The sequence below is a fragment of the Paramormyrops kingsleyae genome, chromosome 20 (genome assembly GCF_048594095.1).
Source record: "Paramormyrops kingsleyae isolate MSU_618 chromosome 20, PKINGS_0.4, whole genome shotgun sequence".
NCBI classification, from domain to species: domain Eukaryota; kingdom Metazoa; phylum Chordata; class Actinopteri; order Osteoglossiformes; family Mormyridae; genus Paramormyrops; species Paramormyrops kingsleyae.
The window spans coordinates 12,104,501-12,176,589 of record NC_132816.1 but is presented as its reverse complement, the minus strand read 5'-3'; the positions used below and the strand labels follow the sequence as shown (position 1 = coordinate 12,176,589).

The 72,089-nt window shown below is 38.5% G+C and overlaps 1 protein-coding gene across 1 annotated transcript; it reads left to right on the top strand.

The window, feature by feature from the left end:
• The first annotated feature begins 43,972 nt into the window (after positions 1-43,972).
• znf503 (zinc finger protein 503) lies at positions 43,973-47,779 on the top strand. The gene is made up of 2 exons (XM_023808051.2): positions 43,973-44,798; positions 45,143-47,779. The coding sequence occupies exons 1-2, from the start codon at positions 44,544-44,546 to the stop codon at positions 46,592-46,594; spliced, it is 1,707 nt and encodes a 568-aa protein (XP_023663819.1). The 5' UTR covers positions 43,973-44,543; the 3' UTR covers positions 46,595-47,779.
• Positions 47,780-72,089: the final 24,310 nt, after the last annotated feature.

Sequence of the window (72,089 nt, the reverse complement as noted above, 5' to 3'; positions counted from 1 at the left end):
AGATGTGTAGAGATGAGGGGGGGGGGTGCACCCTCTGTTAGTCACACAATTATTAACGTACATGAATGGTTCTCGTTAAGGCATCTGAACTCCAGCTGGTCAGATATACTGCAGGTCAGCTGTAGTTCAACTGAAGGTCTTGTGATCTGGGGCTTGGCTTAAAACGGGAATGAATGATGACCACAGGGCAAATGCCAGAACCATAAATTGTATCAGGACTGACCCCACAGCTCCTGTAAAGTCTATTTACATTTTCACATAGCGTCCACCTCTAAACGTCTATGTTTAGACATTCAAAGCAGTATAAAATGTGATCTATCACCTGTCTTCTCTGACACACATTGCTGGGAAGGCTTTTTCCCCTTTGGCCTGACTGCTGTCCACTGCTATGAAATATGTTTGTTGAATTAATTTTAATTTGCTTATCAGTGCAAAAACTTTTAATTTTATATGCATGATTCTGCAGCAGCCCTTGAAAACTTACTGTCCATGTGCGTATTCGTATCTGTTCAGGATTTTTGACGTAGTAACATTTTTCACCTACCCAACACTTCCTTTCGTGTTCATTTATCCATTTGTTTCACTTAATTACTCAAGATATCTCGCAAATAATGCAATCCGGGGTGTGCAGCTGCATGCAATCGAAGGCGCATCATCACATATCAGAGGACTGCGACTCTCACCACTCTCCTTGGCAGAAAAAAATATCACTTCGAAATTTAAAATCGAACTCCCTCTTTTAACAATTATAGTCTATTATGTCACGGTGTCATGGCAAACGCTGCGAATAATTTATCACTGTATTATCCGATAAACAGATGTTTCTGGAAATATCCATGGCGGTGGAAAAAAGGGCCGCTTGCGTTTCATACGGAGAAATTCTAACAAACAAATAAACAAATAAATAAATAGCAATCGACGCCCTGTGGATTCACTTTCCAGTGGTCTTTCCGCAGATCTTTTGATGTTGGTGCCTGAAGTGAAACCGTGTTTGGACAGCTATAGGCTGGAGCTGCCAAGCTTTTAACTATGCCAGAGAACACAGACCACCGCCGAGAAGCACGCAGGGGTCCTTACATACAAGGTAGAGGAGATTCTATCACCTAGGCGAATGAAAGGGGGAGCTCAATATTATTACACCCCATCAAGGAATTTCCGGGCCAACAATAAAACCTTGAATGCACATATATAGCTCTGGGCAATAGGACTGAGTAAGGCGCCAAGACTCAGCGCTCACAAACCCCTGATAGTGTCATTCAATTAGGCCAGAACGAGAACAATGCTAAACCATGGGTCCCAGATCCAACAGGAAAACATAAAAGCCCGCAAGTAGTAAACACTTCATACGCACTTATAATCAAATCCATATGATGCATGAACTTTTAATAATGCCGCTTAGTGACAGCCTCTCATTCATAAACAAAGACACACTCACACACTGTGCCAGTTCTCCTGCCGCTTTAGTGCTAAATAAAATCGCTTAAAGGCACACAAGCGAGCAGCAAGAACAGTCCATAAAATAAAACCACCATTGCAAGACCGGCCTGTCTTTACATGAATATGTGCATACATATATCCCCCCCCCCTTAATATTTGTACCTCATTTTTCATCATTCCTCTCATTTTGTGGAGTGGGAGAGAAGTATGGCTTCTAAGAGGGAACATGCCTAACTTATTACCGCAGGAAGGCAATCTGTCAAAGTCGGGCTGTTTTGGCATGGTAAATACCACTGGTGAGATCAGAGAGTCAGATCCTGCTGGCAATTACTGCTAAAGGACCTTGGATGCAGGCAGGCTGTTATCAATTATTTCTCTGGCCTCAGACACTTCGACCTGTCAGATGCTTACTGTCCTCTGTATTGTAACAGTAAGGAACATACCCCTCTGCTGCCGGCTCTTAGATGTCCAAATAATTTATACCATTATCCACGTAATTAAAACAGCACAGTTCATTTCTTTTTCCACTGACTCCCTGCAGCAGGTCTAGATATTGCTTCCTTCTCCTCTCCCATTTCTATTATGACTTCATAATAGCGAGAGGAGCAGAGGGTAACGTTTCAGGCTTACAGACTTGTGGGAATGCGGCAATTCTTCCAAGACTGCCAACGAATAGCGGCCCATATACAAATCTGTGCAGGAGGAAGACCTGCACTGACCTCACAGATGTCATGATAAGCCAGGCCAAGTTGCAAATCTCGATTTTTGTTTATTTTTTATGGAAAAACAAAGTGCATATCTAAACTATGGCAAAGTTTTCAAAATTGATTTTTTTTTCTGGGATAGCAGGATTTGTTCATATTCTATATTAAGTATAATATTGATACTACTCTGGCATGGCAAAATAAATAAACAAACTATCTGTAACTCAGCCGCTGTCTTACAGGAGAATCAAATGTACCGGACCACGGGCATTTTTATTTTTGTTCACCAACAAAATTCAATAGCCCATGTTCAACCAGATCAATTTCCCCTCAACAAAGATCAAAATGATTAAAGAGAACCTTGTTAGTGATCGCCACATAATTTTATTGATGATGTACTAGGGTTATGATATGAACTCTATACTGGTATACTGGAAACGATAATATTGGAAAACATTTACCATATTGTTAATATCACTTTGCGACTGGGGGGGGTACAGAGGGAATTCATTACCATTCCACTGCATGACAGCATTTTGGCTTGATCTGCTGAACCTAACCCCCCAGGCGGACCCCAGAATCGTCCTACGGTTGTTACTTGCCAAGTAAGTACAGATTTCTCCTTTAAAAGGCCTTGCATCTTTACAACCCAAGATTGCAGTCTTATGTTAAGCAAATGTGCACTTAAGCAGCACAGAGGTCACATGACGCTGTCAAAATAAGATAAAGGAAATGCGTGCCACACGTCCGTCACAGACGGGCTGTGCCCCTCCCGTCAGGTGGCACGGCTTCAGAAACAGGATGGGCAAAATATGGCTACTACATGTTCATACACATGGCAGCATCCCACCCAATCACGATCAATGATGATACATTACCCCCCCCCCCCCACTACTTCAGATGCAGAGACAATGGATCTGTTCCCATGTCCAACACAATGAAAGCTACCTCAACAGGGAGACAAGACTTGCTGACATGCTGCACCACAACACAGAGGGAAGGAAAAGGCGCAGGGAGATCAGCGGCCGGCTGGCCAATCCACAGCTTTTCACATCTCGGCTCATCATCTTCCTGGCACTCATCTTAAAGGGGAAACAACATTATTTGAGGTAGAGGCGTCCATTTGTGCGCCTTTGCTTTTGTGACAAACTGTCGTTTGCGATGGATTTTTGAAAGGATGTTGCCCTAACTCTTAAGATAAACATATATCCTGCTAGCTCCTTCATAATTTATCACAAACACACTTAATTTTAGATATATAAATACTAATAAATCTATGTATTCCTGTGGAATTATGCCTCAGCATTTTCATGTTCATGAACGATTTTCCATAACTAGTAATGTAATGTTGGAACCATTTTCTTAAAGAATAAACAGTGAAAATTGATCATACAGCTAGTACGACTTTAAATAAATACATGCATAGTTATGACTCCCACATATGGCATAACGAAATATGGACACTTTTACAGTATGCGTTTCAAAGGTATATAAATGAATCAAACTCACCCTTTTGTTCCCTCTGCAGAGAAAACTTAGAAGCACTTTGATCAGGTGACTTAAGGGTTTTTGTGCTAATGCATTTTATTCCTTCTTTATGGATTTCAGGCATTTGTTTTTAACAGAACATTTAAGTTTCATCTTAAGCCGTGAGATTCTTTCTCTCTCAATTCCTCAATAGGTTTAGTCATGCACACAGAATGTGCTTAGAACTTTCCAAAGACTTTGTTTAAAGCACAGGGAAATGTAGACTGTCAGAACTCTTTGTGAGGGGTTTACTGCTTAAACCCATTGCCCTGTATATTTGTGACCTTTTTCAGTAATTCAAAAGTTTCTTTCGACATCAAGCTCAGGATTATCTTTGATTTCCTCTTAGGTGAAAAGAGTTTAAATGAAAGGAGTTTAAACCCAGCTGTTGGTCTGACAGACAAAAGCAGTGGAAATGTTTAGTCACCATATTTATTAAGACTGGGTTACTTCTTGTCAAAAGTATTTGTTCAGCATGCAAATGAGTAGCTTTTGCACCCCCACACCCCCCCTTCAATATCAAAAATAGGAATTGACAATTCAAGGAAAAAAACATTTGCATGCAAATACAGATAAAACCACCCTCTGGCTTGTACTTGTCATTCTTTTATTACAAACGTGATCCTTGTACAGCACATATGATTTTTAAAACATATGGGTCCATGGAAGATCTTAATGGATCTCCCATAGCAGGCCTTACAAAGCAGAGCTATCAGGGAAATTGGAAAAAAACATACAAATATTTTCTGAAAAAGGCAGAAATGACAATATATCTAAGGCAATGGAGAAGTAGGTCATAAACACCCCTTGTGATTGATACACAGTTGCAATATACATAACGTGGCTGAATAGAAACCTCGGGAAGCATACAGTGTCTACACAGTAATTATTTGTCCTTTTTAATCCTTGATTTGTGTAATATTAAAATTCATATAGCACTAAAATGATTTTAAACAGGTGATCCATCTCATTGTGTAACACACATGCTGAAAATAAATCATCCACAATTGTGAAAATATTACACAAAGTGACAACTTGAAAATTTCACATCTCCTAATGTAATACCTCATTTATTGCTGCCTGCTGTCGGTGCTCCTGCTTTTTGTTAACCATTACAACAAAAATATGTATACTGATATTATTAATGACTAATGTGTATACACTGTAACCTTGATTTCATTGTAAGATGCTTTTAACCATTCGCATATTATTTATAGTAGTGCTATTGTACAATAAAATAAATAAAACAGCTTGAATGCAAGAGCAAGGAATTAACTTGAGAAAACTCCAACCGTGTCCCCAGGAATAACTGGCCAAGCTCACATATGCAGATGATCACAGTACATGACCACCGCAGATCGCCTGTTACCATCAATCACTGAGGAAATAGCTTTCCTGACGCTCCGTCTTTTCATTTTCCAGGGTGCCTTACGTGACTGCCACCATCTTGAAAACAACAAGCAGAAGGCTGGTAGGATCGGTGGCGGGAGGGGGGTGGTGGTGTTGGGGGAATCGCTGCCAAATGTGCTTCTTTTAACAATGGGGGAAACTACACATTCATCCACTGGGGAACTTTCAACTGACTCCTGGCGGATTAGAGTCCTGAATAAGTTCTCTTGATATCGCTCCTTTGAAATCTTAATGTCCGCCTAACTTCTCGCTGCCCCTGCACAGAGCTAAATCAGATTTACAACAACTGTCAAAGTCAGGGATGACAGATAAATTAATCTCTCCTTCATGAGTTTACATCCCAGGCATCTGGCCTGCTGATCCAGCTCTAACAAGCATTGGGTCTCTACAAGCTGTCTTTCAAAGCTGCTGTTTTCACGGCCTGAGAGATGAATGACCCTGTCATAAGAATCTATTTATACAGCAGTTAGAGGGTGTGGTTCTCTATCCAGGACAGCATTATTTCATAGGTCCCCCTTTGCAACGTTTGTTAAAAAGCCTAGTGCTGTCAACTGTGCATTGGCCAGTCTTCTTTATTCGTTTTAGGCTGTTGTTTTAGGTCAAATGAACTGTTTTTGACAGGTATCCACAAAAAACAAAATTAAAACACAAGCCATCAGTGCAACTGTGCTTGATTGTGATCGGTGGAAACTGCACCACACTTCTCTCTTCACCAGCATGAAAGCAACTTTACTTCTATGCTGTCTGATGGGTTTATTGTGCTTGGCAGCCATTTTTTATTTTTTTTTCCAACTGGCCAAAAGTATTTGACCGAAATGGAGCAAAGCAAAATATCCATCTCAGAAAAAGGGTTATTGCGGAATAAAGTAGAGGGATCATAGAATAAACCGCCAATAAAGAAGCAGCCAGAGACATTTCAGGGTGCAAGTAGCAGGAGAAAGAGAGGGCAAGAGAGACACAGAGCCAGCCGGGCCTGTAGCAGCAGAGACCGGCTCTGACTCACTTGGCTCCACCCCGTCCCACGGGCCACTGTATCCGCGCCCCCCCCCCCCCACCCCGACTCGTTTTCCCAAGAACAGCTGCTCTGACGGGGTCCTCCCATTTGTGCTGCTCCAGCAAAGGAAGCCGTCCTTCGTAAACCAGCCAGTGATTATTCATTAGTCACGGACCTAGGAAACGCATCTTTAAGGAGCCTCACAAAGCGGCTGCTTAAAAATATCCCAGCAAAACCACTGAAGCGCATGTGAACCTGTATAGTAAGCAGGCATGGTGTTGTATGACTGAACAAACATGCGGGGAAACTGATGACTTTGCCCATGAGTGGGAACCATTAAGGATGTAACTGGAATACAGGCATGTAATTCATAGGGACTGAAAGCCTAACAGACTTCTTTAGAAAATGTAGAAAAATTTAAAGAAATCCCAGTTTTTACTTGTATAAATGTACACTGTAATAACCGTAGAAACAAAAAACATTTTCCAAACTAGCAACAATAATAACATTTAAATCGATGTAGCATAATATGCTATCCACAAAAAATACTTAAAAAATGCACAGGTTTTTCAAACTCACAGCACTGGAGCCAAGGTAGTTCACTACTTCACCACCAAATCTCCCTACATGCTTATGGCCTTTTTTTTCTTTTAACTTGTTCATGCCTGTTTGTAGTTCTTACCCCATTCAAGCATGTCAATCCTGATGGGAATAAAGTCCACTATTTCTCAATTCATTATTTATCTTCAATTAACTCTGCAGGGAAAACAAATACTACAAACAGGTCATTTCATTCGTACAATCTCTCCAGCATTTTGATTGCTCCATTCACATTTCTATGCATTCTATACTAAATGTTTTCCATAGCTAATGTCTCTAGCTGTCTATACTACCTCAGTTTTTATGACCACATCAAGGAAAAATTAACCTTCTAGGATATTTCATATTTCTTGCCACTTAAATAATGGTAGGCAGTAACATTTTTGTTCAGGTAGGATAGATACTGACATCAGTAAGACTTTCACTGTCTCCTGTTTTGGAAAAGGTGACTCAATCCGGCTCATTGAAAATTATTGTTAGCTAACTATGCCTGAACACGTACATGTAATTTGTGCGTGAGCACAGGCTTGTAGGCACAAAGCATGGAAATTCAGGTTAAGCAGTCCTTACCTTTATATAAAGAACCATCTTAAGGATTCTTGACTATCACTGCTGCAAAGCAATTCAAATCGCAAGCAACAGACCTGCACGTAGTTACATAAGGCAGTGGAAGTGAAAGTCTTCATAACCTTAAGACCTTATGCTAATCTTCACGCAAGATACAAATGTGCGCCGTGCTAAGGGAATGTTTAAGATTCATGCATTATAAATATATTATATGCATGTAAACGCGCATGAAGAAGCTTCACCTGCCACTGTCTAGCTTGTGCAAACGACGTCAATTCTGAAAATGCATACACGTGGTGTTTCAAAACCATGAGGATGATGGATGCACTACTGTGTTAAGCAATGTTGAGGTTCAACTGAAATTCTGTCAAGGACACCGTTTAAAAATTACAGCAGCTCATGCTGAAAGTCTCAATGCCAAGGCGCCTTCAAAGTCCTGTCTCTGGTTACGTCTGCCATGTGATTACGCTGAGCACTTTTACACCTGGCTTGCATTCCAAAATGCTTATTCATGCCTTACTCGCTGTAGCAGCACAGATCTATGATGGGAGATCCCAAACAGAGCGACTGAAAACACACAGATGAACAGACTACAATTATTTTTTTTATTTATTTGGGGGGGGGGGGAGCGTTGAAGTACATTAGTGGTCAGGATGCATAGCAACAACCTTAAATACCACAAAGGCAGCACTTTCTTGTAAAAGGATTTAACTCACAGTGTCAGCAGGCAGGAAACTATCGACTCAATCGGTATGTCAGAATCCATAATGAACTCATTATGCACGCAACAAAGGCTGACTGACTCACCCACAGTTCATGGCTGATTTATATCTAATAACAGCAAATATAGGTAAGCGGCAAACGTTCAATCATGACCAGGAACTTTGTGTTATTTATGTGTGGTATATACATTACAATAAGAAAATGTGTAACGTTTCATCAAGTATCCATAAACCTGCTTTAAGCTGCTTTACAAGTCTAATTTAATTTTATGATGTATTGAGAGACTTTATAGAACTGTACACAATATTTCAGGCTTGATGGAACAGTGCAAGGTTTTTTTTAAAATTATATTTAACACAAAACAGCTGAGTAACATTACGGTAAATGAAGGTTTTGGGAAAGTGCAAAACATTTTTTAAAAAGCTCAGTTTCAGTCATCTCTGACAGTGAAAGGTATTCCAGTCTTGTATTGAGCAATTTGCATTGTACACCAGTCTCGTATTGAGCAATATTTAGAAATGATTGTGTTTTGGAAATTATGAAGGGGAGTTGTTGCATAGGGAAAAATCCATTATACTACCAATCCAGTTTTATTCTTCTTTGTTATATATCTTTAGAATTCTTTTTTTTTTTTTTTGCTTTAATTCCCAACTTTGTAGTTAAACAGCCTAACATTTAACATGTCAAACAATGCCATAGTACTGTTGGCAGAAAAAAAAACATTCTTTTGAACAGAAAAAGAACCAGTTTCAGCAATAAGATATGTTGTTGTGATTACGATTTTGTGTATTTCGTGTAATCTACATATTTTTAGAGGGATACAAAAAAAACTGTAAATCAGTAGTACGATTATCAAAATGAAAACACTGTCAGTCAGGCATAAATGTGAAATTGTTTGGCCCATTTTAAACAAATATTTAAGTAAATTAGTTTTCTGGTAAAATACATTAACTAAATGTATATAAGAAATAAATATAAAGTATAAATTACCTTTATTTAATCGATAAAGTTGATTTGTCTCATATTCTTTTTATATATGTCCTTTTATAATATATATGTTACATCTGTAACTTCCTAGCGTTGCTAAGAAACACTGCCTAAGTTGCGATAAGTACATAACATAGAAATAGAAACATAGAAATTAAGAGTTGCTTAGAGACGTAAAAGTGAGTGACGTCTCCAGAATGTAAAAACGGGAATGAAGATACTGCAGACCACTGTGGAGCATCTGCCTCATATCTTAGCTAGAAAAGAGGGCTGTCTTCTGTGAGATTTGGCAGGCATGAAGCTACCTCCCCTCCGGACAGCCGTTCAACAGCCCCAGCTCAGTCTCCGGGCCTGTGACGGCTAGTCATTAGATTTTGCTGTGGAATTTCCAGCTGTTAAGCATTTTGCACTTTGTCATGAAAATACATAAATAATAGTATACATTCCTCCCTGGTACATATATTTAAGGTCTTCAAATGACCCATGCAGGTGAGGTGTTGGTGTAAAAACACAGGAGAGCAGTGGAATCGTGTTGTGTAACGGGCAACGATAGAGATACGTTCCCAAGACTACAGGACCTTTCGTTTAGTGTTCCGTTTTGCTTTAAAAAGTAATCGCTGCTCATTCAATCACACTGTTGACCGTGAAATATAAGGCACCAGGTCTATAGCTAAAGCATGTATACAACAAAATGGAGAGAATGACGTCCAAACACATCCACGGAATTCTCTTAGAATCTATTTTTCTAACTAATAGCTTGTTTATCGATAACTAGTTCACATTAGCTAGCCCTATTAAAAAGAGTTTGCTATTGCTCATGAAGAATAACCTGCTCTGGCAATAGGGCATTCAATTAAATAAGCAAATAATGTCGGTAATAAGGTTTGAATCCCACCTGTGGTCTTCCGTGTTGCATGGGTTTCTGCCCAAGGCCTGAAAATGTGCAATTATTTGTTAGGCTAATTGGTGTCTCTAAATTGTCGGTAGTGCATGTGTGCATGTGTGTGTGTGCGTGCGTGCGTGCGTGCGTGTGCGTGCGCGCGCCTGCCTTGGATGGACTGGCATGCCATACGTGTGTGCCCCAGCTCTTGTTCCCTGTGCTGCCCAAAAAAAGTCTTTTGGCCCCCCACCACTAATTATAATTAGGCTGAAGGTTCTGAGCATAGCCTCCATTACATGCAAACAAAGATTATACAGCTTCCTACCAAACAAGCAGTTTTTAATAGGCGGAATTTCACACACTAGGCTGGAAAACGTAAATAGGCAAAAAGATTTTACTTTGTGAGCAAACACACTCATTCACTCATTTTATTTTGCTTATTCTCCTTTTCTCTAGGATGCACAGGCTTACACATACACAGGCACATGCACACACGCATGCACTCACGCACACACACACACACCACTGTAGGAATTCAATTTGGAAGCCATCATCTATAGCATAGAGGAGGACAGGAAAGTTATATTGCTATAATGCTCAGATTATCAATCATCTTGACATTTTATTGGCTTTATCACTCTACATACCATTAAAATGATGTCTGGCCCAGGATGTCAGGAGGCAAACATTAAACAGACCAGGATTAAAAAGCAAATGCCAAACAGGTTTCCCTTTTCGTTCGGAAATTAGTTAGAGCGTACCGAGCGCACGGGTCCAGACTTTAACGAAATACACAGCCTCTAAGGCAGAGTCAACAAAGCTGACAAGCTAGATAGATAATGTCATGTTACAGAAACTCAGAAGCGGCTAACATTGATTTATTGCACTGTGTGTATAAAAGAATGATAGCTAATGGGGAGTGGTGTAAAAAAACAATTTCCCTCTTCTTCAAATATGTACTCGCATCAAAAGCAGTGGGTGAATTCATTGAAGCTAGACTGATATGGTAATAACACTGCTCTTCATAAGCAAACATATTAATATTACCACTTGTGCTATTAAAGTAATTTTGGTGGTTCTGGTAGCACACAGGAAAGTAAACATCCATAATTCAATAGTTCCTGACAGTTAAAAGGTTGTAAAGGAGCATTTAAAATTCTAAAGCAGTTTTCAGGCTGGCAAGCAAACCATAAAACTGAGTAATGCTCATTCACAACCCTTCATCCTGGATATGGGAGCTAAACACAGGATTCGACCATTAGCTTTTGCTAAAAATTTTAATATATTTAAGTGATAAACAGTCATTACCATATTTTGTACATAGGTCAATGCAAGTTGAAGGGAGAGGGGGAAAAATGGAGGCTTTGTAGAAATATGAATGAGTGTGCATGGCAAAACAGAGGGAAGAGAAAGAAAAGTAATGGAAACTAAATGGAGACCAGTACAAGGCAGAGTAACGAGGAAAAATATTTTACAAAAAAATTCCCTTTCTTATCTGTAACATTTGTGTTCTTAAAATGCTGGTGACAAAACAGTGCTGATCTTGCGCCAAAAACCCAGGCTGAGATGATTTCTACACAATGTCAAGTTTTCGTAATCAATAAAAGGGTCTGTGTGGAACCAGTATGACCATACATTTCAGCTGCACTTCACCCAGCAGCTTGGGTAAGTGTTGCACTGTCTTCTCTGTAACGGGCGATTAAAGAATAATCAACTGTTGGAGCCTCGACTACAGTAATCAAATGCAGAGCAGCCTCTTGAACTTGGCAGTACTTGGCAAGTGTAGTGGGGAGCTTGAGGCAACCAATCATAATAATGAGGAAAGGACACAGAAGCACACATTCAGTGAAATCCATGCAAAGCATTTCTTTGTTGGAAACCATTACAGCAAACTCCACGGCATGTTAGAGCACGGAGCTATAAATGAAATTGTGAATTACTCTAATAATAATAAGCAGCGCTGTCATATTTAGCATGGAGAAAAGCCCTGAGGCATTCGTCATAGTCTGTCAATGAGCCCCGTTCACTAAACATTTGAGTCCTGCAGCTTTAGAGAATGCTTAAATAATTATGATATCATCCTTCTCCCAACAATTTATGGCACATTAGGACAAGTACATTTTTGCTCCTTTCGAAATACACTGCCCAATTGTGGAAATAAAATCGCAGCTGAGTAAACGAAAGATATAAGGTCAGTTCAAAAGCTTTTACATGGGAAGTGAAATATAAAAGTATCTATGGTGCTTGGTTGTATGAAGCGGGTACTTCACCAAGCTGGACATTTCATCAGTCAACTCTATTCGAGACAATTTCTGCCTTGTTCTGAAGACACGCTCATCACTCGTTTTCAGAAATTGAAATGGAGTGTTGAGTGCACAGTACTAACAACAAATCTTTGTTCTTTACTTACAAGTTAGGCATGGCAAGATCTTAGAGAATGTACATTCACTTTCAAATATGAATTTAAGGAACAGCAGCAAAACTCTACTGCAAGGAAGAACGCAGTCAATACATGAAATGGCAAAACGGCATGCTTACCGACAGAGCAACTAGCCATTTTTAAGCAGGCTGTTTGGTAATAGTTTACAAGCTTTTATGCCGAGTAAAAAGGGAACAAAATTCAATCATATTGATTTATACCAAGAGATGAAAGCAAGCTGAAGCAATAATACGAAAAGTATAGATTTTATTTTAAAGTCAATCATATACTTCATGACATCGTTTGTTAAAACCTGTTTCTTTAAAAATATATTTCAACGGAAAAAACAGAAACATATTCACTGCACCATGAATCTACATAAAGTATTTTCAGTAAGACTTTCTATGAATGCCATGCCTATAAGAATCTATGAATACATTCATAACACATTACAAAGCATTATAAACACAGCTAATATATTTATAAAAGACACAGCATATTAGATAATGCTTTACATTAACTGCACCTTCATGATGCATTCATAGAACATTCAGTAATGGATTTATAATGAATTCATAGGATATTTATTAGTAGCATGTAAGTATGATTTAACATCCCAACATACCTTAACAGCTTTCATACACATCACACTGGTGGCAGAGGCTTCCATGCAAGGCACCAACCTGCACACTGGGAGCAATTTGGGGTTCAGTGTCTTGCTCAAGGACACTTTGATGGGGTCAGGAGGAACCAGGGCTTGAACTGGCAACTCTCAGGTTGCCGAATAAGAGCACTACCTCCTGCGCCACCATCTTCCCCCCTTGCTGTTTATGAATGTTCTATTAATGCATTATGAAGGTGCCTTGAATGTTCTACAACTGCATTACGAAAGTGCAGTTAAGCATTACCACATATTAAAGCTATGTTTATTATGCATTATGAATGCTTTATGAAGCTCTCATTGATAATGCCTATAGATAACTTCGTAATGCAATACAAAGCATCCTTAATTCTTGTACCTACCATTATAATGCATTATGTGGGCATCTACAGTGCATTATAGAAGAGAGCTTCATTGGAGCTTATGAAGTATTATAATCAACACTATAATTCCTTATGACTGTCAATAGAAGATGCTGTAATGCTTTATTAATTCTTATACTGACCATTATAATGCATTAAAAAGGTATCTATGGTGCATTATAGATGACTTCTTTAAGTGGTACTGTATTTTGTTTCATAATTACAAAAAAATGAAATTTAATTCTATGACCTTCTTGTATGCATGTCAGCAGTCTTCCAGAGATATCAACAACACCTTCTATTTTCCTCAGCAATAAAGTCAGTTCAATGTTATTATCATTAATAACGTGGCACAATTACCACATCTCATCGTGAACTTTCCATATTCAGCAGAATCGCCTAAACCAGCTGGTGAATAACATACTCAGGGAGTGAGTCTATGTATGCTTGAGCGCTGTCTGGTTTTGGGAGGAACCCTGCCCCTCTTTTTCGCTTATACTTAAAAACAAAGACTCTGCTGCAGGCCACGCTCCAGGCACAATCACAGGGCAATGAAGGGAGGTGCAGAGGGACCCTGAGAGTGATAACCACACTGTATACAGCAGGCGCTCACAGCATCACCACAGCGACTCAACCACTCGGAGAGACGTGAAAATGCAACACTGCGGCAGAGAGGACGGCAACAGCACTTAACAATTGTGCGCTGTGTGCATTTATGATAAAACGGACTGCGTGGCCAACAGATTGTGACGTGTAGATTACAAAAAATAAAATAAAGGAGCAGAATTGTCCTCCAGTGACAGTGGTGGGTTTTCACAAGATCGGTCCACGAAAATAAACAAAGAGAACGAGTTTAATACTGTAATGCAAGATTCTCCTTGTTGTTTCCTAATTAAATAACCCCCCTGGCATTACTGAGGCAGATTGCACTCACATGTCAAATTATCCCTTATTAAACTTTTACCACGGGGGTCAGTTGCCATTAATGACGAGTTGGAGGCTGTGAAGTAATACACAACTGAGAGGTTTTTTTTAAGGATTGGACCTGTCAGGCAGTAAGCACGCCCCTTCCCCCCCCCTCCCCCGTCAGCCCGGGTAGCATTTTGTCAAAATTCCCCCAACTTAATAAAGTGAGGAGCTACTTCTGTCTTCTCACAAAAGCAGCTGTGAATACATTTAAATTAAACATAATGTGTTTCAACTCACTTATTTTTGTTTTCATCTCAGCAAGTAGACTATTAATTAGCATTAGTCTGAAGCAAATATGGGTTTAATGGATAGATGCGATCGATTTTAGCATTAAGCTAAACATGTATATGTGTGTGTTTTAATGTGCAATTGTTTCTGTTTTGTTCTTTTTTTAAAAAAAAAAAAAAATAATTGCAAAAACTTGCATCAGTTCTCATGAGAAATTTTTGTGATCCTTTCATAGCTCCAAGGTATCCTTTCTTCCATCACCCTAAGAATCCTCCATTGGTTTTATAACTTCAAAACGTACCTCATGAAAAAATCAGGAGATGTCTGACATGTGTCCCCCACCCTGATGGCACGAAACACCAAAGGCCAGAATTGATTTTCTGTAGAGCAGGACCGGATTAACCTCCTTTAGGGATTACCTACTCCAGTAAGGCCTCGGGGTTTGCTATAAAACTAATAATTAATTTAAGCAGTCCAGGCCATGGAAGAATACAGATACACAACAGAACCTGATTAGCAGAACCCGATTATCACCTCGTGATAAAAGGGAGGAGCTCTTTATGATGTTCTCTGTACAAAATCAGAGCTCTATCAACAGGGACTAGGTGGGTTTTTTTGAAAGGCAGTGCATGACATATATAAACATATCTACATTCCATGATCATGAACCCACATATGTATGGCCTACCAAAGACATGATTATTTATATCTAAACAGTACGATATTATGTTGTATATACGGCATATATTATAGACAGACTTTGACATGTACTATCAAAATAAATAGATGAAGTATATTTCTAAAGTGCAGAAAAACGAAAAAGCCGGGTTCTTATCTATTCTTCAACAAGAAGAACTGAATATGAATGTCTACGATGTTGGACATGACTATAATCAGAAATTACACATCAGATTAGGAAACGGTCAGCTCACTGGAATAGTGCAAATATAAACTCACGAGGAATTGTCAATATGAGGTGGAAACATTATGAAATTTAAACTGGTATCATCTCCTTTTACAGTTGGCCCCTTCATGATGATTAAAAGAGGGGCTTGGCAGGTGGTAATATCGATCTTAGGTTTGCACAATTCATGCCCCCAATTTCTAGCCCAGAACTTAACCAAACTGTTAAATAATTATTACACTGAAATGAATATGTTGTTCAGACCAGGTTTGCACAGCTAATAATTTAAGTGAATAGATCCTGTTTGGTTAAAAACACATCAGCTGCCTGAGCGCATTCACTGTGGTCTATGGATCGCAGAGTGTAGTATATACACATCATAGTGTGTTGCATATACCCACCTCAGTGTACGTAAGTGCTGTCTCCTGTCACACCGCACCAAGGAATTCAGTTTCTTGTCAAGTTGTCCTGTGTCCACTGGATCCCTGCGAGGAAGGAATCAGCAGAAAACCTGGTGAGTAAGGAAATAAAGAATAACCTTCTCAGCACAAAGATCAAGAAACCCACCAGCAAAATATGTGTACTAAAGTCTACAAATGAAATGAAGCCTGAGGAGTACTGGACTAACTAGAGTTGTCCTGACCTGTTAAAATGCACTTCGTGTGATTTTTAAAATTGATACAACTATAATGTATATATGAAAACCAAAGAATGTTTTAATCCTTCTTGAAAGTCAGCCCTGTGGATTTTTTTCCCTTTTTGATGTGACATTTCACCATTCTAAAAGGTATCCACGTCTGCCATTCAGCCCCTTCATCATATGGACAATCCAAACCCCCATCAAAACCTAAAACACCACATTCAGTTCAGCTCCTCAGCCAGTGAGCTAATGCTCAGGAGGTTCTTCACTTTCCTTCTCCTGGTGTTTTGAAGCACATCTCCTTTCATAGAAAGGCCCTTGAGACCAAGGCAGCGTAGGAGCTAACCAGAGAAGCAAGACAGCTTCCTTCGTGTTATATATCGATCGTTTAGCAAAGCACAGTGAACCATTTAAAAAACATACCGAAAAGGCATAGAATGCACTATCAAAATACAGAAAAACAAAATAAGCAACATGTATTCAGTTCAACTGTAGAGCACGTCAGTGATGCGTCATCAAAAGTACACAGGCCTTGCAGAAGTCCTTCTCCGTAGGTTTCTGATGTTTAAAAACATTTGTAAAATCTCGACCGCTTAATACCAATGCGAATTTTACTGGGTTCTGAAACAGCAATTCGGCTGGCACATGAAATACAGCTGCCGGTGTTCTGTAGAGTTGAGCTACTTTGTCGAGTTAGGCTACCGTAGTGCTAATCGATAGCCCTAACTCTTACCATAACCCTAACCCCACAAAACCCCCTAAAACCCTTACCTTAACCATAACCGTAACCCCTAAAACCTAACCCTAATCCTAAAACGGTGGAACTGCACATGCGCAGAAAGGCTCGATAGTACGTCTCGATAGGTATCTGAACTCGTCAGAACACCGGGAAATTGAAGGAAAAGCCTATATCATATACAGTGGTACCTCGGTTCTCGAACTTAATCCGTTCCGGACTCCGGATCGAATCCTAAAAAGTTCGAGTTCTGATCGAATTTTTCCCATAACAAATAATGGAAAACCAATTAATTGGTTCCCGGCCCCCCAAAATTACACCTAAATTTGTTTTGTTTTTTTAGCATTTAAACACAAAATGAACAGGATAAAACAAGAAGAGCATTTTTTTCTTAATGGCTTCCAAAACGATAAAGATCTTATCCCAACATTACCCCTGTCCTGCCCCGATCGTCCGCTCCTTTCGTGTGCCACGCCCCCTCGTTAACCCCATGTGGAATCGCCTTGTGATCAGCTGTTTCTGGTTGTTGTCATTAGTCCTCTGTATTAAGTCCGCGTTTCAGTTTGTTTCCCCAGTCCGGTCATTGGGTGCGTTCGACTTGCTTACAGCGCTGGCTTAAAGCAACGCATTCTGATCCTGACGCAATGCATTACGGTAGGATGCATTGCGACCTCTCACCCGGCTGCACAAACTGGATCCGCCTCCGTGACGACACACCTTTGCCCTTATTGGCTGAAAAGTTTAGTTACACGCATGACGTTTGTATCCCAGACAGTTCCGATGTGTAATCTGCTGTTTCTCCCGAATATCACGTAAAGCACTGGTGAGAGCTGGTTTTCAATTAATTTACCTGGTAAAATAAAGTTTAAATAAATGACATAAATGCTCTAATAGTACACGTAAGTTAGTGGTTTATTTATTGTTAGTTACTGTAATGTTGCGCTGCTTTATTTGGTTAATCGTCCAGTCTGTGAAGAAGGCATTCAAGTAAGAATTGCATTGATTGTAGTATGACTTTCCTGGCGCGTACAATTTATATTAGGTCAGCGTTCACAGTTCGACTTCTGATATTCAGATTGAGTTGTAGGTCAAACTGGTTTGTTCGACTTTCAAGAAATTCGAGTTCTAGTGAGTTCGAGAACCGAGGTACCATCACTATTATTAAAATGATAAGCCTAATATCATTTATTAATTTATCTATTTGTTTATTATAAGGATGGGTGTATGCTGCATTCTAAGCAAACAAGGCAGCTGCTAATGCTATTACTGTCACATTTAGTGTAAATAGGGATGGGTTTTCAGTTCCGATCCGATTCCGATACACATCTGCCAATACCAATACACATTTTGATACAAGAGCTCTTTTAATTTTTTTAATATATGTCTATTTAATATATATTTATACTTTATATAGCATTCTTTTCTTTTTTAACTAGTAAATATAAATAAAAAATGTATGCCAAAAAATCTTTAATTCTCTTAGCTGTCCATCGTGTCCGATGACGACGCTTGCTCCCGGGGGAAGGGGGGGGGAGTCAACGCCATTGACGTTAGTGCCACTTCATATGGCTGTGAAGGCCAATGCGGGAGCCACACACTCGCTTGCACATGGGGCAAATGTGTCCTGATGTTGAAGCGATTCCGGCTGCCCGCTGGTGTCGTTGGGCACGTCTCTCGGCCCTTCTTTGAAAAAAGATGTGTTGTTTAGTGGATTTTCCACTAAGCAAATGTACAAATATTGCAAATCGCTGTACTAGTAGTTGTTCTTAAGAGCATAAAATACACCCAGATGGTCACCTTCTTATCCGATGCTCTTACGCTCCTCCTGCTGCAAAGTGTATGCACATGACGTCACAGCAGGCAGAAGTCACTGCGCCCACACCCACTGAATATCAGATTGGTGCATCTCTATATGTAAATGTAAACCTGTATTTCTTTTATATCTAGAATTACGTAGAATTTGTACTTCTCATTTACCCCAGTTATTAGTAATTCAGTAATATAGAGCTTACTGCCAAATTTGTATGTATATGCAATATACTGAAAGGTCTCACCTAGAGTCCCAAGAACTAGACTGGCTCTGAATGAACATGCTAACCGACAGAGATCTCTGTAGATATTTCAGCCTGAACATAATGAAATCAATCCCGCCTTTATATTAAACATGTCTTTTAAATTGCAGCTTTTCCATCCACTGAAAATGATCCCAACTGTCATATGATAACAAAAGAGTCACAAAGTAGTTTTTCCCGATGCACACATAATGAATTTCCTCAGATCATTGCTGCCTTCCCGATTTTATCTTTTCAAAGAACGGCGGACAGATTCAACCATATGTCTTTTTTTAACTACCTCTCCAGGAGAGAACCGTTGGAGACATAGCGTCATGAAACAACCAAACAGCTTGACTAATCTGAAAAGGGAGCCCTTTATTCCTTTAGCAGAAGCTGACCTCAATTCTCCGAAAACTTTTCAGGCAAAGTTAAAGCATGGCCGCAATATTGTTTGAACGCGAAGTTCTTAATATGTTTCATGCCCATGAGTTGCTTACATCATAAATCAGAAAGATGGCTGCTGCATGATAGTGGACATAAACTGGAACGGAGCCATGGATTTCCACTCACTGACCTTCACCCTCAATTTTGCACACCGCCTTCATCATACTGTTTAATCTTCACTGGAAAACTAAACAGCCATTGCAAGCCTTTACTAAGGACACACAACCAAATAAGTCTTTACTAACCATGTTTAAAATAAATAATGCATAAGATTTTTAATTTACATGCTCTTACAGCAAGACACATGTTCTTAAAGTATTAAATAAGTGTTTAATCATGTATGAGTACCAGATTTTAGTGTGAAAGCCTATAAGCTAATGAAATATTAAAACGAGCCACCGCAGCTATCAAAATAACAGACATGCACATCTTGCCCCTATATCTATATGTATCAAAATACAGAGGTACCCTGTAATACAGCTGCAGTCCATATAAATAAGTGTTTACTTTGTTGAAGTGCCAAGCAATCAGGCTGCAGGCTTTTGAACCACTGATTCTGCATTTTTACTCAGAAACTAATTGGCTTTTTTTTTTTCATAAAATGAAGAAATTATATCTCTGGAAACTTTCAGAGCACACGTGGCATCAGGTTGCCGCATGTTCTACCAAATTCAAATCATGGCATAAACATAAAATATTAAAATAGCCAGATATCTGCATTAAAATCCAATGCCAGACTGGCTCATTAAGTCTGCAGACACCTAGAACTAAGCTAAATTTATTGGGTGATAATTAAAATCAAAGCTGCAGTCATTGCCACTGACATGTTTCTTAATTCTACCAAATAAACTTTTGTCTGTTTTAGGGTCGGCGTGACAGCTGGCAGTGCTGAATATAAAGCACAGAGACCATTACTTTGACACGTGTGACTGGGTTTCCCTTCCAAAAGCCAGTGAAACGTCAACTTTATCCCCCACCCCCAAACCGCTGGCTCCTTGTCAATGCTCCTTTCTAATGCATTGCCACAAAAGCTAAAGGACTGTAAATCATTGTTTCTGAAGCATGCCATTAGTCTTTGGATATACAATAGAAAAAAAAAAATCTTAACGCTGTTATAAAGCAAATAATAAAGCTGACACTTTCCTGATACTGTGCTGTTTTAAAAAAGGAGTTATCAACACTGAGACTGTTCCATTGCATTATATCGAAAACGTATTGGGATCAACAAGCAAGCAAAGATGTGGCTAAGTGATGGCATTTCCGTATAACATAGCGGGCATTTGTACGGTGAAGCATCGCAGTTCTCGTATGTCATTCAAAGGACATGAGTTCTTGAGGCCAGACTAGATGCATGCTGAATATCTGGTCGCATTATCATAATTCACAATTACTAAAACCCTACGGGAAAATAAAGAGCAGACTCAATCCGTCTGAGATACAGCCACCAAAGCTTGGGCGAGTGCAATCAATAAATTAAAGTATTAGTGTGTTTTAGCCCCCTCAGCGAAATAAATGTTATGCCAGTCGTGTTGGAAACATGCAGCCAAGAATAAACTTAGGTGCGAAAACGAATGGGAAAATAATGATTGTATGTGACAGGAAGAAGGACGATGCTGCATATGCCTGGACGATGCTGACATTGCAGTTTTTGAAGGACACCGTCTATGTGAGGCTTAGCAATACTACAAAACTTTTGGGCATTCGATTACGAATAAATCTATATGGGCAAATGAAATGACAAGTGTCATACACAACACTGTATGTTTCGATTCATCCATTCATTCATGCCGCCAACCATTCTTCCATCCATCCACCCACCCATCTTGATGCGAGTTGAGGGAATATATATAATCTATTAAACTGAAACAATTCTGCAATACCTACATACCAATATAATTTATGTTAATGATTTTATTATTATAACAATTCAGTTGGAAAGTAATACAGCCTTGTGATAAAATGCAAATTTCGCTATTCAATACCAAAGCATGCCTATTCACCATTTTAAAAGCCTCACTCTTTTTGTGTTTCATATTTACAGTTCTTACTCTAGAACTGTCAACAAGAGGACTGGCAGTTCTTTTACATAGGTAACTAGGTGCCAGAAACAGCATAAATTTGTCTTCTTTAATCACCCGGGAGTTGTCAAGAGAACGTCAGCTAACCAGAACATAAAACCTTGATTATTATGTAAATGGATTTTATACATTGAATACAGCTGGTAGTCTGGTAGTTAATGAACTGGGCTGGTGACTAAAAGATTGCATATATGAGGGGGCTGGTGTTCATCCCCTGAGCTGGTTACTTAAGCTGAACTAGAATCAATAGAACCCATTTTGGACACAATCTAAAGGCTTTTTTTATTTCTAAGTGTAGTCAGTATAACAGAAAACTATAACAGGTAACCAAACAAAGCTATTTCAATATTCTAGATTAATTCACAATTCAAATCGAAATATTTATAAACGTGAGGGGCATCAATCTCAATTAAAATAGGTTAATTCTGATATTAATCTGGTCAAAAACTATGAGCCCTTGTATGAATCAAACTAGCAAAACAGCAGCCAATTCCAGAATTTGTACCGAGGACAGACTTGATTGTCCTTTGTCAGAGCAATCCAATGGAATTTATCTGGAACTATAAGAAAAATACTAAACATAGTTTCGTTGATTCTGTATTAAATAAACATTTACCATCTTCAGTTATTAAAGTGAGTCATGTTTGGGCAGCTATTCTATGAAAAAACAATACTGTTTAGCCTAAATGGGCCTTTTAAACAGACGCTCTGCTCATTATACAACCTAGAAATGCTAAAAACTAAAATGCCTCTCGAGTCAGCATTACAAACCGTTGAATTTACCATCTGAAATATTGCACCAAGGAAAACTATAATATTTGACCACGAGATCCTGTGTTACTGTCATGGGACTACACCAAATAAAGAAGACCCTGCAGATTTAGTCGTCCATTACACTCCACACGCCATGCATTTTAAAACTGCTCTCAAGTTGCTTTTCTTAAGATTCTGTTGTTGTCAGCTTAATAAAACACATTTTATTATTTCTCAGAGCAGTCCATGGGATCTGAAAAGTATAACAAGCAGTAAATTGAAAGAAGCCATTCCCATATTCTGAGTAAATCCAAAATGTAAAGCGATGCATACGTTTATTGAGTGGATTCAGGGGTACTGAAGAAAAATATGCCTGATGAATAAGCTTATACGGCTCTGACAGTATTATCTCCGCTTTCTTATAAACCTAATTAAGCTTGAAGAATATTGCATTTTCTTAAAGCATGATAAACAAATCTGGTTATTTTGAAATATTTCATCTAAATGAGCCTGATAGAGCTAAACTGAAATTTTCATATTTCCAAGCAAGCGCCAATTCCCAGACCCACTTTCTAAGTAATTTAAGGACTTCCTTCAGATAGTCCTTCATATTCTGTTAACTGGCATTTTATCTTCATACCAGCATCTCTGCAGATTGAACATGCACCAAGACAATGACAGCCCTTCTTCTGTTGTCACTTCTCATTCCAGCAAAGTCTGATATCTTCTACTGCCTTATACCAATAATAGCCCCATCAAAAACAACAGAGACTACCTGGCTCTGATGTAAGGGCGGCAATTCATGTCTGTGACAATCATTTGTCAATTAATGGGATCCTTCCTTGCTGACACTTAAGGACTTAAAAGATACGACGTAGAACTTGATTAATTAAAAAAGACAGATGGGTTAGCTATGAGCTGCAGAGTAATGCTATAATGTGCTTAAGATATGAATATCAACTGACATCCTTGACAGGCCATACAAGGCTTTATTTCATTTCTCAATGTATCCCGGTTCCATACTTTGTCGTCTTTGTTCTCTTTTCATCAGAGTAGTAACATCTCACTTTGACAGCCAGAGACATTTAAGGCATTTTTGTTTAAAATGCAAGTTAGCGTACTTGATTTGTCATTAAAATGCAAAACGGTTTCCAGAGCAGATATATGCAGGTAGACATTTTATGCAGAGGCTTAAAATGACTTCCCTGCCTTTTGTGCAGGGGGGGGGGAACTGATTGCTTATGGATTACAGAAAATATAACAATGTTTATATTAACAGCCATTTCATGTCTCATGTATTCCATGTATTTATGGTTCTACAGCTTTTTCCTGCACATGCTATACCTGTAGCTTAAACACAATCAAAAACGCACACAGACACAGCGTTTTTATATGTATATATAAACTTTTATTCAGTATAGTATGAATCTCTAGAATCCTGATTCTGCCGCAAACAAGGATATCCAGCTACTCGCGGGAAGGTACCATTACAAAAGCACACCAGTAGCTCAGTGTCCACCAATGACAGCGACTTCAATATGCTGCTAAGTCCTCTTGGAAGCACCCCTCCCCCGTACAAATCCGTAATCCAACGCCTATGAAATGTGGCAAGAACATTCTTTTGGACAACTTGAGAGCATTAGAGCCAAGGTTTATGCTGAGTAACCTGTCTGTCAAAGACATTTATCCCACTGTGGCACACCCCTTCCGTGGCAAAATACATTAACACCTTTATTTACTTCAGCCTGCATTTTACATTCAGCTTTTAGTGCCCCAAAAGCGATTCAGTAGAACTACTGCCACGCCTTGATAAGATGTAAACAAATGTTTTTTTAAACATCATCTTCTAAGTCGTTATTCAATTAAATAGCTAAACAGAATAAAATACCAACCTACAACAAGGCAAGGCTTTTTTTAAGGAATATTTCTTATATTATTAATTATCCTTGCCAAATATATTGACCGAATGGGTAAATTAAATGCATTTTTTTCCATTATCGTCTACTTTCTGAGAAACTTGAAAAACCTCAAGGTACTCTAAAAGCCAACTGCTGAAATATGACATTAAGTGTTTTTACAGATTAATTAATCACTAAGGCAGCTTAATAATCCTCAACTTGAAGTCAGCTTGAGCGAAGCATCTTTCTGCCTCCCTTTCCTTATCGCTTAAGACTGCCAGGACCTCAAGGTCCTCGACTCAGAAGGTTCCACAGGCATAAGTATGACAGCTGTCACATCTGAAGGCTCCCCAGTTGTAGGAGATATTGGTTCCACTGAGAACAGAGAAGGGAGCACAGTGTCACCTCTGCTGCTAAGCATGACTGTAAACGGCGCTCCCCACATCCACCTGAAATGAAGTGGACGACAGCATAATCTTCAGGTTTCCCTCCAACATTAAAGGCTTCTTCAGCTTGCGGCTTTTACTAATTGATAAGACATCCCGAAAACAGCCATCACTGTAATCTTTTAGGGGGCACCTCAACTCATCTAGCTGAATTAATTTCCTGCCATCGGATCATGTTATACCTCTCATTTTGACATTTGGAGGGAGATGAAACATTATTTAAATATTTCATTAAAGTTTCAGATCAACTCTATCAGTGCAGACAGTATATTCAACATTGCGGGTGGGGGAGGGGTTATGAAAATGACATTCTGTTTTACATGCATATTACCTGTAATGCCCTCTGACACTTTTTATATCAGCCAAGTTTTGTTACTATGGTGTAGTTGAGATTCCTGTCATTTTTCTGAAAGGTATTTCTCAAGTCTGAGTTTAACGTCTGTACTTAAAATAATTCATGTCTTCTCATAGTCAGAATTAGGGGTAACACCAAGACTATCACAAGTATTTGGACTATAAAAAGTTTCATGTGAAGGTGTACACTGAATATTCTTTGTAATGTTACATAGAGTGAAGACTCATCACAAAGAGAAACTTCTCAACGACAGAAATATCATTTGTTTTTTTTTTAATCCTCCCACTGTTTCGTGTGCCTTACAAGGTGTTTTATATACATAAAATAATATACATTCATTTTAAATAGAAGTATTGACTAACAAGAAATAAAACCTTCAAAAAAGTCTTCATCTATCTTAGTATTGATTGCATTTTTGTTTCTTCCTGTCTTCCTGTACATTTTGCTTGAATAAACGCTCCTATACACACACAAAAAAAATCCATACTACATTTTTTATGGACTTTATTGCATTAAAAATAATGTATGTAATCCTTTCACCCATATGACTCCCTAGAGATCTTTTAAAAGTATTTAAGATTAATTTATAAAACCCGATGGTATTACTATATGATATATGGCTTTGCCAAGTTACTTCCCTAACATTTTCTTCCCAAGACTAAGCACCAAGACCAATTAGTGATTAAAGAATGGACAATAATGAACAATTACATACAGCATGACCTCAGAGAGCCTCCCCCAGTGCTTCGTGTTCTTGAGGCTCATTCAACTCAGGTTAAGTGGTACACAACATCATTGGTTATTAAGCTTTTATTCGGATACACGTACAGTGTTGGCATTTATACACCCTGCAGTTTTCTTGAACAATCAAGCAAAGCATATATTACTAAAGGACACAACATCATAAAACAGTAAACTTCAGATGCCAGAGCACTTAAATCACCATGTTCCCTACACGGATTTTAGGTGAAACGTCACAATGCAGTGTGACGTCACCTGACTCTTTCGGTGATTAGCCTGGGTTGTCATAGCACAGTGTTGAGCTGTTAGATGTACCTACTGACTGGACATGCATTCAACCCCAAGTATCATGTATCTCCACATTTACTTACTTTGTTTACCCTGGCAGAAAAAGAATAAAAAGATGTGGTATTGATTCAATAGAAAAAAGATCAATGACATAAAACAACAGGCCACTGTTATTTTGTCAATATTACAAATGAAAAATTCCTAACTGGTTACCATGATTACCAGAACCAATAGCACATTCTTCAAAAAAAAAATCAAAATTTAGTGTATAATGCATGTTTGTGCTTTAGGAGTAAGTGGTAAACCATATTTTTTATTTTCCTAGATTTTACTGATGCACTTGATAATGGTATATATCAGTAACATTTCATTCTTAGTAAATGCCCTTAACCAGCTGTGCAATACCAGGTTGAATACATGGAAAAGAATTATGAAATAATATAATCCATAACATATTACAATGATATACTAAAGAAAATGTGAGATTCCCTTCAATAGTCAAAATACGTTTTTTTTTAATCACATGTGATGCTTCACCAAAAAATGAGCAAAGTCCTCTAAAGGGTATAATTAAATGGCTTTTATTTTTAATGATGTACAGTATAATTTAGGCTTAAGTTATGCCCATTAAATAATTTATTGAGCTTAAAAATGCACTTAAAAATGTGTGAGCTACCGCCAACAACACAAACAGCAATACATAATATATTAATATATTAACAGTGACCATCATTGTCAACAAATTAAACTGACATTTATCCCTAAAATGTGTAATGGAAGCTAATGCCCAGTTTCTCACATTAAAATACCTGTGTAGTTCATTTTAACCTCTGTCAATGTACTCATGATGTCAAATGTTAATATCTGACATCTACTGTAAGATGGTACCATAACATTATTAATAATTCATAGCATGTAATAGATATACATCATGGTGGAGATTGATTTTGAAATGAGCTGAAGACTCCATTACATGATTTTTTTTCCCTCTAAGATGCAAAGCACTTCTTGTTAGAAACGTGGCAGTAAGGGGGCGATTTTTAAAAAATTCTTGTAGTATGTTTATCCAGGCTTTTTGGTAGTATACAGTAAATATTATATGAATGGATCAATACTTATATATGATTTCCAAGTGAATTTTTTTTTTTTTGTTCATCAGGTGCCAAAATGAAACTGCACAGCATGATCATTGAACAGAGAATTCTCCCTTTGTTTTAGGCTGCGCTTGTATGACAGAGACATTAGTTTTCTGATTTATTTAAAAGTCAATTACATGTTACATTTTCTAATCTTGGTATTGAAACTAGATGCATATTAATTTCCTGCTTCATATGTCATTGTGTTCAGCTTATCAAAATTAGTTTTGCTAGTGTGATATTTAAATTAATTATAAAGGAAGACCAGGATAACATTTCCGTTGTTTTCCGTGAATCCTTGGTGCTATATAATGGTAATGAGTACCTTATATGGCGGAATACTCACTGGTAAAGGTATGAAACTTCCACCTACCACCTCTGATCCATATTCCAGCTACCCAACCAAGAAGAGATTGCAGCCAAATTTATTTTTATGTTTTTTTTTTGTTTTTTTTTTTTTTTAAAAAAAAAAAAAGGAGAACACAAACATTCCTTGTCATCAGGTTTCCAGAGCCTGCAGTCAACATGTCTCCCGTGGAGACAGCCGCAATCCTCCACAAAGCATGTGTCACCCTCCCAGGACGGCCCAACCTTGCACAGCTCCCATACTTTATGGTATTATCAAAATGTCACCTTCATCATTCTGCCCTGCCCTGAGTCGCTGACCGCCGAGAGCTATTTAGCAATGAGTTTGCTTAAACTGGTTCAGTACAGGATTTTTTTCCCAGGTTTTCACTTCTAGACATATAAACAGTATGCACATATAAATGTAAACAATGCCAAACAATGCATATATACAAAATAAACTCAACTTTTTAAGTTGTCTGAATACTATAAACTTACGTATCATATTACTATTTTTGTCTTGTATCAAACTCCCTTTTTACAACTACACCTAGTAAAAAAAAATACAAATATTTACGTTATGCAGAGCTAAAGTGCATCACTTTTGTTTACTATACGATGAGTTTATGATGAAATTATGTTTACTACACAAAAAACATATGGTCAGCTCACAGCAATAACATTTTGGATGACTAATGGCTTGTGTTCAGTAACCGACAAACTATCAAACAGTATGATTTATCTGAAAGTTTACCGAAAACAGTGTGTTTCATGCTAAAAATACAAAATAAGTTTCTGCAAGCTTCTTTGCCCTTACAGAGTATACAATAGCTGGTAACAATTTGTAAAATTTGTCAAAGAATCATAAAAATGTACAGTTTACACGCAGACATATGTCAGGCTTCCATAAGCAAATATGGTGAAAAGATTCCTTGTAGGTGATACTCTTGACAACCGCCCTGTGGATTATTTAGGTAGATTTATTGTTCTGATTATAAGTCTGATCAGATCAAGAGTCAAAAGGAGGAAAGCCTGTCTATTACAGTGATAGCCTACCTAGAGGTTCGTCGTGGTCTTATTGCTGTGAATAATAACACAAAGTATTTCACTTCGTGTTGAACAAAGGCACAGAAGCAGATCTGGATTGGCTCAGCAGTAAAATCTATCAGCACAGATGAGCACAGGCCTCTATGGTTATACTGAGCTACAGCAGTGTAACATAACTGGCATCATTCTGCCTGAGAAGGAGGTATTTAACTACTACATCTCAGCAAGACACTCAGTATTATGGTACATCTAAGGCTACAAGGCAGAGATTTATTGACACCAAGCTGTTTTTTATTGAACAAAAAGCAACAATGTATTTGCTTTACATTTTCCTTAATACAAAGAAAACAATGTGCTTCAAATAGCAATTCTGAGTCAGATGCAAAGACAAATCAGGCCTGTTCTTCACACACCATATGCAAAACTGAATCGAAATAAAATAGCTAGACACAACTGCTTGAAACCTTGTTTATAAAGACAGGAAATAAATAGGGAGGATTTTTAACAAAATGTTTACTTGAAAAGCGCTAGTTTATCAAAGATGTAAATTTCTCGATAAGCACGCATTTGTCCGTGACACACCGAACTTGCACAGGACTCAGCAATTATTAATGTGACAGACCTGAGTGCAAAGCGAATCAATTAAACAAGGGAATTCACAATCTGAGCAGGGATAACCGCCTCAGACGACAATTTTCACATGACAAAAAGAGGCCATTCAAACTCCTTCAGCACCTGACAGGTCAAGAAAGAAGTATGAAACAAAAGCACCTTATAACCATCATCTCTCCTTTTTAGGTGTCAGATCAACTTTCCTAGCCTTGCTGTTGAAATGGCATCCCAAAACCAGCTGCCACAAGGTGATTTTTCATGTCTTGTCAAAGGCATCCTTTATTCTATTTGCTCTGCATTAACATGTCACATTTATTGATCAAGCCCTTCATAAAGTCACAGCAGGATTCTGTGCTCCTGTGTGCAGGGGTCTTTGATGTCTTGATGACATCCCAGGCCAAATAATGCATATATTAAAATGCACTTAATGCAGCAATGTGTTTGCGACAAGACAGGTACATTAATTTCAGTACGGCCTGATAAATTAGCAGCCCCTATCACTACCATCCCTCTGCATTATTGAGAAAGCAAGCTTTACAGCAAGGCATTAAGAAAAAAACATGTAAGAAACACATTTTTAAGAGGCCGGGATAACAGGCCGAGGCAACTGAGAAAAAAACAGTTGGTTTATGTCACATTCTCAGTTATTGCAACATCGGTTTTACCACTTATCGCACAGCCTAATATTTGTTTCCGCTTCTGAGAGTTTTTTAATTTACTGCCAAAGGCTGATCAGCCATATGCAGTACATTATCATTGCCGCCACCCACGGCACCCAGCTAATGTTTTTAGAATTCATTATGCTGGAAATGAACAACAGTGACGAAACTATGCAATACATAAAAACCAATGTAAGTGCATTGTTTATAACTTGAGGTGAGGCTTGCTAACGGCATCTGGAAAACAAAAACAGCACTCATGTGAAAACTATTATGGAGACAAACCATTTTTTAGTTTAAACAGTTCCTGATCAGACTGTCGACAGCTGGAGCTACGTTTTTGATAACAAGAACAAATGGATGTTTAATGTGTAAAATGGATAAGATGTATACTTTGCCAAACACACCTTGTTGAATAATGCATAATAAAACGTTTAATTTTTAGTGCTTTCTCTGGGATTATTTGCCAACAAACATTCACTTAAAGATAGAACAAATGGAATTGGTGGCATTGTGTGTGACCCCACACTTCACATCTGCATATAAATGACTGATACGGCTTGAACAATAAAATATTTTGGTAAATAAGAGCTCAGAGACTTTTGTTATATTACTGTTACTGTCCACAGACATAAAGGCTTCGTATTTCTGCAAATCTAACCCCTGATATGTAAAATATCTACTAAATTATTAAAGAGACACTGCTTAGATGGTGGTTTCTTAGCTGTGTGTTTTTTTTTCAGCATTCACTAACCTCTCAATACATTTTCTTTGTAAAGTACTTTTCTAAAAGAAAATTAAGAATTTCATGTTGCCTTGAAAACAGCAGCCCAGAACGGGAAATATAAAAGCCGGCGATTCCCCAAGCACTTCTTGCACTTTGATCCTCAAAAAAAAGTCGGTTCTGGCATCACCAGAAGACATTTCAGTTTTAATTTTTATCCACTGACAACATATTTGTATTCATTCAAATAATGTTTTCAAATTATATTATACAGCAGTTCGTTCCGACCAAGGAATCTGATTGGACAAGAGGTGTTCTATGAGTGCTTTTATATATAACCGCACACTGACATTTCACATCAGATGTGTCACTCCACATTACAGGTGTATCTAAAAACTGTTACTTAGACTTAACCCTCTGAAAAAAATGTTTGTTGTTGTCTTAACTCTTTGGAATCCGTGATCCCCCCACTGGATCAAACAGAAATCTCGCCAAACCGTCAAAAACACTCTGTGTGTTTTTGTCATAGAAACATTAAAGCATTTATGAGATTATTATTTGTAAGTATGAGACTACAAAGCAATCATTTTACTTATGTTTCTCAAAGTACATGCCGTAAAATAGCTTAGAATAATATGGATTGTATTTGCTAAAAATACAATATTTTACGTAAAATACTAACTTTTACACCAAAAACACTCGTATAATTCACATAAATGATGCAACTTACCTGTTCTCTGCTCGTTCAAAAACAGAAGATGCCAAGTTGAGACAATATAAAAGTAGAGATGAGGTATGTTTCCCCAAAGCATAGTTGCTCATTACGTTAGCAGCTTACACATTTGGAACCATGCAATTGAATGGTTTCAGCTATCTATGTTGCTAAAAGGAGCTTTTGGTAAATATACCCCAGTTCAGCAGTAAAATATGAATATATTTTGTGAACTATTATATGATGCAAAGTACTTGGGAGCGAGTGTTTGTGTTGCTTGGCTGATGGGAACAATTTTTTTGCGGAGGCCTGTAAATGTTTAAATAATCAAGCAAAGTATTATCTGTTATGGCATTTTAGTGGTAACTTATAAATGCTACTTGAAGAAGTGTTGTATAAAAGCAATAATATGCTCAAAGTCGTCCGGTTGTACTCCTGTGGCCTCGTGTCTACTGCTGAATCACAGCCATGATGTACTGGAATACAACCACACTCCTTATCGTATGTTATTGCCTAATTAACACCGTGTGTAATCATAATGACAACTGACGTTGCATTGTACTTAACAATATTCCAAAATTACTATTGCAAAAACAGTAACACCCACTTTTTCCAAATTATACTATATTGGTTTCTGTATATGAATTCTTGACAACAGAGAAATTCTGGCTGACATTGATGGCACGGAGATCGCTGCTGCTATTGGATGATCCCTGATTCAGTGTTCATTCTCTTAACAGCTTTTACTCTTACCACAGAACTCAAAATTTCGATGGCCTCTCCGCTGCCCCCATGAATACTATGGGACTGCCTCACAGCATGCTCCCTTCCCCATAAAGTCCCTCATTTCAATTTCAGACAGAAATAGCACATAGCATTGTGACCAGGAAGTCATATCAGATATCAATTTTTACTGGTCATTGGAACCCTGGACGGCAAAAGTTAGACAGGCTTAAGTCGTAAACAAACCTCCAGGGTTGGATGTTCAAATCCTCCATTCCATGGGCACAGGATTCCTTGAACAATCCAAAGACATAATTAGGCTGATCAGCATCTCTAAATTGGCCACTGTGAGCATTTTCTGCCATCCGTGCTGCAGCCCTACCTTAGGACCTACTCCTACTCTGATACAGACTCCAGACCCTCGCCTGCAGTGTAAGCAGTTGGAAAATAGATGGGTGTATATTTTCATATTGCGTGCACTTAATTCTATTTGAAAACACTCCAATACATTGGCTGCATATAGTCTTCATAAGTCTTCAGAGATTATTAAAAACCACAACCAGCGCAACAGTTTGACTAATCGGAAAGCAGCTGTAAAAACAAAAAACAAAAAACATGTCAATCCATACTGCGGTGAATGTAAAAAAATGTTCAATTGATGTTTTTAAGTTGCACTGCTGGTCCTTGAGTAGTCTATTGAGTCCTTGCTTTGTTAGGAGATATTGTGTAGCTTTTGCTCCAATACTGCGTACACTCCTACTCCAGCCACACTTATGCCCAGCTGACTCCTAAACAGCTTGCATTACAACATGCCATTTACCTCACTTGTATGTTGCTTTGGACAAAAGCGTCCACTAATTATATAATTACTATTTCTGCTACAAGAAAAGATATTCTTTATTGGTTTATCCACTTCACATAGCTTCTTGGACAAGGGCTGATCAAACGGAGTTGTTAGAACCATGAAATATGCTTTTATTGGCATCATGTTGTGTAGAGCACCACTGGGAAAACTATACTAGGTATTGCTGGTCCTTTTTTATTACCAGTTTTTCAGGATGTATCATTGGTACAGCAAAAAGAACAAGCGGCAGTAAACCAAAGCCATTAAAATCAACTGTAATCGATAAATCAATGTGCGTATAACCAACAGCCAAGAAAAAAGAACCATTCACTTAGTGTTGTACATAACATCAGGGGATACAGAGACTACAAATGAACTGAAACGTTAAGTTCTGCTGAAAAATTGGCTAAAAACCAGATTTTATGCTGGTAGCTGGTTTTAGCTGGTCTAATATGGTCTTAGATGGTCATGTCCCAGCTCTTCGTGCTCTTTGATGGTTTAGATGGGTGGGTCATACTGGTAACACCAGCTAAACCATCAAACCATCATGCGAAAACATACCTAAACCCGGTCAACTATTATATGCCTAAGCAGGTCAAGCTGGTTTTTTTAGCAGGATAATTATCTGGAATGCACTACCCAGGAAGACGGTGCACAACAAAAGCCCCACTTCAGCACAATTAGCTTGATACTCTAAAGCAGTATTTGCCAATCCAGTCCTCGGGGACCCACAGTCAGTCCATGTTTTTGCTCCTTCCGATCTCCTTGCCAGATAGTCCACATTTTTGCTCCCTCCAAGCTCCCGCTACAACATGGGGTCTGTGGGTCCCCAAGGACCGAATTGGGAAAAACTGCTCTAAAGAACCAACTACTTCACTCACAGTCTAGACATCGGGGTTAACGTAAAGCATGTTAGCATTGTCAACAAAGTACCCAGCAGGATGTTTGGCAAGAACATTTTTGGAGGCTCATAAGCTGTGAGCTCCCTTTTAGGCCTGATATCTAAACCTAATAAGTTCTACTTTAGTGATCGAGAATAATTACTGAAACATCTCCGACATCATTAGCAATGTGAAAATGTCACTGCATGGCTGTACATTTCAGTGAGCACAGCTTGCATCAGAGTTTACATTTCATTTTCAGAAGGACGACCGTTGAAAATACACCAAATATTCAAAAGGACACTTTTCTACAGTGCAGGTTGAGGATTTTCATATTTCAGTAAAAAACAAACATGGCAACAAACCCTACTATCTGAAACCTGAGCCATGGAAGCTAATTGAATTTTATCCAGATGTCTGTTTTATAGAGTGAGTATTCAGAGAATGAGCGTCCTGTAAGTGTTTTCAGATGCCTTTTATAATTAAATGATATGGTTTAAGTAGACAAGGTATATTGTACCTTAGGAATTTTCTAAGTTTATGTGCCACTAATGTAACTTGTCAAACCACAGCATGCACTGCACTAGGTTTTTGCAAGCAATATATTCTTAAACTATCTTACTGTAATTAAATTCCATAAAAACTCTATTTAATATGTTGCTCATCAAGTTTACTATAGCAATAAACTTGCAATAAAATTATCATTTTTGTTTCATTTCCTGGCAATGGATCAAGGCCGTAAATGGCAGCTTCATACCGTTTTCTGGTCATGATTCACCTTTACGTCTCTTTATCTTGTAGTACTACTAAAAAAAAGTGAAGATTTGATGAAAAGAATGAAAGGAACAGGTTGGATCCCCATTTATACACTCATCACTACAAATTAATTTTGTTTTGAAATGCTGAACCCATCAACTAATAAAAGTAAGAACATGTGCTGTGTGAGGAAAAAAAATACTGACAACCGCAGAACATAAGCAGGGATTGACATAACTGGTATGCAAGTACGCATTCACCTTTCGAACATGCAACAATCGATTGACAAGAAATTATCGCGCATTGTAACCTTTATATGCTGATTCGTAATTCATTTGCGTTATAGAGGTTAAAATGCACAATAATTTCTTGTCATATCGGCGCAAATGCACATAAAATACGTACAGATTCATGCTGTTAGAACAATCTATTGCCGCACGTATCGCTTTTAAAGGTGAATGCGTACTTGCGTACCAGTTAGGTCAATCCCTTAACATAAGTTCAAATCCCAGCCAAATTCTGATAATATGAGAAACACTTTTCTTTCTTGCTGACATCAATCTTCCATACCCTATTGTCCCAGTCAGGGTCGCCAGTGTCCGGAACCTATCCCACATGCTACAAGGAATAACCCAGCATAGGGCACCAACCCACTGCAGAGCACTCAAAACATTCATAAAGACAAAGACATATTAGCAAGTCCAATTCACCTCAGCATGTTTTTAGACTGTGGGGGGGAACCCCGATGTAAAACCCCACAATGACACAGGGAAAACACGCAGACTCCACACACATAGACCTATAGCAAAGACTCGAACCCTGGTCCCAGGTGTGTGAGACGATTGTGCTCTGCTGTCCTCAAAATGGTTAAATACTTTGGAAGACAAGGCACCAGTTTCCCCTTTATGCTAAATATTTGTGAAACATCAATTGGGTTTTATCGATAAAAGGGCACACCTAAGAATTACGAAAAACTGAAATACAGATTTAACTCAATAACACACACTGAAAACTAAAAGAATTACATGCATACCTAAACCATAATAATAAAAACATGAAGTACATACATATGAATATGAAATAGTGAAATATGAACTAATGAAATTAGTTTATTACATTGATCATCGTGATAGAGGAAAAGATGTCGTACACATTCCCAGATCACAATGTACTTAGATGTTAGTGTGTTAGGTGACCGTAATTTGCACATGCACACTCAACTGTCTACACCCCTGCTGCTTGACATGTAGGGTGCAAGCAAATCAATGTGCGTGACCCAACTGACTTTAGTTAGCAAGATGATCTATGTCTGAGGTGGCCGTCCTGACACCATACATACTAGACAAATTTTGGAAAACAAGAACGGTTTAAACCATATGCCGCCGAAAATGGGAAATCATTACTATGCAGTGCATGTTAGGTGGAACAAGAATGTAATTAGCTTGAAGGAAAGCATATCCATTGGCAGATGAGAAAATATTGAATGATCAAAAATATTGAAATAAATAGCAACATAGATGTTTCTATGCTTATACATATGATAGGAAAATTGCCAGTCAATCACGGCAAAATTATTTACATCATAACATCTCCATCAAAGAAGTTAAGCAAATTAAGTTAGCTACACAGAAGGCATTTTATGATTGTTAAGTTATATTAAAATATATAAATATATTCATTGTATACATTGTACATAGTAGATGGTGTGCACAATACAACAAGCTGAGGGTGCTGTAACAAGAATTACACGCCTTTCAGGTGAAAAGAGGACCCTGTGAGTCTGATGGTTATTGTTGTGTCTTACTTTAAAAAGACACCATTCCAATCGTATAATGGTTCACAAAACAGTATTCAAATCATTGCAGAATAAAAAAGTATTGTTGCTGTAGCCGAAGAGACCTGCAGTAGGCCTGGACAAAGCAGAATTTGGATTCTGGTACTATTCTCGTACAACCTCTAACAAGGTTTTCTTAGACAATTGCAAACTAAAAACATATATCTTTTATGTGCTGCCTGTTAAATCATATTGTAGAAAGGAGTTAAAGTATGTTTGCACATGTTAAATGTACACATGGTATTACATTCTGCATTTATTCAGGCATATCAAAGAGTTGTACAGTGTGGTGTTCAACCCATTTTGAATTCATCACTGTAAATGTAACATTATTCAAGGGCTATGAACTACTGTCTAATGCAACTACTGATTATACTATAACAATAGAATTCTGATTATAACTAAATCAATCAACAATTACCCTTGCATGACTTGATAAGAATTTAGCTAGAACCAAACCCATCCAGATTGTTAAAGCCTGCTGTTAATAACAGGTAGCATGGTCACATGTAATCAATGAAATGATTTATAACGTGGTTTCAATGAAACAGTGCAATACCATAAACACTGCTGAAACCATATGCCACAGTGTTACAGTCTGAAATAAATATACGCATATGCCATTGACAGTTTTAAAGTTGCTCTTAAATCTTACCTGGCTACTCAACAGGTTTTTTTTTTTTAAAACAAAGACCTAGATAGCTACCAAAATAAGTAAACACTAACTAGCAAGGATCAAAGGTATAATATATAGCGTAGAAACTGTGGTCTGTATGTTGACAGCTTAACTGTGCTGAGTTTATCTGGCTAATCCACTTCAATGTTGTGCACTTTAAATCAGAAGTCTATATGGACTACAGGTGCAGCTGTGTGTGAAACTAATTTAACGAACGCTAACATAACATTGATAACCGATAATCCACTTTTAATGCACCCGCAAGGATACCTAGGCTTCAGAATCATACAGTATCAAAATAAAGGTGACTTCAAGATGAAGCGTCTCGACAGAGTGTCGAATCATCAAGAGGCTAAAACACCTTCAACGACACTGACACAATTTTTCAGCAAGAAAATAAATGTTAAAAATAATGATAACTCAACGTTTTATAAATGGTTGTAGAAGATGTTCTCACGGAACATCCAAACATCTAACTTAATAATATAGTCATATGCGCTAAAAGCCCTAAAGAGATGTGTGCAGTTGAGCTTAGAGATGGGGCCGGACATGACTATGGGCATGATCGTGCCAGAGATATACCCCTTCACAACACAACCCTTCAGCGTCACTTTCATTTGCCAAGCACAGTGACAGGAAAGTGCAAGGAATTTTTCCTGGTGATAGTGCTACATGTAGATATTTATACAAGTTCACATAAACATGGTGATTAGGGGGTGTATAAATAAACTAAATGAATAAATAAATCATGGGAAACAAGCACTCAAACCTCCCCGCTTCTTTTATAGTCTGCCACATGCATACTCATCCGTTTGGTGAGAACAGAATAAAGGATGATTAATTTGATCAGATGACATTTCCTTCTCCTGCTCAGCAGACCACTGCCTGCACACTCTGTAACACTTCATTGCAAACGTGCATTTTTAGCTGCAATAAGGGGCTTGCACACAGCATCCAAACACTGAACTCCCTACCCCAAGACTCCTGACAGACTGTATTTAATACAAGTGCCTGCTTACTTCTTAGAAGGGTATTTGTAATCAACTGATTGTGAGTCGGTCATCTGTTTTGACATGCATCTCAACCAAAAGCTTAGACATCAGTGTCAAGGAGCTTGTGCTTTCATCCACAGTTAGCCAGTAATTCATGATGTCTTTACCTCTGATTTCCATGCCAGCCTAACGTTACCCGATGTTATGCGTGAAACATGATTGAGGTGACAGCAGGGGTGATCGCCTCTCTGCGTCACTTAGATAAGTTTTTCAGCCTATGGTCTCCATAATTACTAGAAACTGAGACTGCTCAACAATTAAAAATTGTAATAATAACCCTGAGCATGATTTGATGTTAAGTGCTTAATTGTCTGGGCCTATGTTCAATATATGTCTTTCATTTAATTATGTCGCCCCATTATTGCGGTAGTCCGTCACACATGAAACGTCAACGATACCATATGTACCTTCATCCCACAAAACTGTGAAATGAATATAAGGAGGACCACAAAGTAGCTGAATCCTTCTATTAATACCACAAAAACTCTTATTTGTGACACAGTCTATGTAAAATACTATTATTGCAACAATTCTTGTTCCATGCGTAATCAGATGTACATATAAAAGTACAATTTATAAAAGAATGTAATCACGATTGCAAAAGTACTCAACCCTAAAATTTGGGTGGGCAAAATTACCAACTTCATATGTTTAGCGGTCATTATCTGTGTAGAATGAGCATTTCTCAGGACTGCAGAAAAACACATGCCATACCATTTACCATTTATGCAACCTTCTTTAATTAGGCAACAGATTAAGAAAGATAGTGAACCTGAAAACAAAGCAGTTCAACATTTTAAACCTAAATTTCAATTTAAAGAGGAGAAAAGAAGAGAACTGAGTCAAAAATAAGAAAAAAAAGAGGTTAAATCTGCTCTCTAAACAAGGTCTACTCAATTAATAAGGAAATTAAAGGTCCATCATAAAGCCTAGATCTGGCCATTATTGGACTTTAAGCAAAGACTGAACTAAAGAACTGCCACTAACAATAACAGTGAAAGAGATGGGCATCAATGAACCGGATATCCAAAATACAGTAGCCTGCATGGGGAGCTGTGACTAAAAACAAATCATCCTGCATGCATGAAATCGCAATAAAACCTACGTAAAGCAAAACACAAACTTGTCAGCCACATTCAAACTGAAGACTTTCTTCCACCAAATCAATAGTCTGAGATTTCAGAACTTTTTTTTAAGTTCATATTAGACTATAGAGTACATATTAGACACTAGATTTAGCTTTCTATATTACCCAGGAACACAGTTATCTGTGATCAAGGACAAATAACACTGGACTTCAATGTACACCAGACTGCAATTTTTTATTTCTTTAACAAAAATGTGAAAGATGTAGGGTTAGCCATAATTTACTGGAGATTTTGTTTTTCTGGATTTAATCTGAAAGGTGTTCACAAAATGTTACGCTTAACTTACATTAAAGTTACATTTAACTTACTAGCTCTTAATAGTTTGTTGCCTTTTCATTTAAGTGTATCATTACCATTACACAAAAAAACTAGTAGCTACAGTGTAGATAATGAACGATTGATACTGGAGATGCTCTTCTGGCTCAGAAAAGCAAGTGACCTTTAAAAGTGACCTTTGTTGCACTAAATGTTATTTTATATTCATAACCTAGATTGAAGTTTGGAAAATATGCAACAAAGAGAAGCAGATTTACCTCAAATTGTAATGCCCCAAACATTAAACAAATGAAAAAACAAGCAAACAAATACAAACAAACATACATACATATTCACAACTAGCTATTTCACTGTCAGTTAGTAGTGAATTAAAGTCAGGACTGTAGCCATCACTGAAATACTGGAGTACTATACAGTCTTATATAACTGGCCCATACCTTTCAAACATATAGAACATTATAATAAACAAATAACACGTAGATGTTCCCGATGCTTACATCGGTGCAGGTAAAAATTACTAATTAAAAGGACAAGCCTTTTGCAGAGGTGTGCTGTGGTGCCACAGGCATCAAATATTACTCAGTCTGGGATTCTAGGTCTGTAACAAAACGTCATTTGGGCACCTCCCATAGGCGGAAGTCTCGCCTCAGAGCTTCACGTCGTTTAAAGCGTTGTTTTCCTTATACTTTCAGTAAGCTTATGAAATAAGAATTTGTGTTCTTACATATCGATACCTTTGCATAAACTTTTCCAAAAAAAAAAAAAAAAAGAAGCAATTAAAGGAATATACATACTGGGTTTTGCTTTTCTCATCTCTCGTTACGGAACACATAGCGTATTATACCAGGTAATGTGGTTCGCTCGGTTTTACTATCTTACTTCATTCGCTTTTAAATGCATATTATGTTCCATAACGTTTCATTATTTTCCGATGCAAAATACAATTCGGATGAATTGCGCGTTAATATCAATCGCAAAAATCTCTCGAGTTTTTAACTCAAGATCCTAACGTCTTGCATCAAAATAGACTCTGCGGTGGATATAGTTTTACATGGGCGCCTTGAAATAGAATTCATGTTAACCGCAAGTTATTTTGCGATAATTAAATTGAGCCGTGAATTCTCCGTATTTATCCTGGTATAAAGACGCTAGATTTGGGCTCTTTTTTTCCTAGTGCAGCGCCTCATGCAGCAATTTACAATGGCTTAATTTACGAGTCAAGCAAGCAGATTATAACAAGTTTTAAAACCAATTAATTCTTTTAAAAATAACTGAGTTTCATTTCTTGTCAGTGTATACTTAATATATTTTAATACATACTTTAAAACAGCTTCTTTTGATAAAATTCAGTGAATATTTTTTCCGCCCACTTTCAGAGGCTGTCCTACTCACTGCGTTCACCAGCAGCCCATGCAAGCTTTATAAAAGTTATTCAATATAAACCGTTTCAATCAGTAAATCAGTTCATTAGACTTTAGCTTTTAGCACACGGTTTCCTTACTGCCCCTCAAAAATGCTCAATGGAAAAAAGCTGGAAGCTAGAACATGTGGTATTTCTACGCTGTTAATAATTATATTTGTATGCAAGGGGTGATTCATAAACATGTCACGGTATGAAATATAGGTAAGCATTTTTTAAAACTTTCTATTTAAATATCATGAATTATGGCAACGAAAAATGTGTTCCCATTTAAGGGTAATACCGAGTATTTGGTGTCTGGTGCAGAAGGCCATCCATCATGCAGACAATAAAGAGAGTTTTTGCCTGACGATGGAAATTTATGGTTGCCCTTCTCTGCCCCAATAATTCACGAACAGTGTCAGCCTCTGACAGCCTTTGCAGAAAACAGCAAACCCTGTGATCAATCAAAAAATATGCATATTTTGAACTTTTTTTTTTCCTGATCAGCAAGGCTTTTAAATTATTTTGGACGCCGTTCTGGTTTATAACTCTTCTGGAAATATATCATAATACACTAAAGCTAGTGTTAGTATGACACAATGTTGCCAGGTTTATACTTGTTAAAGATAATGTATTATAAAGCAGAACGGATAATGCTAAAAAAATTCTGGAATTTCAGAAACACACTTAAAATTGTGTACGTATGTATTCTCAAAACCATGTAAATATAACATCTACCACTTATAACATTTCATTCAAATTCTATTTCTTTAATTGTACTTTAGAATATATATTATTTACCTCTGTACTAAAACACAAGAGAACGCAGAATAACGAAGACTGGAATTTTTATTTCCATTGCTTAGTGAACAAAAACTGTTTAATCGAACTGTTTAAATACAAGTTAAATACAAGACAATAAATAACTCAATATATACCGAAGTATTAGGTGATTACATTTTTAACACTGAAAAAAGCGATAAAGGCAATACCTTTCCCAAATTACAATGGGTGATTGCTAAAATTTATACAATAATAATCCATATGCAGTCGTACGAAGCCAGAACGCTATAAATGAAACGTGTGCACACTGCTTTAGCTAAATGGCCAAACTTTAGATTTAGATTAGTAAATGCTACACATTGACATTCTTATGGCGCCAATATACAACCAGAAGTTTCAAAATACTTTGTACGCTTTTTTGCTTTGGGGAAAAAAAAATACTTCTCCGAGTAATGTCCACTCCAGGTTTTTTTACTCTCCAAGATGACCTGTCAAGTGGATTACCGTAGAAAAGAGATTAATAGGGGAGGCGGGTTGCAATAATAATCGTTTTGTTTGATGTGACAACTTTGATAGGCGTTGATTTACTTACAAACTGATAGGCTTTTAATTGAGCGCCTCCATCCAGCTTGAGATGAAAGGACAACGCATTGTAAAGCTGCCCGATTTCCATGGAGCCTCAGTACTGATTAGCCATCTCAACGGTGAATAGTTCAGGGCATTTTTAACCTTCTTTTATCAAAGATGTTTTTTTTCCCTTCCCTCTTTTCTTGCCCTTTAAATAAAATAATTTCTACTGTGAGTAAATAAAATCAACTTGACATCCTGGTCAATAGATGTGTGACACAAAGCAGTTTCTTATCCCAGGCTAATTAGGTCAGTAATTCTATTTCTTTAAAAGATAAAAAAAGACTATACAGGACCACAAAACGTGATTGCTTTTTTTTATAAAAAAAAAAAAAAAAAAGCAATATTAATATGAATGACACGGGATTATGCTGCATGCGGGTTTTAATATAACCGTTGATTATTTGAGTGGTTCATTTGCTTTTAACTGCGCTTTGCGGTCATCGCGTTTCTCCCATGTAGGCAGCGATGAACATGAAACCGTCAGTGGCCGTGCAGTTTGCCTAAATATATTTGCTTTCAGCCTGAGCTTACATTGATCAACATTTAAAGTTTCCTTCTCGGATAGATAGTCTGAAAAAAAAGTTCATAGTATTACAAACGACGGCAAATTTAGAGTTCATGCCCTCCAAAAGCAGTTAATCCATTAATATCTTAATTCATGCTACTACGTATTTCAAGGTGCATGTGCTAAAGGTAGACAGCCAGCCTTATTAACGATCTATGAGCTCTTCACTGGTACTGGAATTGCACATTTTCTGTGGACAGCCATACATTTTCAAACGGTTAAAGGATAAATCCTTGTTTTGGGAAGTCTACGTCGGAAATTATCTCCAACCCCTCAGCACCTTCCATGTTCCTCACTTGTCAAACCTGTTTGTATTCAAGTGACCTTTTGTTGCTGTAGAAGATTGTACGGGCCACCAAGTCAGACAAGGAACAAAAGTAAAGAGGTTTCTGCATACATTAGAGCAAATTATGAGATTATAAAGTCTTATGTTGAGGACATGATCCAGTTCATTTTTTTTACAATCATGCAATTAAATGATTTTCCCAACATTACACAATCTCCTAGGCAAACTTTATATAAAAGCTTAACCCGGAATTAGGCCTTGATTTAACTCCTCGCAATTATTTTCCGGAGATATATGTTAAAGTCGAAAGTCTGTTAAATTTGAAGGTCGGTCGCTATATTTCCCCAATGCGGTATATTACGTTACTTTGGTCCTCATTTGTATCCATAAATACTGCGAAAGAGGAAACAGTCCATTGCCCCGCCTGTACTAAGTCTGCATACAGTTAGAAGTTGAATACAGGCAGAATTTACAACAGAAAATGAATTATTTGCCCAGAGTGAATAGCACTTCTGAGAAGTGACCTCTTTTCTCTTTCTTTTTTTTTTCTTCCCGGTCACACCAGGCTTGTAATCAGCAACAAAAGCTGACATAAATCAAGGGCAGATTGACAGCGACTGACAAATAACTGATTGATTGCGGTCGAGTAGAATTGACAGTTGACTGAGGGGTCGAGATGGAAATAGAAGGTTGGTGTATATTAATACTGAAAACATGTGACATTCACATCCCTCTATCTCTGCATTGGTCCTCTCTTGTCAACGCATGTCTGATTGGGGAATTTAAACCCAGCACGTAAAGTTGATCCTCTGTTTGCTGTGCTAAGAAAATATGCAGCCTGTATCCGTAACTGCAAATGTACGCAGCCTTTAAAACGACAGTTAGTGACATCCTTTAGAGACTGATTTGGTAACTCTGCGACAATTAAGCTTTAACTGAAAAAAGAAAAGAATATATATATATATATATATAGCCAGCATATATTTCAAGTGTTCGTCATGCAAAAATTACGTTTTGAAAAGTAATCGCCATGCTTTTTGTTCTATTAAAAAAATAACCTCGACAAGCATTAGTACCTCGAGAGGAGAAATCAGTGTGTTTTAAAGCTATTAACATGTGAAAGATGAATCAGAGACATGGTGTAAGTCTTCTGGCGATCCAAAGCCAAAAAAGGACGCGAAAACGTGCATAACAACCAAAACATTAAGGGAAATCTCCTCCCCCCAACACAGGCAACATAAAATCCCGTATAAAAAAGAGATAACGTCACATCCCCTTGACCCTCCAATCACCTCGGGGTCCCATTTGATTGGAAGGCGGCAAAGGCTTTAATCTCAGACTAATTCAGCTGCTTTTGAAGTGAGTTTTTCTACCAGAGCCAGTGTCGGGAGGACTAGCGTACGGACCTGCTGGGAGACGCATACCGATCTGAGCCCTATGATGCAGACAGTGCTCCTGATCGGTGATATCCTTGCTTTCTGCTTCTATCGCTGCCTCTCTTCATAAGGATTATATACAGTTCGCACGTACTGGGACTCGTTTTAAACTGCATTTGCGAAGACATGCTTATTTGATTTTCATTTTTGTATTTTTTTTTTTTTTAGTTTCGATAAATGCATTTCCTACTATTCAAGTGAGAATTGGGTCATGATCACATCGCCCTCGGTCTCTACTCTAAGAAATAACATTGCTAATCAAGTCTGGGGAAAGAGTGTCTCTGGGAAAAACATCTCCGCGACTATAAATAAGCCCTTTCTTCACTCCCTTCTTCCTTCGGACCCTCTACGGCAAGCTAATCGTCTACCGATCAAGGTTTTGAAAATGCTTACGGCACGGGCAGGACACATTTTGCACCCAGAATACCTTCAACCATTGCCATCTACACCAGTTAGCCCTATCGAGGTAAGTGTTTAAACTGTTAAAATGGTCATTTAAAGCTGTGGACTGAGGAACTAGTTACTATCGAGTGTCTTTATAGTAAGATCTCGGTCGACTTATTTTCGAAGATATTTTGAAGTGCATGTATGCATATATGATCTCTGCTTTTCGAACTAAGATGGTGTGTTTAGATCGTAATAGTTGTTCATGTCACTCTGCCTATGCGCAATGCGTTTTATTGCACGGCTGCAATTAAAGATATTCGCAATACATAAGTAAAAGAGTCGTTCTGTGCTGACCGCGCGTTTTGCAGTGTACTACATATTTCGGTGTAGAGCTTAATTGGAATTTTTTATTATTATTCACAGTTAGATGCCAAGAAAAGTCCATTGGCCCTTTTGGCACAAACGTGCTCTCAGATCGGTAAACCGGATCCTCCGCCTTCTTCGAAACTATCATCGGTAACATCAAATGGATCTACTGAGAAAGAGTCCAAATCCGGGCCGTTAAAAATGAGCGACATCGGAGCCGAAGATAAATCTAGCTTCAAGCCGTACTCGAAATCTTCGGAGAAGAAGGACTCGTCCTCGGGGGTTTCTTCTGGAGATAAGTCTGGTTTCCGAGTACCGAGCGCCACCTGCCAGCCATTCACGCCAAGGACAGGCAGCCCGAACTCCTGCACCTCGGCGTCCCCGCTCCCGTCAGAGGCCAAGACGGGAGATCGGGAAGAAAAGAAGGAGAGCGACTCTAATAAAAATAGCACGACGGAGGGCTCCGGCACTACCAGCATCAGTCACAGCAGGATAAGCGTTAGCTGCGCTGGAATTAACGTGGAGGTCAACCAGCACCAGGAAACCACGCCGGGATCAAAGCCCATCACTTCAGACTCCTCGGTGGTATCCTCGGCTTCATCTGTGCTCGGATCTGGGTTAGTGGCCCCAGTTTCCCCGTACAAACCCGGTCAGACCGTTTTCCCTTTACCACCTGCTGGCATGTCATACCCTGGGACTTTGGCGGGGGCCTATGCCGGCTACCCGCAACACTTCCTGCCTCACGGAGTGACTTTAGATCCAACCAAATCCAGCAGTCACCTAATAAACGCACAGTTCGCCGCTGCGAGCTCGCTGGGCTGCAGTAAAGCGGGATCGAGCCCTTTGGCTGGAGCTTCTCCGCCGTCCATAATGTCTGCCAGTCTTTGCAGAGACCCGTACTGCCTGAGTTACCATTGTGCGAGTCATCTGGCCGGGGCGGCTGGGGCGTCCTGCACGCATGATGCCGCTGCCGCGACGGCTCTCAAGCAGGGTTACCCGCTCATGTACCCGACGCACCCGTTACACAGCGTCCACTCCTCGCCGCCTTCTTTCGCCGGACACCCTTTATACCCGTACGGCTTCATGCTGCCCAACGACCCCCTGCCGCATGTCTGCAACTGGGTGTCGGCGAACGGACCCTGCGACAAGCGCTTCCCCTCCTCTGAAGAACTCCTCAACCATTTGCGGACCCACACTGCTTTCACGGGCACGGAGAAACTGATATCGGGATACCCGAGCTCGTCGTCGTTAGCTAGCGCGGCAGCCGCCGCCATGGCCTGCCACATGCACATGCCCCCGACGGGAGCTCCAGGGAGCCCGGGGACGTTGGCACTTCGAAGCCCGCACCACGCTCTCGGACTAAGCAGCCGCTACCACCCCTATTCAAAAAGCCCCTTACCGACCCCCGGCGCCCCCGTCCCAGTCCCTGCAGCCACAGGTCCATATTATTCTCCATACGCATTGTACGGACAAAGACTCACTACAGCATCAGCGCTCGGATACCAGTAAAAAAAGACTAATGGTTTAAAAAAAAAAAAAAAAGATGAAAGACGTAAATTTAGACTTTTATATTGAATGTCCATTTCTGGACTGGATCCGTAGACCCATGCATTGTATTTATTTGTTAGCTTAAAGCGGGACAATAATTATAATTAATAATGACAATAACGATAACTGAAAGAGAAACTCAAAGTGCATTACTTTTAAACTATAGATAAAGTGAAAACGCCAATGGTAGAATACGAATGAAATAGTTCGGGTTTTTTCCCATTTCGATGTTTATTTGAAATTGCTGATTGTATTGTATGTTCTTATTTAATGTCTCCTTGAAAAAAAAAATAATTTTCATGCATGTTTGTTACTAAAATCCCGGCTTGTCCTCATTTTAAATTGCAATTATTTTTAAAGTGTATACCATGAAAGAGAGTGGTATTTTTTTTGTATGTATCCTGAAGATTTTATTCCAAGCCCGTGTTTTTTTTTGTTTTGTTTTGTTTTTTCTTCCGTTTCCTACAATCGCTTAATGCACTCAAGGAGAAAGTAATTGTTTATCGTTTTTTTTGTTTTTTTTTTATCCCCCCCCCCCCCCGGTTTTATTTTGGAAAAACACGAAATTCAAACTTTTCGCCACTTTGCTTAATGGAGAGTTAACGGGGTAGATGCACTGGAACTAATTGCATCCGTCGTCCGCTGAATTGTCAACTGTCCTATCTCTTCACGAAATGTTGCTATTTTTTCTGAATACTTGAGATATTGGTTGTGTGTTTAAAATGTGAGTCATTTTCTGAGCACGGAACTTCTCTAAATGCCTTTTTTTCTGGAAACATTTTGTTTTCAAATTGGCATCGATGCACATTGTCCGTACGGAAAAAACTCATTTGTATGAAAATAATAAACTATCCAGTTAAATTCTTCGAAAAAACTGAATTGAATAGAATTTGTCAGTACGCGAAAAAAATGTAACAACTCCACCCGAAGATAAATTTCAATGTTCAGAAAATAACTGGGCCTTATAGGACATGTTCGCTGTTTGTTTATTAACGTGGTGAAACTTTTTATATTCATTTTTTTATCCTTAATAGCCTAGTCATCACTGCGTGGTATTTCACTTGTTAAACTGACATCCAGATTAATAATGTGCTTTCGTTCATGGCATCAAATTGCGAGATATTAAATTTCAAAGTTAAAGTTCTACCCTAAGTTGTATATTATCGGCAAACTGACTCGAGGTTTGAACATTTTTTTTCCATCTCGTCACTGCATCATTTTGACGTGAAGCGTTAAGTTTCACAGTCCGTACGGAAAACAACCTTAAGCTTTACTTTAAAACTACTCATACTTCCCGTAGTGATACGCAATTTAATATTTAAGGATTTCTTAAAATAGGCCTAATTCTAACAGCAAGCCACTCATTCCAAATTAGTCATTAAACAAAAAAAAAAACGCACACTGATATTTAACCTAAACGCATTTAAAAAAATTTAAATATTGACTGCTCTTACATAACTCGCTGCATAACTCCGGCTCGCATTAATTACCTACAGAAATATATAAATCCGAATCTATTTCTAAGATTAGATGTTTTAAATTTGATAAAATGGTATGGAAGGTGTTAACTCTAGGAAAAACCTTTAGCATACCTTTAGTAGGAAATATTTTTTTTTAAGAAAAAAACCTAAAATGGTAGCGCAGTTTATCTGGCAAGGCGTAGGAATTCTGGCAAGTGCCGTCATCCGTCTTCAGCATCACATTAGGAGGAGATGCGCAGCGTGACAAAGACCGGGCTACACAAAGCGAAGTACGTGAAATGTTAACACACACACCCAATCCCAGCTGTTTGTCGATCGTCCAAGCGAGCCTGAATCTGAAGGACAGTCATTTTTGAAATTACAAAATTTTAATAATGGCGTCTGTGAACGTTATTTATATTTTAACCTCTAAAATCTGACATGGAGACATTAATGAAGGTCTGCGGATGCATAGGTATAGACCTGATGAGTGCATTACTCGCTCATTTGTTTAATTTGTTTTCAGCCATCGGTGCTGCGTTCACACACGTTGTTCTCTGCTGTTGTATCCCGAAGTGAAACCTCTTTTAAAACACTTAAGCGAGCAACTACTTGGCTATAAACACTTATGACAATGCTGGCGGATTCAGGCGTATTATGCCGCAATATTAAATGGGCGAAACATTACTTTGTGAAAGCGACAAACCAAACAGGCGGCAATACAACCAAATAACGATATAATCTACAGTTAAAAAAATGTCACTATTCATTATACAGTTCTTTTAAGGTTCAAAATTTCTTGTATCATTTTCAGGCAAGTAAAACGCCTAATACGTTTCGAATCGTTGACCCGACAAGACCTCGGGCTGGTTATTAAACGCCGGTCATGCTATTTTAAAAATATGTAACAGTCACATAGGCCTACTTATTTCATTTTAGATTCAATTTCTAATGTGCCTCTAAATAACCGCTGCATTATTTCCTAAACGCATCCTGACACAAACTTCTCTCCCGAATATGTGTAGATAAAAAAAAAAACTCAACAGTTCGGCGTGTTTTAAGGAGCTACGTACAGAACATTGGTTAATCGGTACTGGGTCTAACATTTCCTATCTTGTCATATTGGTCACTTTAGGTTCTAATGTTCATTTTCACACAAGCGCCTTTAGATTGCCTTGGCCTGACCTCTAGGGCAATAATTTGGATGATTTGGCGGTCTCACCTCTGATCTATTTTAGATCCAGTGTGACTGCAAAGACGATATATTGTATGTGTTCTGTTGCTGCAGTCATTTTAAATTAATTCCGTTTGATTTAATTAAAAGATACATAGATGATACGCGTGAAATTACGTACACATCTGCTTTCCGTATAAAAATGTACTATTTTTCCATTTAATAGTTATGCTATGTTATCGCGCTTTCTCCTCTGTGAGAACGGACACTGACAGCTCCGTTTTCGTTACACCCGATCTAGGCCTCTGGCTGGGGCTCCTTCGATGTGTGTTTTTTATAATTTCACACATTAACACAATACATTGACGTGTTCATATTTCACGACAGGTTACGTTTTGTTTGGGTTTAAAACTGAATGACTATTTCTTACTTTTACAACACTTGATTTGTGATATTTGTAAAGTTCCTAACTAATAAAATTCACCAGGTTCACTCAGCTTACCCAGACAGCCCTAAATATACGCACAATTTAAAATATGAAACATAACGCAGGCCAACATTTACATTAATTTTATAGTATATTTTTAAATCACAAATTCTGCAAAAATATGAAATTTCACAAATAAGGCATAATTCATATGAAAAACTTTAAAAATATCACTAAAACTCTCAGGATAATAATCAAATCTTGATGCAGGCATGTCAGGTGACCTTGCACAAGAAATATTGCACAACATTTAAAACGCATTATGGTTTAACTATCTTGTTATAATGTCATAGCCAAAGTTTGTCTTAAATGAGTTGCAGTGACACAGAAGTTTTTGCTGACAATTTCAGCAAAGCCCTGAATCAGGACACAGCAAACTGGTGAGCGTGGGATGTAATCTTTGTCCTGTCATTAGCCAGCAACACAGACAGAAAGGGAACACTAAGGCTTTTGCTGACTGTTACCTTATATTTTTAAAATAATTACAGAACAAAAATTCCCTTGTAAGACACGCTTGAGCTGCTAAGTTTAAGTTGCAAGACCCTTTAAAGGCTTCTGTGGCGTTTCGTAAAAAATGTCCATGTGAATCTATTTAAAAAATCGGGGGGTGGAGGGAGGGGGGCAAAAGATGACCAAAGAAGTTTCAGGACCTTCTAAGGAACCCTTCTTATTTATGGCTGGCCCAAAGGGCTTCGCGAGTGTTCGTAGGTGCTAGCATCAGAGTCACAGCTGATTACTCATTAGTATGGCCCCCCTGCCATTGTTCAGAGTTGCGCAATACAGGCAGGAACAAAAGAAAGGTCCCACTGCTTCGGCTTCTGTCACACTCATGCTAACACCTGGTATGGAGCCCCCCCCCCCCCCCCCCCCATGTTTACGACATACTAAGTAACTCCCCTATACATCCTTAATTACCGGGTGCATTAAAAGTTAAAAGGCACGCTGTGAGCTGGCGGCAAGAGCCGAGCCTGCTGTAAAATGATGGCTCCAATCGCGCGCAAAACTTTCAGACGCGCATTACCCTGACGTCACTGCACCGTCTGCTGCTACGGGAGGAAATACGGCAAGTGTTATTTAGGTTAGAAGAGTCCAATACAGAACCATGAATAATAATTAATCATTAGCCAATAGACATGTTGGTAAACACAATAGGAATCTGCAGGAAGTGTATTGAAATATTCAATATATATTTTTAATCATATGGTGGGTTTAACAGTTTTATGGAAATATTTCATATCTTGTATATTGTACATATCTTGCAAGTAACGTCAAATTCATATACATATATTTACGTGTGTGTGTATGTGTGTATAATATACAGTCACAGACATGGAAAAAATTAAGAGACCACTATTTTTGAATAAATCTGCATTTTAAATCCTGGTTTAATTGTAGGAAAATATCTAAGACAGCAGTACACAGGAACAAGGTGAAGCAGGAGACACTGGGAATGACCAGAAACCAGCCAGGTAAAGGGCGGAAGCGACTTTCTAATGCCAGAGATGACCGTTACCATACCTGACAGTTTCTCATGAATCAGAGGATGACATCAAGTGACCTTCAAAAGGAATGGGAAACATTAAGTGCAGGTGTGAAGTGCACTGCTAGGGCAGTTCATATCAGGCTCCTAGAAGCAGGACTGAAATCCCATAAAGCAAGAAGAAGGCCTTCATTAATGAGAAACAGAAAAACCCGGCTGCAGTTTGCAAAAAAAAATATTATTCACAGATGCACACCCATAAATTGAGAAATGAGTGAAACAAAAATTGTGCTGTAGACTTTTTTTCCTTGTATATATGGCTCAGCAGGCTAAGCCTCTGTGTCTGTGATCGGATGGCCCATGGGCCCTTGAGCAAGGCCCTTATTGGCACGCTGGCTGAGCCTGTGCTGTGACCAGGGCCGTGCACAGACCATTTGAGGGGCATGTGCTGAAACTGAAAAAAGGGCACCCCCCCAACCCCTCCACGAACCCCTCCACCACCAAAAAAATAACACACAATAATATTCTTATATTATATTTAATTAGTATTAATAACTAGCTATATAATATGATGAAATGTTAATAAATTACATCATGTAATTTACATGCATCAGCACATTCAGCAGATAGCCATAAAATCAAAATAGAAATTTCTTATAATATATTTTACCTAGCTGACAAGGATCACTCGGTTGCTTTGTGTCAAACTCAAATGCAGTTACACCGCGGGTTTTTGACCAGTGAATGTGTGCAATTTGTCCATCATTAAAACGATGACATCACATTACGTCAACACCACACCGGTGTGGTGATGCATTATATGAACCTTTATAGACATACTAGTGTTTATTTCATAAAGACAACGTTGCACTTATTCAAACAACAAGATATTTTACCGTTACGAGACGAAGACGTTCATCTTCTTCTGCTGAAACGTAAGTTCGCGGCGCTCAGGGGGCAGAGTTGTGAAGTCTGACTGACAGTTTGAGCGGTTCTAAGAGATGCGCTTTTTAATGCCTTTAATTGGTTAAATATTTGTTAAAAAGACAAACAGACGTAAAGGGTTACCAATAGCATTGATTTATTTATTTTTTTTAAAAACTCCCCCCAAAAAAAGGGCACTTCCGAGTGTAATTACAAAAAGGGCATGTGCTCTGCACAGGTTGAGCCCTACCTGTGCACGTGCCTGCTGTGACCCCCAAGCTTACTCTCACCAGTATGTGTCTCACAGAGAGCAAGATGGGGTAGGCGAGGAGAGACTTTCCACATGGGGATAAATAAAGTATCACCATTCTATTTAAGATTACTTAAAACTACCGTACAATCATTTAGGCTTCTTGGCCTTTTAAATGTCGGCCAGGCACTGTCAACCCGATCTAAATTATAATACTTTCAAGTGAATGGTGCAGTGCATCGCTGCACAAAAAAACAGTGAAATGGGTTTTTGAAAATCAGGAAGTCATCTCTCTAAACGTCCTCAATTATAAGACAATCTGTTATACCTAATTACTCAAATGCCTTTTTAAATTTCAATTATAATATGCAGATTTGCTCTTCCTGCTCTTATTCCAGTGGTTTTCAAGGGTTATTCTTTGCTTTGCACATTCTTTGCTTTGCACGTAATGCCGGGCCACTCCATCGAAAGTGGTATGAGAAAATGCATAGCGGCAATCTAAAACAATGATTTACTGTGACACCAGGATGTGGGACATTTCCACAGCTTTTGTGATTGCAGTAATGAAGCTGTAAACCAAATAGCATGAAATGAAGCAAGGCCTTACCATTTAATCAGCTCGTAAACAGATCTACCGCATCAAGCAAATGACGTTATTATCCATCCAAAGTAAATCATGCTAATCTCAGGAGATAAAATCAACATCATTAATGGTCACATGTTATATTCATCAACACTAAACCATCCCCTTTGACAGATTAATCCTAACTGCAGCTCCCATGATATATGGTAATGCAGCTTGTAGCTAACAATTCACCATCTAACAACGCAGCCCTGAACCCTGTTCAGGTTTTACATGTAATTTTCTTCATTGAATTACAAATTTTAAGTGCTCATCAAGATGATATACAAAAAAAGAAAATGGCATTCACAAATCCGTGTCATTCAAGATGACAATTCTTACGACCATTTTTTTTTTCGTGCTGTAAAAGCCTAATTGTGGCTCATTTGGGGACGGTTTAGGTATAACGTTTTACACCGTGATACATCTGGGTTTAGCTCAATTTTTTTGCATCTTGATTCTCCATGAAGACTACATTATGGAAATACGTCAGCATCGCTGAAACCCAAACAATTCTAAGATACCAAGCAAAATGTGCTGAAGAGCACTTTCGGAAATTACAGATGCAAAAACACGCAAGTACCGATCAAGGGAAAAACAAAAAAAACAAAAGATCGAATACATTTCAGAGAATAAGCCATGGGACCAGTACAGCTTGCATATCAGTCAGAATGTATATAGTGTGAGAATTCTGGTATTAGAAATTTCTCTGGGTCCATAGCAGTTATATGCAAACAGTGACCACTGTCAGATGTCCTTGCAAGCAGTATGAATACGTCACATAATGGCCTGGTAATTTTAAGAACCACAGCAGATATGCATCTTTGTTTCAAGGTTCCTCAAAACACTGGCTAAAAACATTTGACCTTTGGATTGAAGCACCGGTCATCTTGGGAGATGCATCTCCCCGAAAAGGTTGGTTGGTTGCTGCACCATGGAATGCTTTGGGTTTTGCAATGGTAAATGTCTCCAAGCCGCATGAGTGGGCCAAGGTCAGCCTACCCAAATGTGACTGTTTGGAAGCAGGGATATCCACTTGGGCTGCTGTTAACCCTCAACCCCACCACGGTAATTGTGATTAATACAGCCCTGCAGTGGTGAGGATGTCAGTGCTTCCCAACCCAGTCCTTGGAGACCCCCAAACACTCCACGTTTTTGCTCCCTCCCAACTCCCAGTTGATATCATAAATGTGGACTGTCTGGCAGGGAGCTGTGAGGGAGCAAAAGCGTGGACCGTTCCCAGAGGATTGGGTTGGGAAACACTGAAATACAGGATTTCTTTTCTCTATAACTAGATGTTCATATCCCACACTGAGCTATAAACATTTTCATCTTTGTTACTTTCTTGTTTAGAGTCAGACCACACGAATACATGCGTGTAAAGGGTGTGTATTTCCACCCAACCTTGCTCATCCAGATTGAGATCTTTTCCCCTCTCTCATAGGCTGACATGGTCAGAGCTGGGTAATTCAGGTCCATAGCGTATAATTCCAGACCGGGATTTTGTTTCAACCAACCAGCTGAGTACTCTGTGACTGTGACTCTTTATGCTCAACTGGTTGGCTGAAACAAAATCTTGGTCTGGACTTTTACTCTCTGGACGTGAATTACCCAACTCTGGACATGATCATTGATAATCACTGACGTCACTGGTCTCAATATCTTTCAATGAAACAAGCACCTAATGCTGACTAAGAATTGTGACTTTAAAAGGGGGGAGGGGGGATTAAAATGGTACTGAAGTCTCGTCCCAGAGGCTTACATTACCAGATACGAAACAGGGTCTGCTTAAATATACATAGCTGCTGGGAAAAGATGTGTCACATATGTCAGACATCCACATATTTTGCATACGTGTTGTATAGCCCTTGTTTCCACCCAAGACAAGCCTTTTCAGCTTAATATACTACACATTGTCTAAATGATCAATTGCCTATGTCAAAGGTGTTTTTTAATCCGGTCTTCTAAAAATAAATTCAGAGAGCCTTCGACCATATGATCAGTGTTTCTTTGGTTTAGCTGGAAACAGCGAAATTGTGAGGTATTTAAAGTACATTTTTGGACTTATTTGATAACCTCCCAGGCCATTTCTCATGTATTAACATAATTGAACCACTAATATAGTTGTAGTCTGTTCCCCATCATTGCATCTGTATCGAGAATCAAAATAGCAGAAACATACAATTACTCAAGGCACAATAATTGTTAGGTGGTGAAATCATTGAAACAATAATGACACTGACATCCTCTCACTTAAATTACTAGCTGTCACAACAACTGCAGAAACAATGGAACTAAGTGAAACACCGCTCATCTCTCTTTTTTTAGCACTCCAGCACGATCAAACCGTGCATCCGAACACAGGTTTGACACCCTGTTACAGAAATTCCTTCAAAAGCAGAAAAATCCTATCGCCAACCCAGCAAACTTAAATAATCCAGTCTTAGGTTCACCAATACCTCCATCCACCCAAAACAAACTCAACAGCAAGTTATTTTGAAGCAAGCATATATTGTTATGTTGACAGGCAGATTAATGAATCCTGCCAACTGACAAGGATGCACTATTTACACATACAGTATTGTACAGGACCAGCCACTTACTGAATGGACACAAAGTTATCTTTGACTTTTTGTGGATTTCCAAACTGGTGCTTAACCAAGAACAGATATTACATTCCTACCATTTATGAGACTGTATTAAGCATTTTCACTATAGTGTCTGTTTAATTTATAAATACTCAGTCATAGTCATCTCGGGTTTTGCCTGCAACCAAACTATTACAAAGACCATACCGTTCACTATGAAGTGTCAGGACCTTCACCTTTCCAGCTTCACAGGGGAAAAAATGTAGATGAAACTAAAACCATCCGCAGCTTGACGAACTATTTGCAGTGAAGGGACACTGTAAGCATTTTCTTACATAAAAGTAGGTACCATTAACGGAACAGATGCTGCTGATGTGTACTGAAAAGCTTTTGATGAAAGAGGACGTGTTAAGCATTACACATTGAAACTAATGGCTCTGACCAAGAGATGAATGGGTCTAGATACACAGCAACGGGCCTTTAGGGCAACTGTAGCGTCAGATCATTTTTATTCTTTAATGGACTTTCATTTTAAAGGTGCTCACTTATCTTGCGTTTGTGTTATTACCCCCCCCCATCCTTTCTTCCAGATAAAACTACACAGAATTTTTTTTTTTTTTTGAAAATAATGATACAAAAATAAACAATATGCTAAATAACCAGCCTTGCATTTAAAAATATAATTACCCTGAAGAAGTGAAATCCGGACTGGGAACGGCCTCATTCTTTGAGATATCATGGAAGAATGCTGACACTCTCTTTAATGCAGGGGGGGGGGGCACGTGGACCAGTGTCAGTGAATGGCTTTGGGCACGAGCTCATATTTATGAGGGCGAACATATCTTAATACAGGAGTCAGAGGAACATTTTATTTTTAAGCAAACATGCATGTATTACATACAATGTGGTATTTCAATGTCTATAAATGGGACCATATAATAAGCTATGTGATATCACAGTGTTGACGATGACAAAACAAAAAAAAAGTACCCCCCTATCCAGATAATACAGACTGCGTATAGTATTATTTCTGCTTGAAGGTGTAGATATAACAAAAATAGAATCTTTTAGCCTCAAAGGAAAAAATGTATTGCAGGGGGAGACTTGCATGTCACCCCGCCAAAGAATGAGGCTTGTTTTCTTCACCTTGAAACTTTTGGTGTGTAAGAATGACGGATTAAATATTTCATGTGAATACATTGAAGAAAGAGCTTACGAAGGACTGTGTTCAGCGAAGATGTATCAGCGACCCAAGTGACTCCCCAAAGTTTCCTTTGTTTGTTAGATGACCGTGTCTACAAGGTTTGTTCATTTCGATTTTCGCTGGGTGAACACCTGTGCTCCTCATTCTAAGACGGAGCCTGGATGGTGACGTCACCGAATTCCCCTTTGGTGCTCAGGAGCGTGGCGAAAGCTCCGCCCCCTCACATCGCCTCCGCAAATGGATCACGCCTGTTGCCCCGAAGCTATTCCTGCACACACAGCAAGAGTGGCAACAAGATGGAATGTTTTACCACCTCGTCATGGTATTAAGTGCAGGAGGACTTGAGAACGACCGGCAGTTGCATGTATGAGATCCAAGCAGTGGAATACTCTCCACACAACTCATTTGGGCCTCCAAGTCACAAGGCCAAGTCATCCAAGAACACCTCAAAAAGCTACTTCTTTATCGTCACACCCTATGAATCAGATGGTAACGTCCGCAAAAAAATTGCCCCATCTACATCTGATATCAGTCTGCCTGGTGCTTAAGGTTAAACAGCTATGGCTGGTGTTGGTTTTTCCCTGACTGCAAAGGCACCATCTGGCTGTTGGCTTCCAAGAAAATGCCCGGAGAATGTGACCGCTTCACAGATAGTCACTGATATTAAGCACAGCATTCAGCACTGCATTTATAGCCTTTCACAGTAGTCAGTTATGTGCAGCTGCACGCCATGTGTTACTCTGTCTGGGAAGTGTTATTGTCAATAGTGCCGGACGTCATAAACACTGCAGCGACTTAAGTCAGTACAGACGACTGGCTCGAAACCTTCGGCAAATTGGAACCATTAATAACACTGTCATTTAACTCCATTGTATTTCTGCTGCTTAGCCGTCACATTTTTCAGAATGCTAAAGCATATATTCACTAATGAAAACTGCAATGCGATTTGAAAAATTAGCCAACATTAACTGAGAACAGCACCCCCTACAGGTGAAATGTCCAAATATATGGATAAGATGATTTAACCCAACATAGGAAAAGATTGTGAGATCACAAGAAAGGAATGCATGAAGTCCAAAAGCTCAGAGCCATATGTGATAGCATAACACGTACACATCTGAGTACTATTTACTGAAAAGTGCAAACGCAAACAGCACTAGCCCTGAGGCTTGATAAATGCTGAAATACTTTAAATATGACTCTGATGTGCCTTATTATTGACATTTTTTCATTGCAAACATGTAATTTATGGTTGTGACCACTTAGTTCAAGGGAAGGGTATAGAGTGTTTAACGGCAGCTAAAATGTAGTTAAGGAAATAAAACATCAGTGACTGGAATAAGGATGTTAACGTGCCAAACGCAGAATTATGAAAGGGCTTCGACGTGGAGACATGTGATTTCACCAAAGCGTTTGTGAAAGGAAATTACGGCAAATCCCCTTTACTTGCCGTAGTCTTCAGATTCCAGTGCTGCCGGCAAACAAGAGAAACCACTAAAGCTCTTCTGCACAACACACTGTGGTTACAACTAACAGTGCACAAAGCAAATCTACCTCAAACAGGGCAACTATCAAAGAAACCATACTAAAATACTTACCTTAAAAAGGGAATTATAAATTGATAAAAAGCACCCAGGGCTGTATGCAAAAGTGGCACCAACTTCTACAAAATAACACAGCCACATGTAAACTTTTTTTTTTTACTTAGCTGTGCTACACACAAACAAAATGACTATGTGCACAGCTAATTGGAGCCCTACTCAGACTATACTCAATTTGTATTAACAGTCAAAATCAAAAACAAAAAACAAATGTGTGAATTATTCCACAGTTATATTTTATGCAACTAAGATACAAAATAAAAAAGATTAAATTGTCTGATTATATATAATTAAACTGGAAAATGAGAGAGAAAATGAAACAAGTAGTACCAGCTACAAAATCCTATCCAAGATCTGAATCCAGGCCTGGTTATGTAAGGACCATAAGCCTCGACACACTCAGCCTTGTTCAGACATACCTGAGAACTTCTCACTAGAGAGTATCAATGTCATTTATTCAGTCACACGGAAACCGCAAGCTTCAGAATGTTTACGATATAAACAGCATGCTGAATACCATTTAAAACTATGATTATTAAAAACACAAGTCTGGATTGCTTTAATATAGAGCTTCAAGCAAAAAACAAATGAGACTGCAATGGCACGTATACAGTAACTACTTGATTTTTCTGATGCAGTGTTAGGTAATCACACGTGAACGTCATCATTAAGTGTGAATAACCTTTTTACTGGAAATATTCGCTTTTGTCAGTCCATACATTGGGTACCTCACTGTCCAGGCCCAAGGTACTTTCTTTTGTGTGGAAAAATGCCCTTAATGATTCGATGAGTGCTTTATTTTTTAATAACTCAGTGTCACGGCAATCAAAGATGCTCATTATCATACAAGATCTGTGCCAACATTTACACGGACTAGTGTGTTCTCAGAAACAGGCAGATACACAAAATGGTTTAGTGCTATACAATTATTAATGTGCCTACCTTCCAGGGCACCTGTTGCTTTGTAACTGTGTATCATTTATAATGTAGTTGCTTATTTTGCTCAGTTCTATATGAAATTCTCTCTCAGTTCATGCAAAGCAGAAGTAAAAGTAGAAATAAAACTGTGCTATTTTGGAAAGATATATACAGTAATGACACAAGGAGATGGCAGCACAGGTTTCTACTCAGATTACTCAAAAGGATGAAAGTTTCATTTTTCACGTGTGGCAGAAGAACACCAGCAGCTATGATAAATAAAAAAAATTATACATAGTGTGACAAACATAAAACTGACGTAAGGTGGAAACTGCCAGAACAAACCAAATACATCAAATGGTATAATTGGCTTCTTATCAGAATTACTTCTGTACATAAAGTACATAAATGTCAATTTTATTACGCAAACCAATTTGCTCAATTTTCTAACAAGACTTATGGCTAACACAACATTTTGAAATTATTATTTTTAATAAATCAATCCACTGTCTGCATATACAGGTGCCGCCAGAATATGACTTATCATTGCTCATACTAACACCATTTTTAAGTTCAGATGAATGTAACACAATCCAAACCAAAATTCAACATGCATTTTACAACTAGATGTCTAACAAATTAATATAATCCCAGAATGATTAATTGTGCTCAAGCAATTTTTTGAACCTATGCACATATAATTATCTTGGTTTGCCATTAAAATTCACAGCAACAATTGAGTTTATTTACACCCTGTTTTGCTTTAGTTTCTTCCGGCCTTAAAGATTTAGTTCAGTATTATCATATTCCATTATTAACTCATTTTTAATCAGAATAACCTTTAGAGCGATTAAAAAAAAATACAAGCAGACATTTGTCCCTCAAAGTTTGGCTTGCATCCACAATAAGTTTATGTTTGAGATTACCTACCACAGCAAAATGAGTATTAAATACCTTTTCATAAAAGTCCAGAAAAAGTGAAAAAAGCAAGCCGATCTGTAAAAGAGCACCTTTCACACTGAAGCACAGTTGACAAATAGTTAACTTACGAAAACACGGCACATCTCCAGAACAGAACCTGCTCCAGACAGTGCAGCACTTCATGAAGTCCACTGATATTTCTTCCAGCTTATTCAGCTAATTAAATGTGATTGATTAAGTAGCCATTGCTAATCCCTAAGTACAGGAAAACAACATTTATCACTAGCATTAATCATAAACTTGCCAAAAATAATCTCTGAATAAAAACAATTTTTGTAGCAATGATATAAGGTCTAAAAAACCTCCACAGATCTTACCAGATGGCCACCAAATTCTCCAACTGAAAATATACCCTACCCACACACACACACACACACACACACACATACACACACACACACACATTCATATATTACATGGCTATGGTGCCATACATGTGCAAAATATTTAGGTGAAAGGAGATTAAATATTATAGTGGACCAAGGCTGGTTTGTTTCCCAAAAAGGAACCGGTTTATTGAACAGATTTCACTCATCTTTTGGTGTTCAGCATGGATTCCTGCGGACCGTTGCCAAATATGGCTGTACAATGGAGGTTATACAGGATTAAGAATTAGATATGGTCATATGCCAAATGAATTAACTTCCACGGCTCCCATGAGATGACAAACTAGGCCTCTATCACAGATGGTCCTCTGCCATAACTTGAGGGGCAGAGTGCAAACATGAATATTGGAGAATAGTGGAAGGGAGCCATTTTCAGCTGGCACCGAACTATAACAAAGTATGTAAAACATTAGCTGACAGAGAGACAGAAGAAAGTCATGGGTTAGCCATCATATCCTGCTTGCGTAAGGTCACGTTAAATTGAGCGAAGGATGTAAAAACATTGCCTGCAAGGATGTAATGGACTTCACGTTTTTTGGCTTGTCTTCAAATGAGGCGTCTCACTTTGGAAATCTTTTTTTTTTTCGCCCATCATACGAGGAGAAACCATATAGTAGGAATCTTGTGTTACAGAAAAATAAATAAAATCTAGGGGCAAGAGGTCAGGCAAGTGGTAACTGTCCATAAGCAAAATGCTGCACTTTAAGGTCATCAGTTTACTGTAAGTGTTTTGGATACGGTCTTTGTGTTTGTACCCTGCAAATTCTTCGAAACTCCTCTAGAGCGGTAAATTTCATTGCAATGCTTTAGCGTTGGGGCTGCTCTTGGCGCGGATTTTTATTTATCTGGTTTCCACCTCACTGTTGCGATAATTTATAACTGGTGCTTGAAATTTAAAAAGCCTGTCCATTGTGTCTTCCAGAAATTTATGTGGTAATTTATTCAACACTTTTGAAAAGATGATAACATTAACCATTATCCGTCTGGTTCCATTAAGCAGAACGTAACACTGTTTTATAGTGCTGTGTGGAAAACTGCCCAGTCTCACTAGTGAAAAACTGATTAGTCAGAAAATTGTTCAATCTGACTAATCTCACTATTTACCTCAACAAAAGGTCATAAATAAAACTTCAGCATCTAGTAAACACCATACTTGTAGCTTTATAAAAAGATTCTTCCACAGATTACGGTGTCATATTGCTTAATCAATTCATAATTCAACCAGTTTCCCCAAAAACTGAAACGTTTCATGTTGCTACTCAGAATCGGCAGCTGAAATGAAAACACACTTTTATTTGAATGGTGTTCTGGCAAGAGTGCAAGAAATATAATTAAAGTTGCCACATTCCTCTAAAAATTACATCCTAGAAAAAATAGGTTAATTTTAACTTTAATTGTGACTATACAACACTAGCTACTCGAATTGTGCTTATACAACACTAGGGTTCCACAATGTATCGGAAAAGGTGCGACTTCAGTGTGAGACGCAGGGTACAAGGTGATCATTTACCAAGGCAGCCAAATTTCAAGACTGTCAAAGTTTAGGTTACAATAAAACAGGTGTTAAGTCTGATAAGTTTTAAAGAAAACAGATGCTTTGTTAATTCTAACTTTAAGTTGGCATCAAATCCAAAAATTATATCATTCTGGAAAAGATTACTAATAAATCACTGTTACAGAAGGTTAAAAACTTTCAAAAATATCATTTGAACTGAAATGGAATTTAAAACGGCCAATAGATTTGGGTTCAGAAGGCAGCCACACAAATGGTCTGACACCTTCTGCCACTTTATGCCTGAACTGCGTTTTATTAAGTTTCAAGAAGACCACCAAGCTCCCTTGCAAAACTCAGCCATGCTGATGCTGTGAAGCTGGCTTCTAATAAGTGCATTTCTTGTTGAGATTTGCCGAATCACCCTTCTATAGAGATTCGTACAGGAGTGGCCATGCCCAGCAATCTTCAAGTTAAATTTTTGGTTAAGTAACCTTTTTGGAACACTTAAAACAAACTGAATGCAGATGTAGCTACAATGTGCTGCTAATACAATTTCGTTATACAATATGTCAGCTCAGCTCAATGTGAAAGAGTATAAAAATACACTCACAGCCCTCAAAAGACAAAAATGTCTTAAAAGTGACTCAATTTTAAAACTGTACCTTATGATGTAATTGCACTCCATTTAATGAAAAAAGGATTTATTGAAAATCAGATACCTGGTTATGGTTTTCAATGACAGCAAAAGAATAATCTTAAATCTAACTGTCTGCTTTTATAGCTGGAGTTCTGAAATAATTGTTGCAGGAAGTGATGGTAAGTTTCCCTTTATTAAACTGTCTCCCATATAAATTACCTAATCAAGAAATCCCTGTAGTTATATAAATTAATAGTCATTTTTTCAGTCTGCTTAAATGCATAAATTCTCAATATATACCACGTAGCTTTTTGAAAATAGATTAACTTTGCTGTTTATAGTCTTAAAAAAAATAGACTTTTTGTACGCTCAGTCAACTCTGAAATGTACACTTAATCATCTAGAGAAACATTTCAGTTTATTTTGGTTGTAGCAACAATTTGCATCTGCAAACATTACTTCATTGACTTGTCTCCTGGTCAAGCAGAGTGAATGTTAATATAGCAAGTTAAGTGCATAACTTTGACGGGAAAAAGGGAAGTTTAAAGTCCCTGCATCTGTCGTCACTCACTATGAAGAATTACAAAGGCATGGATCGATTGTTTTGCTCTATGACCAGATGTACATCACAAACAAATTAGGGAGAGCAAATTAACTATTTATATTTAAATTATAAAATTTGATAAACAAGTATTTGTCTAAAAAGAGCTTGTCAAAACAAGCTCTTTTTTTAAAATAAACAAATGCTTTAGCCACAATGCAACTGTGTGTGATATAAAAGGATATTCCTCATATTCCGTAGTGTTTCTCTAAATTAACTTGTACGCTAAAAACTTGTGGCCTGCAGATGCAGCTTCTTCTGTCTGTGTAATTTATCATCTGTTTTTAAAAAATCAATATTCAAAAAGGAACCACAACATGTTATAATTAATCTCATTATTGGTTATGCAATATTCATGCCCGATTTTGCAGGGATTTAAAAAATGATATTTTTGAAATGTGAACCTATCTTAATGAAATAAGGCTTTTCTCAAAACAAGCTTTCTGTCGCTATCACACTTTAACAGTCATTATGCAAAGAAGAGTGCTTTTACATCAACAATAAATCCTTCATAAAAGTATAAAGAATGCGTTTATCATCCTGGATGAGAAACATGTTCAGTTTGCTACTTTGAACAAGATTAACAGTCATTCATGCATTTACATTCTCATACATTTTTATGACTGTGCTTTGAAGTGAATTTGATATATCAGTACAAGATGAATGGTGAATATAAACCTCTGGCATATGCTCTTCTGAATTCAAAGCATCTTTCTGTAGATGCGCCTTTTCGCTTCCTGACAATACTGCAAGCACTCTGATTTAAAGATAACTGTCCAAAAAATGACCAATTCCAATTCCTACTACAGCCTATAGCCATGTTGGAAAATTAAGATTAAACTAGGAAAGCCATCACACCAAGACAACCTGACAACCCCAAACCGTAAGGAGCCATACTTGGTTCTGATTCCTGTTCATCCCTTTCTAACTTATAGAACTTAGAAGTTTTTTCAGCTGCTGTTTCACCAGCCTATCAAGCCTGGTCTAAACTGTATTTCAATTGAGACCTTTCGTACTTTTCTGTCCCCTTGTCCATTTAATGTAATGAAATCCCATTGCTAATGCTAGTGCGTATCAATAACAGTCACTTAATGGTTATATTTAATAGTCATTCTTGGTCTTTCAAGCGTGTAACACATAACATTGTGGAGTGCTATACAGTAGTTAATGGAAATGGATTCACAGTCACTGCCTGCAGGTGGCCAGAACACAAAAATGAAGATGTCAGAAAGTTTTGGAAGGACATGGCAGGTCATGGACGGTATAATCAAAGAAGCGTTTTAGGAGATGAATTCATCTATGCACAGAGTCAGACTGACACTTTTGCTCATGTTGATTCAAGATAAAAAATTTGCCCATCGATGGATTATTTAGGAGTGCCGCCATTTTGGCCATAATTCGGAATGACCATGAACTTTAGTCACGCGGTTGCAAAGCGGTTCTGCCGCAGCAATGATGGATTGTTCAGAGTCCATGTTCAGAACAAATTACAATTCGTATTAAATGCATCAATCTGGCCTTCAGATTTGTTGTTTTCGCAGACGCTTTCAAAAAGGATACTTTGGTACTGAAAGTAACAAATGTTTCAAGAATGACCCTAAGGCACGAAACCAACTCATTTTTGACTTGATATGGATTGTAGTTATGGTGCTCAACCTTAATCATGAGCTAAACTGTGTGTTATATTTGCTTTTTGGTGTGTGAGCAAGTGAGAGAAAATTAAACTTAAAAAAAAAATGGTTAGGAGGAGGGAAAAAAAATCTGTTGTCAGCTAAGTCTTTGCAAAGACCAACAAGAACAGTGGGGCCTTGTCTGTTGGAGCTCAACAGAGCCTGTAATTTACACACTACTGGCCATGAGAGGTTATGCTGGCCTGTTTCAACTCCATCGTGGAAGAAAAACTTTTGTCCTGAAACGTCTTGCTTGCATGGAGTTGACTGCTTGTGGCTCATATGATTAATGACTTATGGCCTCATTGTGTAGAAGCTGCTAATTAGCTGCAGACTGATTAAAGACATGGCATGCAAACTTCTGCAGATAACCTGAACTTTTTCCCCAGCTCAGACTTGGCATGTGGAAGTTTTTGCTGCCAAACGTGTAAGAAACAGGCCAACTGTGAGTAAGATTAATGTAGTCTCAAACAGCAGTATACAGGATCAAATTTAATACTCTTTAGCGTATGACATACTGCCATTGCTCCTCTGTTCACATTTTTTATTTCATAGCAACATCCAAATTCCCTTGTACTTGTATAAAATTACACTTGGCATATACATGTAACCCATTCAGAGTATTGGCGAGCACATTTCCCGTAATCCTTTGTTTAATTGTTATTGATTTAACACATTCCTACTTTAAATATATTAACAGAGGCCAGTAGCAATTAGCTTGCAAAATACATCAAGTGGTATAACGCCACATTTAAACATTTTTGATTTATCAAAGTGGTTGATTTCACAGAACTCAAAATATAAATCCATCTGCAAGGCCCAAAGAGGCATTAAATGACAAATCATGCCAGCATGCTGACTAGATGAATCACTGGATTCAAAAGACAGTCACTGTGTTTTTCCTGGAATAAATCATTTTAATAACTCAAACTGATGGAGCAAATAATGAATGACTAGCAAAGTCAGTCCCAGGACATCAGACTTTTCACAAAGCCATGAAAGGTACATTAACTGAGTTAGAGTGCTCTACTACTTAATTATTAACACACTGAATAATTTGCAATAGTAACAATAATAAGGACTTGCATGACCATATTAATGCCAATCCAACTACCACCACTAATGAAGAAAAGTAAACTGGATGAGTCAAAATTTCAATACTTAAGAAATTAATCTGATAATAATACATCATCATCATTATTATGGCACTTCATTATTCCCTCTTTGGGAAATTCTCTTTTCACCTATCCCATCTTGCTCTCCATGGGAGTGGTTAGCACCCAAAGTCAACCTATGTTGCAACTGGATAAACACTTGACAATTTCAAATTCAAATATGTTTATGATGCCAAATAAGCCCAGACATGTTCTACACATAAGGAATGTAATTACTGTATTTAATCTCATTTAAGGGGGGCATAGGTGCTCTGTTTCAAAAAGTCTCTAAATCGAGTAAGAGACCAAGTGTGAGACACATGAGGTGGACAACATGTCATGTAAAATTGTCGTAAGGACATTTCCCAGTCTTTATTAAAGACTAAATACAGGCACAGATACTATGCTACTGATGGTATAACCATACCGTAAGGTATACTAAAGTGGTTAGTAACCTGACAAAATAAGGTGAGATCATTTACCTAGAGTCTGCACTGGCTAACACCCATAAACAGTGCAGCTAATATATTAAGACATTCAGTCTGGGAGGTGTGCTGACTGTTGGGTTACTCTTGGCCTGTGATTTGGTGTGAGCTGTCCTGGAGAGCGGGTCTTAACAGCAACCTCATAGATCAGAACTCTTTAACAATTTATGTATAAAAAAACAATCCTGACACTTTTACTCGGTTTCAAATTATTTATCACGGTTTGTAGTGTGTTTTTCATTGTGCAATATTCATGCACTTCTGTAGAGAAGGCAATTCACTGGCAGTGAGGACATCAGTAGTTGAGCAGTACTGGGCACTAGTCCATCACTTGGGACCTCTTCAACTCACAGCTACATGTTGGACATGGCCAAACACAGAGATATGAAACACCACTAATTTCCTTGCGTTCGGAAACAGATCCCAACTGGCGAGCTTAGACCAAAGGCTCAGAGTCCTATCAAATCGAGGTCTCAGTGTGGAAGCTAAAGACAACAGTATCGTTCATCATAAGGCTCAAGCTGCAGAGCATTCCTCTTCACAGAACACCACACTTCCTTAGCCCTTCAACACACAGGCGAAAAAACAGCTTGGCTGGGCTGATGGATCGTCATCAACCGTCGGAAAGACACGGCTGCAGTAACTCAAGTCCTAGCTCCTTCAGAATTTGTATTGAAAAATGGTTTCCCCTGTTGTGTGGCCATCCCCTATGCAATTACAAATCTCCTGAAAGGCACAACCTCCATCAAGACAACCACAGATCACAGCATCTCACTGAAGTCACTAGTGTTGCATGAGGTGGTTGAGTTTTTTCCTCTGTACTTACTCTCAAATAGGTTTTAAAGTGGTTCTAGGCATGGAATACCTTTATTCCAGGAATACATTTGTTAAACATCAAACACATTGGCTTTCCATTACAGCTGTGAAGCCATTTTCACAGCTTTAGCATGTCACTAAATGTGGGCTTTCTACACAAGAAACTTCCAAAGAAGACGAAGCTTTAAGTATTTAACTTTAAAATAAATTGTTCAACCACATAATAACACCCATCCGTTTTCAATATCTGCTTATCCAATCATGGCTGTAGTGATTTGGAACCAATCCCAGAAACATATTGATTACATTGTTTCGATAGATTGACATTTGTCAAATAATCAACTGAAACACTGGCATTTACTGCCGCGTATTTGGATTGATTCGGCAGTTAGCAACAGAATGATGATTATTTAAAATCAACAATACCAACCTGCGGATAAACAGAGGTGAAAGGGTATTACAATACAATTATATATGCATTCATGCATGGGGTGGAGCGATGTACGATTGCCAAAGGGCCAATAGGACCTGTTGGACCACAATCTTCGGATACATTCTGAAACTTCCACTGCTCTTATGCGATATTTCATAAATAAAATTTAAATGTATTCAACTCTTCCATACACAAATATATACCCACGCATGAATGGATGACTATGAAATGTCAATCCTCTAAGAATTCAATGGCTCATACAAATACATTGCAGTTGTGTTTGGGCAAAACTTCTGTACCCTGAAGTACATTGTACATTAAAGGTACCCTATTCAGAAAACATATACATGCTACAGAAAACACATTCAAGAATACTCCAATTTTTACTGTATATGATCAAAAGAGTGTTATACACACACACACACATACATATACACACAGGTTCGTAATTATATCCTTGTGGGGACTCTCTGTTCTTTTCTATGGGAAAAAATCTAATCCCAACATGACGACCTTAACCCCTAACCAGCCCTAACCTTAGCCATAAGTAACCAAACAAAATATGAGACATTTGGCATTTTTAGTTTTTTGATTACATTTGGTCCCCACCATGTAATAAAAACATAATCCACACACACACACACACACACAAGCACACCCTGAGGAGTCAAAACATTATGACCACCCACACATGAAGTCAATAACGTTGACTATCTTGTAAAAACGATGTGTGTCAAGCTCTGAAAAGGGCCAAAGGGCTGTGTACCCGTGGATTGGACTACTTGGTCCGAAATATCCCACAAATGCTTGACGTGTACAGTGTCTGGCCGTCCACATGATGCAACAAAAAATAGCATTCATCAGACCAGGCAACCTTTTTCCATTGCCCTAAGGCCCAGTTATGACACTCACATGCCCATTGCAGGCACTTTTGACAGTAGACAGGGTTAGCATGAGCACAGTCCTACACACAGCAGGACTTGATGTCCTGTATGTTGACACAGTACTTCCATACCCATCATTAAAATGAACTGGCATTTGTGCCATCATAGCCCTTCCTGTTGGTTCATACCAGATGGGATAGTCTTCATTCACATCTCACATAGATGAGTCTTGGCCACCCAACACCCTGTTGGCTGTTTGTGGTTGTTCCCTCCTCAGACCCCTCTCAGCAGGTTCTCACCACAGCTGGCCATGAGCAACACACAAGCCTTGCCATTTCGGAGATGCTCTGATGCAATCTTCTCGCCAAAATGATTTGGCCCTTGTCAAAGTCACTCAAATGTTTATCCCTGCCCACTTCATCTGCATTCAACATGTCAAATATGAGTACAGAATGTTATATTCTAATATATGCCAAAACTTGACATGCACTGTTTTTATGAGATATTCTACATTACTCACTTCATGTCAGGGTTGTCATAATGTTTTGGCTCTCCCTCACTCGTACATGCGCACACGCACATACACACACACACACACACACACAGTACCAATCAAACCTCTGGACATACCTAGCCATTGAAAGGTTTATTTCTACTATTCTCTAAATTTTAGAATACAGTGGAATCCGCTTATAGTGATCACGTCTGTCTCTGATCGCTATAAGCGGATGATCATTATAACCATTTTTCTTTCTTTCTTTATGTCTCAGGCAGATTACCATGTAATTCAAATATGTATTTTTATTGCATGAATATAAGATATTAGAACAGATAGCGTCGCTATTTACAGAATTTTCAAAATACAGTACAGCGGTTTCAAACACTTTTCAAATTACAGTATTGTACTAATTAAATTACTGAATTATGTATAATTCAAATATGCTATAATACTGTAGCATCTGCATGTCCCAGCATGCCTTGCGAGCACGAGTATATAGCTCCATATATGTCTTGTATATACTTGTATATAGTTTGTATTTTTTAGTGTATGTACTTGTGCTGTGTATCCGGTTGCCGCATGTGCCTTTAACTGTGGTTGTACTCGGTTCTTGCCTGATCCTCGCATGTTTTAGCTATTGCGTAATTACCCTTCCCATCCTTAGTGTAACTTTCCCATGTTTCCCTGTTATTCATGGCCTTTGTGTTATTATTGCGTGTTATGGGTTCCCTTTGCGGAGTAACATAAAGAACAACAACGTGTCAGTCCGCCTCTCGTCGTTTTTATTTGCAGCCACTGTGATTCCTTGGTCTGCTCTGATTTGTCATTGAGAGAAAAGGACTTTTTTTCCCCATTATGCTTTCTGTGCACGCAGCATTTGCCTCACGTAGCTAGCACATGGGTTACTGCAAGGCAAAACAAGCTAATCAAAGTAAAAAAAAAAAAAAAAAAAAGCATAGCTTCAATTTTTTTTTTTTTTCATTCTTAGTGTAGTTTTACATTTTTCCGTATGTTGTCATGTATAAAAACACCCAAAATGAACACTGTAAATGGACTACTTGATTACTATAAGGGAATTATTTCAACAGTATTTGTATAGAAATGTCTCTGTCCCAAGCTTTTTGATCCATATAAGCGATCACTATAACTGTGATCATTATAAGTGGGTTCCACTGTAATTATAAAAACATCCATCCATTTGGGTCGCGGGGAAGCTGGAGCCAATCTCATCATCATCGGGCGAGAGGCGGGGTCCACCCTGGGCAGGCTGCCAGTCCACCACCGGGCATTATAGAAACATCAAAACTATAAAACAGAATATATGGAATTATGCGCAGTCCAATAAAGTTTTAAATAAAAACAATTAATTTATTCCCGAGGGCAGGAATTTCAGTGGGTTAGCAGAGTGGTCCCACCATTGGGTCCTTGAGCAGGGTCCTTAACCCCAGTTGCTCCAAGGACTGGCTAACTCTACTCTCTCCTCTATGCCAGTTTCATTAGGTGGCCTCCTGGGATGCTTTTCCAATTGTCCTGAAGGAGGTCCCATGTATATGGCTGCTTTACCTTCACTCTCTGGCCAAACTCCTCCAAAACCATTTCTGCTATGTTTAAATCAGATGGCCAGGTCATGTGATGCAACACATACCCTCCTTTGTAGTCGGCTTGGCGTGTCCAAACATTTGACTGGCACTGTGCATGTGTGCGTGTCGATATAAAACTTTGTTTACTTTTCTTGATATTCATCTAACCTGGTTTATAAACAGAGTTTTCACAGCGAAATGCTCGACAGTGCCATTACTATCTCAGTAACGTATTATGGGTCACATATTTTAATAATACCGAAACTGCAATATTAATGAATCCTGAAAGCCCTTAACCGCGACCTCTGCATCATAAGTTAAACAACACTTCAAGTTAATCACACCAATCACAGTGTCCATAAGTCAGCAAAAATGACCAATCGTGAAGGTGGCAGATTAGCTCTCCATCTATAAACTGTGCTGAGGCACAAATCAAGAGGGTGGATGAAATCCACGCTAGGTGGTTGAAAAATAAAAGCTTGGAAAGTTCGTAACCTAATTTCTCTTGAATGAAAAATGGGACGCCGTTCCTGAGTGTTTGTGTCGTGCAGCCAGAGAGGCCAGAGCAGGCTGTTAGTTATTTGGGTGAGAAGGAGAGGGGGGCGACACTGGCCCTCAGAGGTGTCCAGGGGTGACGCAGACGTCCTCCCGGCCCTGGGGAGGGCCTTTTTGTAGCGGACATGTGACCCGGCGAGATGCGTCTCCGCCGCTGCCGTCTTCTCACGTGCTTCATCACCAGCCCCCTATAATTAGGTTTGTTAACATACTGCCGTGTTCGCGGCCGTGCTGACTGGGAACTTAATCAAGTTACTATCGAGTTCCTGTGCGCCTCGCCCGAGGTGACGGTTTTAGTTGTAGAGTTATAGCTGTGACCTATGTGAGGGGAAATTAGCAGTGGACACAAGTTTGTACTTTTTCTTCCGTGTGAAAATATTTAGCAAAACAGTGACAATGATGGAAAATAGTAGGAAACAAAATGTTCCACATTGGTATAAAACATGAAAAATGCAGCAGGAACCGTGTGCAGTATAACATGCTTTATGCTGGCTGGCAGTCCATTAAGCATGATGGACATTTCACTTACCTAAGTCAAATATAACAGTCTAGTATTCATTAATATAAGGAGG

Excerpts from the sequence above, each read along its gene's own strand:
- znf503 (XM_023808051.2), top strand. The coding sequence starts at position 44,544 with ATGATCACATCGCCCTCGGTCTCTACTCTAAGAAATAACATTGCTAAT. Across the intron at positions 44,799-45,142 it reads CACCAGTTAGCCCTATCGAG|TTAGATGCCAAGAAAAGTCC; the intron begins GTAAGTGTTTAA and ends TATTATTCACAG.